A 72089-nucleotide genomic window follows, 5' to 3' on the forward strand; every position below is an offset into this window, starting at 1 on the left:
TGAGGGAAGTTCTGAGCTTGGGGACTCGGTGAGTCATCGGGTTGACTCGGCGAGTAGAGTCAGTCAGGGGTTGACTTTGACTTTGACCAAGGGTTGACCAGTTGCCCTCCAGGGGTATTTTGGTAACTATGGGTATTTATTGAGTTCAGTGCTTGGGTGTTGTTCAGTGGAGGAGTTCGTGTCGGAGTTTGGAGCAGCAGGATCTTATTCTTTCAGCCGTCAGTTTCGAGGTGAGTTATCCTCACTATATCAAGAGGGTCTAAGGCACCAAGGTCGGCCCTTATCGGATTGAGATTCGGGTATTGTTGTTATGTTATTGCCTTGATATGTTTGCATCCTGGTAGCTAGGATGGTATATGTTAGAGACCTAATTGAGATCGGTGTTCTGAGATGTAGAGTGATGCTATGCTAGTGACCGGTTAGGTCGGTATCCTGGTTAGGATGATGATATGTTATGTGATCTGTTTGATCGGTTTGTTGACTGTGAATTGCTATATGATTGTATGTTTATGTGCACATCGTTGTTTGGACTGGAGTTGGGTTGAGGCGAGTCCTGCTTTGTGCTGTAGGCCAAGAGGGCGGACCGGTTGACCGGAAGGCCCAGCGAGCGGTCCGGATAAGTTGTAGGCCCCAAGAGGGCGGACCAGACGTGCCGAGGCTCAGAGAGTGGACCAGGCCGACTGAAGGCCCGGTGCGGGTGGACCAGTCATACTGTAGACTCAGAGAGTGGACCAGGTGGATTGAAGGCCCGGAGCGGGCGGACCAATCACACTGCAGACTCGATGTATGTGGATAGATTCAGAGAGTGGACCAGGTGTATTGTAGGCCCGGTGCGGGCGGACCAATCACACTGCAGACTCGAGGTTATGGCTAGACTCAGAGGGTGGACTAGGTGGACTGTTGGCCGGTGCGGCGGACCAGTCCCACAGTAGACCCGAAGTGCATGGCTGTTCTGTGATCGGATATGTTGGCATGTAATGCGTGTATGGTATATGTGGTTGGTATTTTAGGGATATCTCACTAAGCTTTCGGGCTTACAGTTGTGGTTTTATGTTTTTCAGGTTCTTCAGGAGACCGTGGCAAGGCGAAGGCGTGATAATACCGCTCCTCATGTTTATGTCGTGATGAGATTCTGGGAATACTTAAAATAAATTGTATTGAAAACCTTTTTGTAATAACTTTAATGGAAGCGAGTTGTTTTCGAAAATTTTAAATTGGTTGAAATTTTTGGTCGTTACAAGTTGGTATCAGAGCCTTGGTTTGAGTGAATTGGAGGAACACTCGTGTGACTCCAGTCTCAAATCGAGGAGAGTTTTCAAAAGAGAATTTAAAATGGTTTTCAAAATGAGTAAAGGAGGATGCGGAGGTACGCTCAGCCGGAGCCAGTAAGTAACCCCCAAAATACCATACATGACATTTGTTTTTGAGATTTGATAGAACAGCATGCTAGTGTTAGGCTAGGGATCTTCAGGATTTCATGATAATGTTACCTGATTTGTGATGCCTGTAGCCTAGGGTTCCCTTATGGGAGATTTTCAGTGTTCCTCTTGTGGTGAGGGTTGAGAGTTGTTATGCATGTTTTCTCTATGGTGTTGTGGTAGTACTTCATACAAATATGGGTAGGTGTGGAAGGTAGTATGGGCCCGTACTACTGAAAGCACAGGACCCACATGCGTCTCAGGGAAACCATGACCTCTAGGGTTGGGTTGAGAGAGTTGGTCCCGGGATAGTGGGAAGTGTCTAAGCTTTTGTGGTGTTTTTCAGTATGGAGATTCCGAGGCATGCTGGGAGTGGATCCGGGTCAGGATCGGGAGCAGGAGAGGGAGTTCTGGGCGGGTCAGTACCGCCCAAGGTTATTGGTCAGATGAGCACGTGCGAGCTGGATGCGAGGATTCGTGAGATCCTGCGTGATGAGATTCCTGCATAGTTCCGGGCTAAGTTGCCGGAGCTATTTGGGTCAATTAAGACCGCCATGGTTGAGTATTTTGATGAGCGCTATGCAGCTCTCACAGAGACGGCTGCCGTGGCGGCTACAGCGGCAGGGGGAGGAGCTAGTCGGGGTTTTCAGTATCGGGACTTCGATAATACGAAGCCTCCCACCTTTGATGGAGTGCAGGACCCGATTGTTGCTATGAGATGGTTATCGGACGTGGAGGGGTGTTTCTTCACGTGTTCATGCCTTGCTGATCAGAGGGTGAGGTGTGCTCTGAACCTGTTGAGACTCGGGGCGAAGGATTGGTGGAGGTTGACCACAGGGTCATATTCAGATGCGCAGAGGGCTGCGGTTTCATGGGATCAGTTCAGAGAGATGTTCAGCACTCGTTATGTTTCGCAAGTTGAGAGGAAGAGATTGGCTCAGGATTTCCTTGAGCTAAAGCAGGATTCGGAATCGGTGACTGAGATCACCAGGATGTTCACTGAGAGGGCGATGTTCTGCCCAGAGTTCGCTTCGGAGCAGGCTCAGATGTCTCGATATCTGAGCATGCTCAAGAGGGATATCAGACAGTTTGTGTCTACGCAGAGGTGCGAGACCTTGTTGGAGTTGCAGGAGGCCGCCAGGCGGCGTGAGTTAGAGATTGAGTTGCAGTTGCGTGAGCTGAGGCAGCCTCCGGTTCAGTCGCAGCCGGCGCCTAAACGGTCCAAGACCGTTGATGCTAGAGTGGGAGATCTGAGCAGCCACACTTGTGGGAATTGTGGGAGGGGTCACACCGGAGTTTGTAGGTCCGGTGGTGCAGACCGCAAGTGCGGAAAAGAGGGGCACTATGCGAGGGATTGTCGGCAGTTAGCGCCGGTTCGGGATTTGAGGATTTGTTATCATCGTCATCAGGTTGGACATTTGAGGATCAACTGTCCACAGCTCGCTGTAGGACCGGTGCAGGCTCCAGCATCGGCCACTTTGAGGATCACGGGTGGAGCGGAGCCCCCAAGGGCTCAGGGTCGTGCTTTTCAGCTTTCAGCAGAGGAGGTCAGAGCAGTTCCGGATGCAGCTGTGGGTATGTTTCTTTCTTGATGTCTTGTTATCTTGTGATTATTGTGGTATATTGTTTATGTGCTGGTATCTTTGTGTGGTTTTCGATGCGGTATTCATCGTTTTTTAGGGTTGTGGTTTGGTTATGGGTTATTGTATTGGGAGTTTCGTTGGTTATCATTCATGAGGGCTATTAGTGGAAACCTGGCATTGGTTTGAAGGTCGAGTGGCATCTGTTTTCTGAGGAGTGGTTAGATGCAGATTGAGTTTCTTTTGAGCAGGTTAATCAGTGTTGATATGGGATCTTGTTAAGGTTGTTTATTCTTGTGGGAATCAGTCCGCGTGTAAGTGTTGGTTTGTGCAGAGTTGTTTTGGGAGGTCGGTGATGGCGACCGGTGGTTGATAGTCAACACCCTAAGTGGGGAAGAATTGGAAAATTCTCCGGAAGATCGAGGAGCATGTGAGGTTGCTTAGCTGTTGGGATTCAGCAGTATTCTACCAGCCCAGAGTGTAGGCTGGTAGGAGCAGGTGTCGGACATGCGGGGTGGGATACAGACCTAGGGTATTTGATTATGGAGGGCCTGGGGATCAGGCCGGGATCGAGTATGCATGATGGAGATAGAGTTCGGAACCCCTAGAGGGCTAGAACAGTATGCATGGGAGGATTTCCCAGAGAGATAAATCGGAATGATGGATGTTAGTTGAGCGGTCCGGATAGACTGAAGGCCAGTAGGCGTACCAGTCAGGCCAAAGGCTCGGAGAACGGTCCAGCCAGACTGAAGGCACTGGAGGGCGGTCCAGATTGGCTGAAGGTTCTAAGAGTGGTCCAGATTGGCTAAAGGCTTGTGAAGGCGGTCCAGTCATGCTGAAGACTCTGCGGGTATTGATAGAGCGGTTCGAGGAAATAGATGGAGTATGTTGCGATGTGTTAGCTTTAGAAGGTCTGGCCCCGGGTATTGATCTTGATTGGTGGAGATGGTGCATGGACTCGAGAGTCCTCGCGAGCAAAGTCAGGGCATGTGTGTTGGATGGATAGCGGTTACGCTATGAAGGAAGTGGTGTAACATTGGGCGAGCGCCGTGGCACTTGTGGTAGTGTCAAGGCAGCCAAATGGTTTTCCTTGGTAAGGAAAAAGAGAGGAGTGTAACTCCGAGAGGGAGTGCAAGTTTACGGAAGTGAAAGCGGTAGAGCAGAGTTATGATTAGAGTGATCTGAGTATCGTTTTGAGCAGCGTGTTTTCGGCAGTGGAATGGAAGCACATCCAGTTTGGGATGTCTGTTGTGGTCGCAGAAGGAATTCTGCGGGTGTAGAGCCAGGAGGCTCGGAAGGGATGCAGGGAAGGAGTCTTGCGCTCTCGGTGTGATTCTGATCAGGGAATTGTGTATGTAGTAGTGGTTCGTCCTGGGGGATGTTTGAAGATGTTATCAGTGTATCAGGTTTGAAGAACTCATGGGAGTTGCTCTGAAGAGTGTGCCTTTCTGTCAGCAGAATGATTAGAGTTGGACTCGGATCGAGAATCTAGTGGTGCATAATTATTGTCTAGCTCATATGGGTCGAGTGATGGTTGTGAATTGGAGCAGTGCTGCATCTTGAGTATTACTCAGTTGTTAAGTGGAGTTATTAGAGAATAAAACCGGTGGCCGGCTCAAGACGGTGGTTAGGACACCGTAAGGAAGGAGAAAACGAGTTTCTGGTTCTATGGTTGTGTTTTGAGGAACCTGGTTCGGTTAATGCCACGTGGTGCATGGCAGGAGTATTTCTAGGAGTTGAGTTGTTGCAGGCTTCGAGGACGAAGCCTAATGTAAGTGGGGGAGAATTGTAACATCCCGGAATAGCAAGAGTAAAGTTGAAGGGCTAAAAGAGTAATATGGGAAAAAGAGACTCGGCGAGTAGAGTTGCGACTTGGTCGCGTGTTAAGTGGCCGACACGGCGAGTCAGTGTATTGGACTCGGTGAGTAGGCGCTGAGTGGCAAAAACCCTAATTCTCGGGGTTGAGCCCTATATAAAGAACATAACATCCATTCCCCCAGCCTCCTTACTCATCCTCAAGTCCAGAAACCCTAACCTTCGTGTGTGAGTGGATCAAGTTGCATTTGGAAGCTTGGAGAAGCAATTGTTGAGGAAATCTTGAAGGGTAGGAGGCTTGGAGCAAGGGGCTTTGCTTGGATTCGAGTTTCATTGTTGTGGGGGTGTTCTTTTGACGTATTATCTCGTCCTTGGGCTGTTAATCTTAAAGATTCATCATTTTGGGGTTTATGGGAGCTCATCTTGGTATGTTTTGGAGTTTGGAGGTTAGATCTGAGGTTGCTACCTCAGATCTGGAATGGAGAAGGTCTAGAGTGCATTAAAGTCTCTGTGTTTGAGTGTTTAGTGAAGCCATCATGTCCCAAACCCTAGCCCTAAAGTGTAAAAGGCCTAGATCTCTTTAGATTCACATAAAGTTTGCCACTTTACGTGATGGATGGGTGGTAGGAGGCTAGATCTATGTTTTGGATCAATTGCATGGCCTGGAATGCTTCTATATGGATTCAGACCGGTGGTACTCGGCGAGTCACATGGGTAGACTCGACGAGTGGCTTGAAGATGAGCTGGAACTCGACGAGTGGGAAGAACAACTCGGAGACTTGGATGAAGATGGTCTGGAACTCGACGAGTTGTAAGAACAACTCGGCGAGTAGGTTGAAGATAGCCTTAAACTCGGCGAGTCTGTTCTTGGACTCGGCGAGTCTTGTCGAAGAGTCCCAATATTTTCTGGTTGAGTCGAGAATCGGGGAGTCAAGGGATGACTCGGTGAGTTGTGTGCGAGTGGACTCAGAATTGTTGAACTCGGCGAGTCTCTGGGTGACTGGCGAGTTAGGTCGCGAATTGAGGGAAGTTCTGAGCTTAGGGACTCGGCGAGTCATCGGGTTGACTCGGCGAGTAGAGTCAGTCAGGGGTTGACTTTGACTTCGACCAAGGGTTGACCAGTTGCCCTCCAGGGGTATTTTGGTAACTATGGGTATTTATTGAGTTCAGTGCTTGGGTGTTGTTCAATGGAGGAGTTCGTGTCGGAGTTTGGAGCAGCGGGATCTTATTCTTTCAGCCGTCAGTTTCGAGGTGAGTTATCCTCACTATATCAACAGGGTCTAAGGCACCAAGGCCGGCCCTTATCGGATTGAGATTCAGGTATTGTTGTTATGTTATTGCCTTGATATGTTTGCATCCTGGTAGCTAGAATGGTATATGTTAGAGACCTGATTGAGTTCGGTGTTCTGAGATGTAGAGTGATGCTATGCTAGTGACCGGTTAGGTCGGTATCCTGGTTAGGATGATGATATGTTATGTGATCTGTTTGATCGGCTTGTTGACTGTGAATTGCTATATGATTGTATGTTTATGTGCACATGGTTGTTTGGACTGGAGTTGGGTTGAGGCGGGTCCTGCTTTGTGCTGTAGGCCAAGATACCCAGGGCGGACCGGTTGACCGGAAGGCCCAGCGAGCGGTCCGGATAAGCTGTAGGCCCCAAGAGGGCGGACCAAACGTGCCGAGGCTCGGAGAGTGGACCAGGCCGACTGAAGGCCCGGTGGGGGCGGACCAGTCATACTATAGACTCAGAGAGTGGACCAGGTGGATTGAAGGCCCGGAGCGGGCGGACCAATCACACTGCAGACTCGATGTATGTGGATAGATTCGGAGAGTGGACCAGGTGGATTGTAGGCCCGGTGCGGGCGGACCAATCACACTGCAGACTCGAGGTTATGGCTAGACTCAGAGGGTGGACCAGGTGGACTGTTGGCCGGTGCGGCGGACCAATCCCACAGTAGACCCGAAGTGCATGGCTGTTCTGTGATCGGATATGTTGGCATGTTATGCGTGTATGGTATATGTGGTTGGTATTTTGGGGATATCTCACTAAGCTTTCGATCTTACAGTTGTGGTTTTATGTTTTTCAGGTTCTTCAGGAGACCGTGGCAAGGCGAAGGCGTGATCGTACCGCTCCTCGTGTTTATGTCGTGATGAGATTCTGGGAATACTTAAAATAAATTGTATTGAAAATTTTAAATTAGTTGAAATTTTTGGTCGTTACACTTATGAACTAGATGAGTCAGTAGGCAGACTCGGCGAGTAGGGTTGACTTGGAAGGTTGGCTTTGACCAGGACTTTGACTTTGACCAGAGTTGTCTTAGTTGACTTTCGGGGGACAGTTAGACTAAGTGTTATATTGATATTGATAGCTCGGGGAGCTAGTGGAGCCGCAGTTCAGAAGAGTTGTCGGGCAACAGCTAGAGGGGCTATCAACAAGTTCAGCAAGTGCAGGTGAGTTTCCCTTTTGTGTGAATGGGTCTACGGCCACAATGCCGGCCCATGTAGTTATGAGTAGGAAGACCCGGGGGTTAGCTCTAGGCACATTATGCTAGTATGATATTCAGGACGAGGTCCAGTGTAGTGGGCGGGTGCCCAAGAGAATGGCTTGCATGATAGTTATACTTGTTGTCTGTGTGATACATGTATGTGCCTGGTAGGAGGGTGAGTGTGGGCGAGGTCTCGTATCTCACCAGCAGCAGAGTATGGATGGTGTTTCATGTCTCATTAGCAGCAGAGTAGGGGCGAGGCCTAGGTTAGGGAAAGAGTGAGTGTGGGCCGGGCCCGTATCTCACAATCAGTAGGATCGTGGACGGGGTTCCATGGCTCGTCAGTTGCAGGACATGGGCGAGGCCCAAGAGAGGCGAGGCCTTAAGAACAGGATTCGGTAGTATATGTTTAGTGTATGTGTTGCGTTATGTTTATGTCTTAGTATATGTTGGTGGGCGAGGCCCAATGACTGGCGAGGCCTAAGCGAAACAGATCTGTATTCAAGCGGGCCTCGAAGCCAGGCGAGGCCTGGAGCGGAGGGGCCGTTGTAGCGGGCAAGGCCTGAGGTAGGGGGCGGGGCCCAGAATAGCGGGCGTGGCCCAATATGTGTAGTATGTGGTTATGTATGGTATGTGGTAGGTTGGGGAACTCACTAAGCTTCGTGCTTATGGTTTTTAGTTTTGGTTTCAGGTATTTTCGGTAGCGGAGGGAATAGCTCGGGGTGATCGCATGGCACACACCATAGATTAGTCAACCTGGGATGTTTTACTTTGATAATGAACATATGTTTTGGAAATTAATGCTCTGATTATGTTATGGATTGATAATTATGTTTAAGTAATGTCTTATAAAAGAAATTTTTAGTCTTGAATTTTGGGACGTTACACGGACCTTCTTTCACAGATCTCCATATCACTTAACCTTTTTCCTTACCATGTAAAAATCTCTCCATTCTAAATTTCCAGTCATCATACTCTTCTAGAAACAGCAATTGGGGCACGCGTTAAGCAACCCACGCTATCAGTCCTTGAACATAAGTTGAACAATACAAAAAAAAATATGTGACAAAATTTATAGATAAAATGTTACATCAGATTTCTAGGGTTCCTATTACAGAAGGGTGGCTTAACAGATAGAAATGAGCGATAAACTACAAGGGTTTCCTAACTGCTTGCTCCATCAGTTGTTGGTTCCGGGAGTGTAGAATTCCATCTCATGGCTTCCTAGGAATAAATGTAGTTTTGAAAACGTCAACGTAATGTTGGTAAACTCACAGATTTTTAGGGTTTTTGATTTTGGGTAACTTTTAAGAATCCTTTTTCATTGAGAAAAACTTTTCTTAAATATTTCATTAACCTAGCTTTCTATAATTTTAGTATATCTAAAGATACTATCTTATATCTTATTAGGATATCATTTATTAATCCTAATTTATTAACTTTTTAAGATATCTAATGATCCTAGCGAATTTTAATTACCATTCCAGGCGTCCGTAATGGTAACCTAAACTCTAAGGCTATTTTAATGTATTACCATGAAATCCTATAATCGACTATACTCTAAGGTGATCTAATGTATTACCATGAGTCCCTATAATCGACGCTTTTAGGTTCTCGCGTGATTAACGATTATTGGTATGCCGAATTTAATCAACGCTTTTGGATGAATTATCAACTCACTAACATATTAACCGTAGGCTTTTTTTTCTTTTATCTTTTAATCTTTTATCTTTATCATCATTACCCCTATACACATACTAAAATGGTACACCCAACATACTCAAGGGTGTGTCTGGTGCTGACACCTGTCGGCGTTCCAGCTTTTCGGTGGTCTGTGTATCCCCTTCTAGAAACGTGTGCAACTAGCAAACCTCCTACGCGAGGCACTTTTCGCAAAACTTCAAAAACTTGCATCTCCTTCATTCAAACTCCATTTTCGATTTACTTTAGATTGTCGAAAAGCTCAAGACGAGGTTTACAACTTTCCTTTAGGTTGTATTAGCTAATTCCAACATTTAATTTAGTCTTTATTTTTGAATGATTTAATGATTATGCAAAAATCATAACTTTCTAGTACGGACTCCGATTCTTGTGTTCCTTTTACCAAAATTCATAATTTAAAGAGTACTACGATTTTCCTTTTGGCGACTTTACTGAAAATTCAACCCTTCTCTCCGTACCATTTGACGTTAAAAGTTTTTAACTATGCGGCTGATTTTTATATTTTATAAAATTCATATCTCCATCATTTGAATTTAGATTTTTATGAAATTTATAATTTTCGGAGCGGGATTACACTTACTTTCCAAGTAATATATATATATATATATATATATATATATGTGTGTGTGTGTGTGTGTGTGTGTGTGTATGTGTGTGTGTGTTTCGGGACACTAAGTTTAACCATGTACGGACTATTTGTTATTTTTTACTATTTATCTTAATATGAAACTTTATATTTTTATCATATGTTGATATATATATATATATATATATATATATATATATATATATATATATATATATATATATATATATATATATATAATGTATTAAGCCTATCAGACTCGACGTTGACCATATTTCGTTAATAACGATTAGTGCCAAAAGTCGAAATTGTTACAAATAGCTAAAGAGTGATAAAAAGACGAATTACAAGACTGCATTGACAAAGTAAGGCTGCAAGTCTAAAAACTCGCACACTTGATTTTCTCGATCTTGTCCTATAATCTTTACAATAAAACAAATACAAAATGACAAGAAACATTTAATGCTAATACAGACACAAAATGGCACTGAATACTAGACGTTTTCTCGGATAGGCCTTCGGAATCAGCATCATTTTGGATCTCATCACACTTCGGAAAGCAGTTGACCTCGAATTTAGCTTGGCTTCAGATTGCTAGAGGTGCACTTCATGTATTAACAGGTTTTATCTTGATTATAAATTTATAAAATTGTTATTTATCTCAATCTAGAAACGTAAATTTTATTGTGAAAATTAGGATTTTACACCACTTCTATTAGGTTATGAGTCCTAGTTTGTTTTCTTAATTGTTATAATATTTTCTTAAACTATTAAGTTGTGAATCCAACTTTTTTTCTTATTTGTTATTATTTTTGCATAAAGTTGTTACTCTTAGCGCATGATTTATGGTTTTATATTGTGAAATGAGTTTAAAGTTTGTGTTATTATTTTAGTGGTTTCTTAAATAAAGTGAATTTAGGTTTTTAAAGCTCTGATTTGTGATATTTTAATGTTTCAGTTATTGTTTAGTTATGCTAATGTTTATTTTAACTATTATTAATAACAAAATATAAGTTGTAAGTTACGAATGAATAAATTTTTAAAAACTTTAAGCTGTAAATGCATGATTTTTAAAAGATATACGACTATTATTTTTTAGCACACAATATATTTGATGATTGGTTATCCTATTTTATGATGCATGTATATGTTTTCTTTTGATATTTGCTTCTGAAATATGATATAAAGGAAACATGGTAATGACACATATATGATTTTTAATAATTTTGAATAAAGTATGTAAAATTTAAACTATCAATATTGTGTAAATTAAATTTTGAAAGAAGCACTTGTCTCAATGTGTTCAAGGATTTTCCTAACCGAAAATTTTCAACTAAAAATAGTGCTTTTTTACATTAAACTTTGAAATTTTTATAGAATTTGACTTTAGTTTAATAGTGGTTCGGCGATATTCTAACGATGGTAGGAGGCAGCTAGTTGTAGAGGACGGAAGGTGACATTCTTCATTATATCATACTAATATATGATTTTGTAGGATCCTGATTTGGACGATTGGCTTGGTGCGGAATAAGAAATCTTGAAGATGAATGATTATAAATAAGAAGAACATACAAGATGGGAATTCTGGACAATTTTGGATCAATGCATGAATAGAATTAATGGTTAAGATCCGAGGGTATGTGATATTACAATGGGACAACGTGTACCATATAATCACACAACTTTAGCATAAGGGTATTTTGGACAATTAAAATATATTTAAAAAAGGAAATTTTCGGATATTTAGGGATAATTAATTCTTCTATTTTTAAAAATATGAATTTCTTTAATTTAATTTAATTTTAATTATAATGTAATTTTTTATAATAAGTGACACATTTTATCAGAATGACAGAATAACAAACAAATTTTATTATTGAAGAATCACTCATTATATTAATTCTTAAAGAACAAGACTATAAACATTAATTACATTCATTATGGGAACAAAAATATGACTAATGTTAATTACATTTATTCTTAAATATTAAAACTAACAATGGTTATAAAAAGAAAAAAAACATCAAAATGTAACAAATACATTAATCCATTTTGAAAGAATATTTTTGTTAAGAATCACTTTATACGTTTTGGGAGAATCCATTTTGGTAGAGTACACTTTTGATCTCTATGTTTTCGTTCTTTTCAACATCAATGACAACCTCTTCCAAACCTAAAAAAAACATAAAAATCTAACAAAAACACTAATCCATTCTAAAAAAATATTATTGGTAAAGTTCATTCTATACATTCTGACATAATACATTTTGCTATAATACAATATCGACCTCCATGTTTTCTTTCTCGATATAAATAATAAACTATATTAAAGATAAAGCATTAACAATATGAAACCAACTTAAAAGTATGAATCATGTATTCTAAAAAAAGATAGTAAAACTTGAGAATAAATCAAAAGTAAGTATTATGAGACAAGAGACTGAGACATGTCACAACTTTATAAGACAAACTCTTTATTAGAAAACAAGAGTCGTATCTGTTGGAGATAAATATCCTATATAATTATATTATTTGTTTACTATTATAGTTAGTTTATAATATTCCATGTAAATCTCCTATATTCCTGTTGTAATTTGTATAAGTACACGTTTAATGATCAATAACAGGCACGGTGAAACTCGATCAAAAGGTCCTTTTGATCCTTCAATCGTCACTCTCTGCAGAATCCATGGCGGAAGTTCTCGGTCTTTCCACCCCTCGTGAAGTGTGGACTACTTTGGAATCTGCCTATAGTCACAATTCCTAGGAACGATCACAAAATCTTAAAGATTCCTTACGTCAACTTAAGAAGGGTAATCTCTGTGTCTCTGATTATGCTAAGCAATTTAATGGTATTTGTGATCAGTTACAGGCCATTGGAAAACCAGTTACTAACGATGATAAAAGTAACCGGTTCTTGTGTGGTTTGGGACCAAATTTTGAGACCTTTTCCACTGCCCACCGCGCTCTCCCTACGCGTCATCTATTTCGTGATTTGGTCACTCACGCTAAAGGCCACGAGCTTTTTCTCTCTTCATTGCATGAATCAACACCTCCCCTGCTGCTTTTAATGAAAATACCTCTCGTGGCAGAGGTCGATCGGGTCAATCAAACAACCGTGGGAACTCTTCAAATCGAGGCAGAGGTCGGTCGAGTCGACGATCTCCTCACTGCCAGCTATGTCGCACGGATGGTCATTATGCGAGTGCCTGTCCAGATCTCAGCAGCTATGCTCACCGGTCCTCTCATTTTGCCACAAACCTCGCTCAAGCTTTTCATGCAGATTGCAACATCAATGAATCTCCTGCGGATTGGTATGTCGATTTAGGTGCGACTACCCACATGGCTCCATCTTCGGCTAATCTTGATTCATCCGCTACTTATCATGGCAAAGATAAGGTTGTCTTTGGGAACGGTAATATGCTTCCCATTTCTCATACTGGTACTTTATCAATTGCTCCTCACTTAAAATTGCGAGATGTTCTTGTCGTTCCCCATACCAAAAAGAAGCTTTTATCTGTCAGCAAATTAACTAATGATTACCTAGTTGATTTTATATTGTCTCGGTCCTCCTTTGCTATTCAGGACTAAATCACCAAAAAGATCTTGGCAACCGGCAGGCATAAGGATGGTCTATATGTGCTTCACTCTACATCTCAAGCTTTGGTGGCATCCGTGGTCTCTTCTAATAAAGCATCCTTTGATTTATGGCATAAAAGACTTGATCATGTTGCTTATGATATTGTTTTTCTTCTTAATAAACATGGATATTTGAGTGTTACTTCTGCTTTACCAAGTTCTAGTATATGTTCTTCTTGTGCACTTTCCAAGCAACATCGTTTACCCTTTAAGTTGAATGAGAAACGACCTTTACATGTTCTTGATTTAGTTCACTGTGATTTATGGGGACCAGCTCCGGTTACTTCTGTTGATGGTTATCGATATTATGCCTTGTTTGTTGATGATTACTCTCGGTTTTCTTGGTTTTATCCGCTTAAACAGAAATCCGACTTTTATGAGCTTTTAGTCACATTCTTGACATTTGTTCAAACCCAATTCTCTTACAAGATGAAAACTTTTCAAAGTGATGGTGGTACATAATTTCTTAATCATCGGGTTGCTAAATTATTTGCTGACAATGGCACTCACCATCAAATGTCATGTCCTTACATTCCTCAACAAAATGGTCATGTTGAACGCAAGCATCGCCATATCACTGAAACCGAACTCGCCATGTTATTTGGTGCTAATGCCCCTGTAGATCGTTTGGTAGAAGCTTTCACTTCTGCAACATATGTCATAAATCGTTTGCCAACTAGGTTACTACTAAATAAATCTCCTTTCGAGATTCTATTCAAAGTTGTCCCTGATTACAACAATTTCAAGGCCTTTGGTTGTCGGGTTTTTCCTTACTTACGACCCTATACGGAACATAAATTAGCACCATGGAGCATTGCATGCATCTTTTTCGGCTATTGCACACAGTACAAAGGATACAAGTGTTTTGATCCCATTACTAATAAAACTTTTATTACTCGGCATGCCAAGTTTGACGAAACTTTCTTCCCATTTGCTGGTGGTCCATCATCTACACACGAGCTCACTTTATTTTTAACTTCTTATTTGGATGACATACCTGCCATTGTATTCGATAAACCAGCAGCACATGTTTCCTCGCCATCATCAGCTTCGAGTCCTTCTACAGCCCCATGTATTACGTGCCTGCATGATGATCCTATCACTTCACCCCTACCACCGCCCTCACCACAGGTATCTCTGACTCTTGTGCCTCCGCCTTCACCACATCTCTCTCCACCGCCGCAGCCATCACCATCAGCTGCTCATTCACCACCTGGGCATTTGATGATCACTCGCAGGAAAGCTGGCACTATTAAACCCCAACATATGTTTGATCTTCTTGCAATTGCTCCGACACGTTTACATGCTGCCTTATTTGCTGCTAAAGAACCTAAGGGTTTTAAATCCGCATCCAAACATGACCATTGGTGTCGTGCCATGAATGAGAAAATTCGATCTCTATGGGATAATCATACTTGGACTCTCGTACCACGGCCATCAAATGTCAACATTGTTGGATCTAAGTGGGTCTTTCGTACTAAATATCATGTCGATGGTTCTGTTGATCGGCATAAAGCTCGTCTAGTAGCACAAGGGTTCACCCAAATTCCGAGGTTTGATTTTTCCCACACATTTAGTCCAGTTGTTAAGGCCACAACTGTTCGTGTTGTGTTATCCTTCGCTGTTACAAATCGATGGAATCTTCATCAACTTGATGTTAAAAATGCTTTTTTAAATGGTAATTTATGTGAAACCGTATATATGGAGCAACCTCCGAGGTATGTTGATTCTAAGCATCCAAATCATGTGCGTCATCTCAACAAGGCATTATATCGCCTTCGTCAATCTCCAAGGGCTTGGTTTCAATGCCTTAGTTACTTCCTAGTTGCTCAAGGCTTCAAATGTAGTCAAGCTGAGACATCACTTTTTATTTTTCATCAAGGGTCATGCTTACTCTACCTCCTTGTTTATGTTGATGATATCATCTTAACTGGAAATCACTCCCCATCCATTGCCCGTTTTATTAGTCGCTTGAAAACTGAATTTGCTATTAAGGATCTCGACAAATTGAGTTATTTCCTTGGTCTTGAAGTTACTTACACCTCGGATGGTTTGTTTCTCAATCAAAGTAAATATGCTCATGACATTTTAAGTCGTGTAGGTCTTCTTGATTCCAAACCTGTTGGTACTCCTCTTGCTATTAATGATTTCTTTACTACTACTAGTACTCCTTTTCACAACACTACCTTATATCGATCCTTTGTTGGAGCATTACAATATTTGATGATTACAAGACCTGATCTATCTTATGCTGTTAATCAAGCAAGCCATTTCCTTCATGCTCCTACTGTTGACCATTTTACACTTGCTAAAAGGATTTTACGCTATGTCAAAGGCACTATAACTTATGGTCTTCATTTTTCGGTTCCCACAAAGTCAATGCTTATTGGTTATTCGGATGCAGATTGGGCCCGTTGTATTGAAACCCAACGTTCCACTTATGGCTACTCCATCTTCTTCGGTGGTAATCTCATTTCTTGGAGTGCTAAGAAACAACCTCCTGTTTCTAGGTCAAGTTGTGAATCTGAGTATCGTGCCATGGCGAATACTGCAATAGAATTGATTTGGATTACACATCTGTTGCGTGATCTGAATGCCTTGCCATCATCTCGCCCTTCCTTGCTTTGTGACAATTTAAGTGCTATTTTCCTGAGTCAAAATCCTATTGCACATAAGCGCGCAAAACATATAGACGTTGATCATCATTTTATTAGGGAACTTGTTTTATCTGGCAAATTGCATACACAATTTGTTCCTACCAAGCTTCAAGTGGCCGGACCGTTGTTTGAGAAGTTCCGTGATCAGCTTCGAGTTCGCCCACCACCTGTGCGCTTGAGGGGGGGGGGGCTATTGGAGATAAATCTCCTATATAAATATATTATTTGTTTACTATAGTTAGTTTATAATATTCCATGTATATCTCCTATATTCTTGTTGTAATTTGTATAAGTACACATTTAATGATCAATAGGGCAAGGTGAACAATTATCACTTTCTTACAGTATCCTTAATATCCATAACATATCATGTCTCAAATACTTGATCCTCCTAAAACAATTACAAACATTAAAAAATGGGAAAATGACTCTTGAGGGTAATTAACATTTCCGTTTGTACTCATTTGGTCCCTTTTTTTTGTATTCAATATATCATCGAACTTGTTATTGGTGTTTACCATAGCCCTTTTGACCGGCTTTTGACCTGTGATAGCCGGTCAAAGGGTTATGGTGAACACAAACAACAAGTTCGATGGTATATTGAGTACAAAAAAAAGGAAAGGGACCAAATGAGAACAAACGCACTAGTTGGTTACCCTCCTGATTCATTTTCCCTTTACTCATTTACAACAAATCCCACATCATCTCCTACTGATATTAATGACTTTATGAGATTCATTATTGCTTCTCTTCAAAACATAACTCACGAAAAGACATTATTCATGCATGTACAACTTTGTAATGCACTTGAATATTTATTAGGGGAATCTTGACAAAGTAGGCACATTTCATGACTACATTTACATTTGCAATTAAATGATTTATCGTATCATGGATTCTAGACAAGTCTACAAACGAATGGAATCACAAGTGCTGTGATTTTGAGTTTACTTCGTTTTAAGATCGAACTCATGGGATAAGATACAACATCAATATGTACAATATCATGCTGCTTTTGTAGACACATCAGCATAATATTGTACATATTGATGTTGTATCTTATCCCATGAGTTCGATCTTAAAGCTAAGTAAACTCAAAAATCATAGCACTTGTGATTCCACTCGTTTGTAGACTTGTTTAGAATCCATGATACGATAAATCATTTGATTGGAAATGTAAATGTAGTCATGAAATGCGCCTGCTTAGTCAAGATTCCCCTAATAAATATTCAAGTGCATTACAAAGTTGTACATGCATGAATAATGCCCTTTCGTAGGTTATGTTTTGAAGAGAAGCAAGAATGAATCTCATAAAGTCATTAATATCAGTAGGAGATGATGTGAGATTTGTTATAAATGAGTAAAGGGAAAATAAATCAGGAGGGTAACCAACTGTTGCGTTTGTTCTCATTTGGTCTCTTTCCTTTTTTTTTGTACTCAATATACCATCGAACTTGTTGTTTGTGTTCACCATAACCCTTTGACCGGCTATCACAGGTCAAAAGCCGGTCAAAAGGGCTATGGTAAACACCAACAACAAGTTCGATAGTATATTGAATATAAAAAAAAAAATGGACCAAATACGTACAAACGCAAAAGTTAATTACCCTCAAGAATCATTTTCCCTTAAAAAATAGAGGGATTTTGACATATTGAGAAAAGGATGGACATGATTGAAGTAAAAAATTACCATTGATGAGAGTAATGTCTAAAATGCATGCCAAAACATTTTCCTTTAACCATTTAAAAACAACAGATGCAATATTTGTACATGCATAAAAGTTGGATATATATATATATATATATATATATATATATATATATATATATATATATATATATATATATATATATATATATATATATATATATATAGATTGTGCAAACTAAAAAGCCAAACAAAGTAGTATAGATCATACAGACGCAACTTACAAGGAAGGTAACTCCATTGCCTTTAGGTGTTATTATTATTATTATTTTTTAATCTGGATTCTTAAATCACATATACTCTACTATGCTCTAAAATTCTGTTTAACTGATTCGTTACAGAGGAAATTACGCTAAATTTTTTAATGGCAACAAGTGATGTGGAGCTTGCAACAGAACATAGCATTGGGCATTCTGTACTCCAGGTTCTAAATGATGATAAAGAAAAGGGAAAGGATCTTGGCAATCGTGGTCTACCATTAATTTTCATGGTTCCTAGTGTGCTCCGAGATCTCAGCACAAGATCTTTTAATCCTAGGATGGTCTCCATTGGACCTCTTCACAAACAAGATGAACATTTGCAAGAATTTGAAGCTCAAAAAACGACATATGTACATCGTTTTTTGTACAGTTTAGGTACAACCCCTGACAAAATGTTAGAAGAATGTGTGCTCAAGGTGAGTCGAAAAATAAACCTCATCAAGGCATGTTATTCAGATTCAATGACCTACAACGATGAAGAACTTGTTAGAATGATGGTAATAGATGCTTGTTTCATACTTTATTTCATTCATAACATTATAGAACGTTTTGGACCATTTCCCTTAAACATGTTGCTTACCCCATCTATAAATTTAGACCTACTGCTGATAGAAAACCAAATCCCGTTTTTTGTTCTTAGAGACATCTTTGACTCTACTATTCTGAAATACAATCCCGCAACCTCTCTTAATCTATATATGCATAGGCTTCTCATAACTTACAATATCTTGGGAGATAATTCTGTAAGTCATAATGTTAGCATAGACACCAATCATGATCATCTTCTTGGCCTTTTTCACAAATACTTCCATCCTGTGAATAATATCCAAACCGGGGTTCCTACACTCCCAAAAAGGCACTCGGCCATGGAACTCGATAGGGCAGGGGTGAACTTTATGACTAATCAAGATGATAATTGGGCACTGGCCATGAAACTTGAATTATTACCAAGGTTTTCATGCTTTCCATGGTTTTGGAATAAGCCTACTCTGAAGATGCCACAACTGCTTGTTGATGATCGCACTGAACTGGTTTTAAGGAACCTTATTATATACGAGCAGTCTTCTCTAGTTCCTAAGTTTGTTACAACATATGCATGGGCCATGGGTATGCTTATAGAAACTCCACAGGATGTTGCTAAGTTGGTAAAATCAGGGGTCCTAGTTACAGTAAGTTCGGACCAGAACGCACGAAATTTAATATACAACATATGCAAAGAAGTCGTGTATGAGAATTTCTTTTATCATCAAGAGTGGGATGAATTGGATAGCTACTACAATAGTTACTGGCCGAATGCTGTTGCAGGATTGAAGCGAACATATTTCAGTAGTCCATGGAATATGATTGCTTTATTTGCTGGAATCACTTTGTTTGTTCTTACTGTGGTTCAGACTATCTTTACAGTCATGGGGGAAAATCCCATAATTGTAGTTAAGCATTAGATTTTTTATTGGTTTTTTTCTGCCTTTATTGTTCACGTTTTACTTCTATGTTTTTCTTTCTTTTCCGCTTTATTTTCAAGTATAAGTATTAAGTTTGTCAGTTTTTATTATATTGTTCCAGTGTCCTATTTTCGTATTTTATTTAAAGGGTTAATTGCGTTTTTATTTTTCTAATTCGTGAAACAATCTTATTTGCTATATGTACTGAATATTAAACGCCTGAAATCTTTAAATATGTCAGCCGAAGTACAAGTAAAATTTCAGATAACTGGTTACTTCGGCAGATAAGGATTCTCACATTGTTTTTCTTTTTTAAACGGCAATCTAATCTACTCTGATTCTACACGTAAAATCCACCATAATGCTAGGCCAAAGGCATTTCGGTATTCGGAAGTGATTCATTTTTTCATAATAGAACTTGAGATTAGATATGGAAGGATATGAAACCTCCAATAGGTTGAATTGTGGCCTTATAATACCTGAATGAAAAGAAGTCCATGGGAAAGATATGTACATGTACAGGCCTATCCTCCGTTCATTTGTTGAAATTAAAAGCTTTGATATTTCTGAGTTTAATAATGGTACCAAGTTGATATGACCAATCCAGATGTTTATAAAGCGGTGTCTATTTCTTTAATGCTAAGGCTGGTGGGTGTGGAACTCGGCGAACACCGGGCCAAGGCCTTGGCATGCCGAGCTCGGCTCGGCAACTCGGCAATGATTAACCGATGAGACATTTTTTTTTTCATTTAACCCATTTATTACTTAAACCTTTTTTTTCAAAACTTACCTTCATTCCACAAAATACATAATTTCAAAAGTATAACTGTTTTTTTTTTCAATATTTCAAATTTTAAACGCTTAATCTTCAACTATAAATATCTCCATCCTTATTCACTCTTCATCTCATTCAAATCTCCTTAATTCTATTCTCTTAACTTTCTTTTTTTTCCAATATTCTTTTATATACCTCATCACAAAGAATAACTATTGTTTGGTCGACTGAAGAAGAGATCTTACTCGCTCGTTTATGGATTGATGTAACAAAAGATCCACACAATAGTGACTACCCTTCGACTACTTATTGGAGTAGAGTCGCTGACATATACAACCGCCAAGCCCTTCAACCACGAAGAAAAGATTTAGTCTACGTCAAAAGGAGAAACGTACACGCACTCGCAACTCGGTTTATCATTGTGTTTCGTAGGTGATGCATGATGCCGGAAATGGTGAAAATGAAAATACTTTGCTACAAAATGCTTTTGAGGCTTATCATGTTGAAAATGACAAAGATTTCAAATTTGTTGAGTTTTTGTAAATTATGAGGCAAGGCGCCAAATGAGACGTCAAGTTGGAAGTCTTTGTCTTCTAATTTTTAGTGGGTTGTGTGTTTGAATTTCTAGTGTGACGTTTCTGAATTTCTAGTGTTCTTCTGATATTTTTAATTTCTATGTTTTTCTTAGAATTTCTATGTTTTTTCAATGGAATTTAAGTTTTTTAAAAAATAATATTTTTGCAATATTTAAGTTTTCTAAATTAATTAAAGAATATATATATATATATATATATATATATATATATATATATATATGTATATATATATATGTTTAGGTTCTATAGAAAACAAAAAACCCTAAAACAAACCCTAAAAATCATAAAAATGCATAAAAAAATACTTAAAGATCACAAAACTTTTTTTTTACTTTATAAAAGGTAAATGACACAAAAAACACTCTTTTTACACAGAAATTCGATTTTGACACCGTGTTTTTTTTGTGTCAATTTTGACACTGTGTTTTCCAATTTGTTATAATTCTGACCATTTGACCGGTTAACCAGGTTACATGATAACGTGTCAGTTTTGATGACGTGACATACTGACATGATATGCTGACGTGTCAAAATTGATTTTTTTTCCACAAAAAGTACAAAGTTTTCACTTTTTTTCGATTTTGATACTGAGTTTAATTGTAACGACCCGTGTCCAGTATGGTAATTCCTTGGTATTTATTTTGAAGTTTTGCAAGAGGGACTCGGCGAGTTCATAGCCTGACTCGCCGAGTAGGGTCGCGACTTCGAGCACGTGTGAGCCGGGGACTCGGCGAGTCCATATCCCTGACTCGGCGAGTCCATCCGTCTGGGTGAAACCCTAAATCCCCGGGTTGCCCACTATTTAAGTCACATTATAGCCCCATTCTCGCCTCCCTCACCCTGAGAACACTGTGAGAAAGAACCCTAATCCACCCTTGTGTGAGCTAAGTGTTTTGTGCCATTTTGTGAAGGTTTGAAGAAGGAGAAGAAGCAAGGAGCAAGGAGAAGAGGTGTAGTGCAAAGATCCAATGGCAAATCTGAGTTATTTGAGGTATTTTCGGATTTTCCCTCTTGTTATATGCTTTAAACCTCCATTAGAGCCCTCCTAGGATCTAGTTGATGCTTGTTCCAAGCCTTATGTTTGCATGAATGCCTTAATAAGTCGAGATATCTATAGATCTGAATGATTGGGTGTTGTAGAGCCCAGATCTACTGCCTTTTTGGAGTTACTTTGCATATTAACCATAGATCTACCCACTTTGTGCATCTTTTAGCCTTATTTCCCTTATTCATGAGGTTGTACACGTAAAGTTGGAAACTTTACGTGGTAAATCAGCTTATTGGACTCAGATCTATCAATTGTATGTGTTGGATTCAAACAAAATCGAGTAAAAGTCAGTTGCATGGCGGCAACTCGACGAGTCGGGAAGAACGACTCGGCGAGTTGGGTCGCGAGTCCCCGATTCCTTCATTTTTATCAGTGTCGAGTGGATCCAGTGAGTTAGAGAGTGGACTCAGTGAGTTGAGAGTAGACTCAGTGATGGAGGGACTCGGCGAGTTGTTCATACAACTCAGCGAGTCCAAGGAAATCTTCTTCAGCTCAAGAACAACTCGTCGAGTTGTTCATAGGACTCGGCGAGTCGGATGAAGATTGTCTGAGTTCTTGGATCGGGAGAGTACTCGTCGAGTTGATGCCATACTCGACGAGTAGCAGCGAGTTGAGTCGAGGAGTGAGAATAGGGACTCGGCAAGTTGGCGGCCCAACTCGGCGAGTCAGGTCAACTATGGGTTGACTTTGTCCGAGAGTTGACTTTGTCTGAGAGTTGACTTTGACCTGGGGTAAAAGAGTCATTTTACCCAGTGCAGTGTTTAGTATTTGATTGAGCATGTTTATGGACTTGTAGCCAGGGAGATACCGGAGCAGCATCAGTTAGCCCTCAGAGCTATTCACTCAGCAGCCAGTTCACGAGGTGAGTCTCCCTTCAGTAGGAACGGGTCTACGGCCACAATGCCGGCCCGTGTAATTATCAGTAGTTCCGGTCTTTAGTTGATGTAGTAGCTAGCTGGCTTGACGTCTTTGTGATTCAATCATATTTGTGTTATGTATTCTGGACTTCGGTCCGATGCAGTTAGTTCCAGACTTCGGTCCGATGCAGTCAGTTCTGGACTTCGGTCCGATGCAGTTAGTTCCGGACTTCGGTCCGATGCAGTTAGTTCCGGACTCCGGTCCGATGCAGTTAGTTCCGGACTCTGGTCCGATGCAGGGGACAAGGTCCCGGTCAGTTCCGGACTTCGGTCCGATGCAGCTAGTTCCAGACCTCGGTCTGATGTAGTGGGCAAGGCCCAGTATGTGATTTATATGTATTGTATGGTATGTGGTAGTTTGGGGGAGCTCACTAAGCTTCGTGCTTACAGTTTCAGTTTTGGTTTCAGGTACTTCCGCTTGTAGAGAGAGGAGCTCGGGATGATGGCATCGCACACACCACAGCTTCAGCTTTTATCCTGGGAGTTGATTGGTTCTTGATTTTTATATAACATGGATATGATACAGTTTTCCGCATAGTGTTTTTATTATTATTTTGAGATACATCATGTATGGTTTATGATATGACACTCAGATTATGGTTTTTGGTTATGTTGAAAAAAAAAAAACGAAATTTTTGGGTCGTATTTTTGGGATGTTACAAGTTGGTATCAGAGCCCTGGTTTGAGGGATTCGGATACACTTCCGGGTGTATCTGAACTCAAACTAAGGGGGAAATAAAAAGATTTTTTTTAAAAGGAAAATGTTTTCTAAAAGAATTTTGAAAACACTTAGAAAGAAAGAGATTTTTAAACAAGATAAAGGTGTGGTGCATGCGATCAGCTGAGCTCAAGTAAGTACTCCCAAATTACCCATACAAGTTATTTGTTCAGTTTCAGTTTTAGTAGAACAGCATGCTAGTATAAGACTAAGGATCTAGGAGGATGCCTTATGTGCCTGCTTTATGTGTTACATCTTTATGAGTATTGCATGCTAGTATTGAGTAGACAGCAGTAGGATAGCCTGTTTAGGTTATGCCTGATAGTATGAGCTTAGCACTGTATGCTAGATCAGTTTCTCGTTTTGAGAATAGTTTTGCCTGAGTATGTTTCCTTATTCCGAATGCTGCTTGCTTCGTGCTTTGTGGGAGTTCTGAGTGATGGAAGTTAGCCATTAGGTGAACACGTTACACCACATGTGATCAGGGTTGAATAATCCCAGAGTGCTGGAACTGGCCCTATTGCGCAGCTCTTGTTTGAGTCCAACCGTTATAGGGACGGGTCTTTTACTTGAAGGATTATCTGATCTTCGTCACATGTGATGGTGTTCAGGTGATGGTTAATTAGCATTATAAGGAGACCTGCAGCAGCTGAGGACTAGTTGAGTTGAGTTTGAGGTTTCCCTGGAGCAAGCCTAGGATGAGAGTAGCAGAGATCAGTAGTAGTAGAAGTGACTTGGTGGAGTCAGGGCAGTTCTTGAAGAAAGTACGGATAGATGTGGAAGGTAGTATGGGCCCATACTACTGGAAGCAGAGGATCCGTACTCGAATCAAGAAAGGCTGAGACAAGACCAGGAAGCTAGTTGTAGTATCAATGATCCCTCAAGATATTTCTGTTTTCTGATGTAGTTGTGATGTGTTTCAGAATGGTGGTTCTGCGTTCGAGACCAGCAGCCGGCAGCGGAGGTGCCGGGGAGGGATCAGGTTCAGGTTCGGGGGATGAGCGCATGGATGAGCAGACCCAAGAGTTCCTTTCTTCGGAGATTACGCGCATCATTATAGAGCAGACTCCTGTGATCTTCGGTTCGATCAAGGAGGGGATTCTAGAGCTGATAGATGAGAGATTGGGCACCTTCCGTGCCGAGGTGGCGGCCATGATGGGGACGCGCACCCTTACTTTCAGGGAGTTCAGGGCATGTGGAGCTCCGGACTATCATGGGGCGCGAGACCCCATAGCGAGCACCAGATGGTTGGCGGATGTGGCCAACGCTTTCCGTACTAGCAGATGTCCCGAGGGGGACAAGGTCAGATTGGCGTCCTGTCTTCTGAAGGACAGGGCACGGGATTGGTGGGAGGAGGTCGGACATGCCATTGGGGATGATGCAGCATTGGACGCCATGACCTGGGCTGATTTCTCTACCAGGTTCAGGGCGGAGTTTGCACCGGTCATTGAGGTGCAACAGCTAGCTAGGGAGTTTCAGGACCTCACCCAGACTACAGAGACAGTGGCGGAGATCACCGCCAAGTTCAGGGAGAGGGCTCTTCTCGTTCCTCAGTATGTAGCTGATGAGGAAATGAAGAAGGCCCGTTATCATGAGATGTTGTGGAGCGATATCCGCCAGTTTGTGATCCGGTCCAGCTGTAAAACGCTGGAAGATATGATTGCTAGGGCTCGGGAGAGGGAGATTGATCTCGAGATGGAGAAGAAAAGGAAACCGGAGGCGGTTTCGGGTTCAGGCGGTTCGGGCAAAAAGCCCAAGGTTTCGGATCACAGATCTAGGAGTCAGCAGAGCCACGGTCGATGTGGCAAGTGTGGGAGATTGCACGAGGGAGCGTGCAAGGCAGGGAGTTCCGGCTGCTACAAGTGCGGTCGGATTGGGCATTTGAGTAGGGATTGTACGGCCCCTGCTACTGCCGTCGCAGCATCAGATTTGATTTGCTTTCAGTGCAATCAGAGGGGACATAAAAAGTCCTAGTGTCCGAGTTTAGCTGCAGCGGGGAAGGTGGCTGCACCTGCCCCTGCTACCTTGAGGATTACAGATGGCCGGCAGGGCCGAGCTGATGCGCCAGTGGCGAAGAGTAGGGCGTTTCAGATGACAGCAGAGGAGGCGCGAGCGACTCCTGATGTGGTGACGGGTATGTATCTTCCCTTTATCTCTTTATTATTATTGATTAAATGTTGCTTATGATTGTATGTTTTATTCAGGGTCGTTCTCTGTGAACGGCATTTCTGCTTTGGTATTATTCGATTCGGGGGCTACCCGATCATTCGTATCACTTGCGCTTAGCAAGAGATTCAGTAGAGCTCCAGGGGAGCTGGATTGTCCATTAGAGGTTGAGATAGCAGATGATAGGACCGTGAGGGTCGGCAGAGTGCACAGAGGGTGTTCTCTTCAGTTATTTGATGAGCAGTTTTCAGTGGATCTGGTACCTATTCCCCTACGAGGGAATAAGGTTATTGTAGGTATGGATTGGCTAAGCCCCAATGGGGCGGTGATTGATTGTGAGCTTCAGCTAGTGAGGGTTCGCACTCCTAGTGGGGGAGAGTTGGTGATTCAGGGCGAGAGGCCACAGCGAGGACCGACCTTTTGTTCCGCCGCAAGGGCGAGGCGCTATGTTCAGCAGGGTTGCGCCGGTTTTGTAGCTTACGTTTTGGATGCCCGGGAGAAGGGCAAGTCGACAGTTGATGATGTTCCTATTGTTCGAGACTACCCGGACGTGTTTCCTGAGGATTTGCCGGGGATACCTCCTGAGAGACAGGTTGAGTTCAGGATCGACCTCATCCCTGGTGCGGCTCCGATAGCCAAGGCACCATATCGACTAGCTCCCCCTGAGATGCAGGAGTTGTCTACACAGCTGCAGGAACTGTTAGACAAGGGTTTCATTCGGCCGAGCAGTTCGCCTTGGGGAGCGCCGATCCTGTTTGTGAGAAAGAAGGATGGGTCGCATCGTATGTGTATTGATTATCGGGAGTTGAATAAGGTAACGGTGAAAAACCGTTACCCACTCCCGAGGATAGATGATTTGTTTGATCAGCTTCAGGGAGCGTCTTGGTTCTCCAAGATCGATCTACACTCCGGATATCATCAGATGCGGGTTAGAGATGAGGATGTACAGAAGACTGCTTTCAGGACCAGGTATGGTCATTACGAGTTTGTGGTGATGCCATTTGGGCTCACCAATGCTCCAGCCGCGTTCATGGATCTCATGAACCGCGTGTGTAGGCCGATGCTGGATCGGTCAGTGATAGTGTTCATAGATGACATCTTGGTATATTCCAAGACGCAGGAGCAGCACGAGGAGCACCTGCAGGAGGTGCTGGAGGTTTTGAGGAGGGAGAGACTTTTCGCAAAGTTCTCCAAATGTGAGTTCTGGTTGCGCGAGGTGCAGTTCCTTGGTCACCTCGTCAACCAGAAGGGTATTCTGGTAGATCCGGCCAAGATAGAGGCCGTGATGCAGTGGGAGGTCCCGAAGTCTCCATCTGAGATTCGGAGCTTCCTAGGGTTGGCAGGGTATTATCGGAGATTTATTCAGGATTTCTCCAAGATAGCAGTGCCGCTCACCCAACTGACCAAGAAGTCAGTGGTATTTCGTTGGGGTCCGGAGCAGCAGACAGCATTCGAGACCCTCAGGCAAAGATTGTGCGAGGCTCCGATCCTTACCTTGCCAGAGGGAGTAGAGGACTTTGTAGTCTATTGTGATGCCTCGATCACAGGTTTGGGAGCAGTTCTGATGCAGCGAGGCCATGTGATAGCTTATGCCTCGAGACAGTTGAAGCCTCACGAGGCTAATTATCCTACCCATGATTTGGAGCTGGGGGCAGTTGTGTTTGCCCTCAAGATTTGGAGGCATTACCTTTATGGGGTCCGTTGTACTATATACACGGATCACAAGATTTTGAGGTATCTTATGGATCAGCCGAGTCTGAATATGAGGCAGAGGAGGTGGTTGGATGTGCTAAAGGATTACGACTGTGAGATCCTATACCATCCAGAGAAGGCCAATGTGGTGGCCGATGCCCTGAGCCGCAAGGTGTCGGCGGCCCCTATCAGGGATCTATGTTTGAGGATGACAGTGATCACTCCGTTGTTGGAGCGGATCAAGGAGGCTCAGGTAGAGGGTCTCAAGGAGGAGAGACAGAAGTGTGAGAGGATCGTGGGCCGAGTAGCTTCATTTGATTACGACAGTCGGGGTTTGTTGACGCTTCACGGGAGAGTGTGGGTACCGTACTGGGGTGGAGTACGGCAAGTGTTGATGGATGAGGCTCATAAGTCTCGGTTTTCTATCCACCTAGGGGCGACGAAGATGTACCGAGATCTTCGACCCGATTATTGGTGGCCCTGCATGAAGCGGGACGTCGCCTGGTACGTCGAGAGATGCCTGACCTGCCGGAAGGTCAAGGCGGAGCACCAGAGGCCTCACGGCAGGATGCAGCCGTTGGACATTCCCGTGTGGAAATGGGAGGACATTACCATGGATTTTGTCACCAAGCTTCCCCGGACCGCACGAGGAGTGGATTCGATATGGGTAGTAGTGGATCGGTTGACGAAGAGTGCCCATTTTATCCCGATCCAGGAGAGTATATCGGCGGAGAAGTTAGCCGATATCTATGTGCGTGAGATTGTGGCACGTCATGGAGTGCCGGTGTCGGTGGTGTCAGACCGAGATGTCCGTTTCACATCCAGATTTTGGAAGCGGTTCCACGACGAGATGGGTACTCGTCTCCATTTCAGCACCGCTTTCCACCCTCAGACAGACGGGCAGAGCGAGAGGACGATTCAGACTCTCGAGGATATGCTTAGGGCATGTGTCCTAGATTTCGGTGGCAGTTGGGATACGTATCTTCCGTTAGCGGAATTCTCGTATAACAATAGTTATCATGCGAGCATTGATCGACCTCCCTTTGAGATGCTGTATGGGAGGAAGTGTAGGACCCCGATTTGTTGGGGCGAGGTCGGTCAGCGAGTCATTGGGAGCACAGAGGTGGTGCTCAAGACGACCGAGTTGATCCAGCAGGTCCGTAGTAGACTGCAGACTGCTCAGAGTCGGCAGAAGAGCTACGCCGATAGGAGGCGTTCGGACTTGGAGTTCCAGGTGGGGGATATGGTCCTTCTGAAAGTCTCACCTTGGAAGGGTGTCATCAGGTTCCGGAAGAGGGGCAAGCTGGGCCCCAGATTTATTAGTCCTTTCAGGGTTTTGGCCCGGGTGGGTCGGGTTGCTTATCGGTTAGATCTTCCTGAAGAGCTTAGCCAGATCCACAACACTTTCCATGTGTCTCAGTTGAGAAAGTGTCTGGTGGATGAGTCAGCAGTCGTTCCCCTAGAGGATATTCAGGTTGATAGCAGCCTGAATTATATTGAGAGACCGGTCGCAATTCTGGACCGGAAGACCAAGACCCTGAGGAACAAGGAAATTCAGTTAGTAAAGGTGCAGTGGCAGCACCGGAAGGGGTCTGAGTGGACGTGGGAGGCTGAGGAGGAGATGAGGGAGCACTACCCAGAATTATTTGCAGATTCAGCCGTAGTAGACTTCGAGGACGAAGTCTGAGATAAGTGGGGGAGAATTGTAACGACCCGTGTCCGGTATGGTAATTCCTTGGTATTTATTTTGAAGTTTTGCAAGAGGGACTCGGCGAGTTCATAGCCTGACTCGCCGAGTAGGGTCGCGACTTCGAGCACGTGTGAGCCGGGGACTCGGCGAGTCCATATCCCTGACTCGGCGAGTCCATCCGTCTGGGTGAAACCCTAAATCCCCGGGTTGCCCACTATTTAAGTCATATTATAGCCTCATTCTCGCCTCCCTCACCCTGAGAACACTGTGAGAAAGAACCCTAATCCACCCTTGTGTGAGCTAAGTGTTTTGTGCCATTTTGTGAAGGTTTGAAGAAGGAGAAGAAGCAAGGAGCAAGGAGAAGAGGTGTAGTGCAAAGATCCAAGGGCAAATCTGAGTTATTTGAGGTATTTTTGGATTTTCCCTCTTGTTATATGCTTTAAACCTCCATTAGAGCCCTCCTAGGATCTAGTTGATGCTTGTTCCAAGCCTTATGTTTGCATGAATGCCTTAATAAGTCGAGATATCTATAGATCTGAATGATTGGGTGTTGTAGAGCCCAGATCTACTGCCTTTTTGGAGTTACTTTGCATATTAACCATAGATCTACCCACTTTGTGCATCTTTTAGCCTTATTTCCCTTATTCATGAGGTTGTACACGTAAAGTTGGAAACTTTACGTGGTAAATCAGCTTATTGGACTCAGATCTATCAATTGTATGTGTTGGATTCAAACAAAATCGAGTAAAAGTCAGTTGCATGGCGGCAACTCGACGAGTCGGGAAGAACGACTCGGCGAGTTGGGTCGCGAGTCCCCGATTCCTTCATTTTTATCAGTGTCGAGTGGATCCAGTGAGTTAGAGAGTGGACTCAGCGAGTTGAGAGTAGACTCAGTGATGGAGGGACTCGGCGAGTTGTTCATACAACTCAGCGAGTCCAAGGAAATCTTCTTCAGCTCAAGAACAACTCGTCGAGTTGTTCATAGGACTCGGCGAGTCGGATGAAGATTGTCTGAGTTCTTGGATCGGGAGAGTACTCGTCGAGTTGATGCCATACTCGACGAGTAGCAGCGAGTTGAGTCGAGGAGTGAGAATAGGGACTCGGCGAGTTGGCGGCCCAACTCGGCGAGTCAGGTCAACTATGGGTTGACTTTGTCCGAGAGTTGACTTTGTCTGAGAGTTGACTTTGTCTGAGAGTTGACTTTGACCTGGGGTAAAAGAGTCATTTTACCCAGTGCAGTGTTTAGTATTTGATTGAGCATGTTTATGGACTTGTAGCCGGGGAGATACCGGAGCAGCAGCAGTTAGCCCTCAGAGCTATTCACTCAGCAGCCAGTTCACGAGGTGAGTCTCCCTTCAGTAGGAACGGGTCTACGGCCACAATGCCGGCCCGTGTAATTATCAGTAGTTCCGGTCTTTAGTTGATGTAGTAGCTAGCTGGCTTGACGTCTTTGTGATTCAAGCATATTTGTGTTATGTATTCCGGACTTCGGTCCGATGCAGTTAGTTCCGGACTCCGGTCCGATGCAGTTAGTTCCGGACTCTGGTCCGATGCAGGGGACAAGGTCCCGGTCAGTTCCGGACTTCGGTCCGATGCAGCTAGTTCCAGACCTCGGTCTGATGTAGTGGGCAAGGCCCAGTATGTGATTTATATGTATTGTATGGTATGTGGTAGTTTGGGGGAGCTCACTAAGCTTCGTGCTTACAGTTTCAGTTTTGGTTTCAGGTACTTCCGCTTGTAGAGAGAGGAGCTCGGGATGATGGCATCGCACACACCACAGCTTCAACTTTTATCCTGGGAGTTGATTGGTTCTTGATTTTTATATAACATGGATATGATACAGTTTTCCGCATAGTGTTTTTATTATTATTTTGAGATACATCATGTATGGTTTATGATATGACACTCAGATTATGGTTTTTGGTTATGTTGAAAAAAAAAAACGAAATTTTTGGGTCGTATTTTTGGGATGTTACATTAATTTTTTATTTCAATTTTGACACTAAGTTTTTTTTGTTCCAATCGAACATCATTTATCAAATTTTGTTCAATTTTGTCTATTTTCCATTTGAAACCGTATAAATATATTTTTTTATTACATTTTAAACCGTATAAAACATATTTTTTCGTTTAAAACCCACATTTTTATTTAAATACAAAGTGTTTTTTTACTTACATTCAAAGCATTAATTATATCATGAGAATCAAACTAACCATAAGCTTCTAATAAGATGTAAAAATTTGATGAGTTGCAAACTTGATATCCGAGTTTTGATCGACTACACGCCTCCAAACCTCCAAACACATTTTAGAGTTGCATATTTAATATTAAATACAATTTTTCTATAACTAATACATATTTATACATAAAAATATTGTTTAAGTGTAAAAAAATGTATTTATACAAAACTATGATTTTTAAATGAAAAAAAAAACATATTTATACAGTTTTAATGTATTAAAAAAAATATTTATACGGTTTCAAATAGAAAATTGTCAACATTGAACAAAATTGGAAAAAAAAATGATGTTCGATTTGGAACAAAAAAACATAGTGTCAAAGTTGAAAGAAAAAATTAAACTTAGTTTCAAAATCGAAAAAAAAAAAAAAAAACTTATTGTTTTTTGTGACAAAAAAAATTCAATTTTGACACGTTAACATATCATGTCAGTATGTCACGTCATCAAAACTGACACGTCATCATACCACGTCAGCACACAACCTGGTTAACCGGTCAAGTGGTCAGAATTGTAATAAATTAGAAAACACAGTGTCAAAATTGACACAACAAAAACACGGTGTCAAAATCGAATTTCTGTGTAAAAAGAGTGTTTTTTGTGTCATTTACCCCTTTATAAATGAAAAAATTGCAGCATTTAGGAAAAATTCGCTGAATTTTTTTTTTTTGAAAAAAAACAAAAAAAAAATTGATTTTTTTCAACGAATTTTAAAAAAAAAAAACGTACGATTTTTTCATATTTAAAGTCAAAAAAAAAAGTTTTGTGATCTATAAAGTATTTTTTTTATGCATTTTTATGATTTTTAGGTGTATATATATATAAACCCTAAAAATCATAAAAATGCATAAAAAATACTTAGAGATCATAAAACTTTTTTTTGACTTTATAAATGGAAAAATTGCAGCATTTAGGGAAAATTCGTTGAAATTTATTTTGAAAAAAAAAACAAAAAAATTGATTTTTTTTCAACGAATTTTAGAAAAACCTACGATTTTTTCATATTTAAAGTAAAAAAAAAAAAATTGTGATCTATAAAGTATATTTTATGCATTTTTATGATTTTTAGGGTTATATATATATATATATATATATATATATATATATATATATATATATATATATATATATATAAGGAAATGATCAAATGAGAACACTTAAAAGTTTGAGAACGCGAGAACAGTTCTGGACCAATCAATATATAAGGGAGTATTAGTAATTGTATGTTTTAATTAAATTAAAATAAAATAAAATTCAATCAAATTCCCTTAAATTTAGGATGAGTTACCAAAAAAGAAAGAAATATTCGATTTTTCATTTTTCTTATTAATGGAATGTAAAAAATATTTTTACCAAAATTTATTTTAAAACTGAAAAAAATTATTATTTTTTTCTTAAAAAAGCAAAATTTTCTCCTATTTCACGTTTTTTTTTTCAAAAAAATGAATTGAAATCTAACCCCCAATCAATACATTTGTATTCACAAATGATTTTTTTTTCAAAAAACATGATACTACTCCAATCACAAATGAATACACATCAATTTACAAGTAATCCAATTTCCGTTTTTAATCAATTGAAAATAAAAAGAGTATAAAAAATTATCATTTTTTCAAAAAAAAAAAGAATACCTCTAATCATAAACAAATACACTCATTAACATATGATTATACTGTTATTCACAAATGAATACACTGCTAAGTACCCTATTATTCACAAATGAATAATTGAATACCTCAAATCATAAATAAATACATTCATTCACACATGAATGTACTGTTATTCACAAATGGATACACTGCTATTCATAAAAAATAAAAATAATAAAAAATAAAAAAACATTCTAACATAAATGAAATAGTCAAAAAATAATATAACTTACATCTAAAAAAATATAGAGCATGATACAATTTTTCATTCTCTTCTAGCTCAAAATTTTCACCTTTCATCTTCTCAAACAACTCCAAAGGACCTCCACAAAAACCCCTATGGAAGAACTCTCAGAACCTTGTTGGCTCAAGTTCCAAATCTTGGTTTTGAAGCTTGTTGATGTAGAAATTGTAATCGTAGCTTATTCTTCCATTTTTCAAGCTCCATGTTTCTTGATTCTACATGTTTCTTTGCACGTTCTTCATCAGCGACCTTTGGATTTGATATAGACTATGAAGCTAATATACCTTCTATATAAAAGAACAGATTAAAACAAAATTGATTCACACATGATAATAATAATCGTCAAACAAAACTACTTATTTAATTTTTAGATATTAATTATTACCTGTTGTTTGAACGTTTCTTCATGCTTTAACATGGCCATCTTCATGCATTCCATATCATATGGTAATGGTAGGCCTAATTTCTCCATCGATTGATGTCTTCTTGTTCTTTGTTTTAGAATAAAAATATCGGTCGATCTCAATAATCGAGTTGTAAGAGTGCTCTTCCACTCATTATATGGTCTACTCCGGTTCTATGGCTACAACCGGCTTCTGATATGTAATATGTATTTGTATTTCTCTTTCTCTCGAATGATCTCTACCCATCTATTGATAGAGGCGTGGAGATTATTGTGGTGTGATGATGATGGTGGCGGTGGTGTTGTCGGCGGGTTCGACTGTGAAGATGGCAATGGTGGTGTTTTTGTGTCTTGTGTGGCGGCTAGGTTGAAGAAAACTCAAAAGTCGGTAGTGGATAGATGAGAGGGAAGAGGTGTACGTTTTTTTTAGTTTTGGTTTCCATCGATTAGGGTTTAAGGGAAACGAGAGAGAGAGAGAGAGAGAGAGAGAGAGAGAGAGAGAGAGAAAGAGAGAGAGAGAGAGAGAGAGAGAGAGAGAGAGAGATTTTAGGAGCTAATAAAAATAAGATAAAACCTAATGACTATAGTACCCTTTTAGTTAATTAAGAAGTTACAGTTTAATCCTATGACTTTCAGAATTTATATAAATGGCCCGTTAATATTAACCTTTGATTTTAACATTTAGAGGGATAAGATAAAACCTAATGACTATGGTTTGTGTTTTGGAGCCAAAGGGTATTTTGGTAATATCTCAGCTCGAGCTTTTATGGAAATTGATTATTTGTTCAGGAAATTGTGAGGCAAGTATGAGTTGATTAAAGCATAAAGCTTCTCGTTACCTTTTTATGGATATAAGGATCGTCGAAATTAGATTTATAATGAGGAAGTTATGGCCTTTGGAGTATATTAGGGTTTAACGGAAAACCCTAGTAAGTGGGGCGTACCTAGGCAGTACGCAGGGCGTACTGGTGCGAGGGTCCATACGCGAGGCATACATTGGTGTATGCTTAGCGTACTACGAGGTGTGGTTCGTGGATGCGAGACCTCGTACGTTGGGTGTACGAGGAGTATGTGGGGCGTACGAGGAGTAAGTGAAAACCCTAATTACGGGTGTTGTACCATATATAAGCACTTTAAGTCTTTAGCCTCTTTACCAGCCTCCAAGACCCCAAAACCCTAGAAATCGTCCCTTAGCATCCATTATTGTGTATTTGAGCTCATTGTGTGCATCGTGGTGTGTTTTGGTTCATATTCAAGAAGAAGGAGTTTGGTGCAAGGTTGTGGATCAAGGAAGAGCTTGTGGATCCTGATTCTCTACCTCATATCCAGCGTATTTGAGGTAAAAAGCTATGACCTTGCTCATTAGAAACTTAGATCTAGTCTATATGGGTTTTGAATGCTTTTTGGCCCCATGAATGAGATCTAGTGGTTGGGCACCACTCCAGGAGTTATAAGTTGCCACTCTTGGTGTTTCTGAGGTTCAAAGTCCATAAAGTTTTCACCTTTAAGGTTTACAATCAGCCATGCGTGAGATTATGTCCATTTAATGAAAGTGAAGTGATATATTTTGATGTTGGGTCTTTTGGGGCATGCAAAGTCACCAAGTCAGTGACTTTATGGTTATAGATGTTTATTAAGAAGTAGATCTGTGTTTTGGACTTCTAGTCTTAAGCATTAAGTGCTTAAGGAAGGTTTTGGCTTTTGGGTGAGTATGTTGGGCGTAAAAGTCTATATGCATGGCGTATTAGCCATTTAGCGTGTACGCTTAGCGCACAGTAGGGTACACCCCGCGTACGTAGAAGTATTGGATTTTGATGTTGGCCTTCGGTTTGGGACATCTTTGGGATTAGTTGTCTTAGGCCCTATTGGGCCATCAGGTTTTGGGTTGATAATTTTTTGTGAAGGGTTACAATGGGATTTGGGCCCAATTTGGAAATTTAGGCCATGAATTAGGCCTTGGATGGTTAATTTAGTATTGGGCCTTTTCGATTATTAAGTTTGGGCTTAAGTCTTGATCCAAACTAGGTAAGGGGTAAATTGGTCATTCCCGTAGTAATGGTATGATGGTTTGGATTAGAATCCAGTTATTAATTGAATGTTATTTGATATTGATAGTTTGGGGATCTTTTAGCCAACAGTCAGGGATTATCTATGTGATTCGGTAGTGCGAGGTGAGTTTCCTTACTAGGTTTAGTGGGTCGAATACACCAATGTCGGCCCATGGTTTATTTAGGATGCTAGATGCCTGCGTGACTCTTGTATGTGTTGTGTGATGGTATGCTTATCGGGCAAGGCTCGATGCCAGGCGGGGCCTGATGAATATATTGTATGCTAGTTATTAGTATATGTTTTTATGCTTACCGGTAAGGCCCGATGTTGGGCGGGGATCGATGACCGTATGGTATGCTTTGGTCTTTGTGATTATTTCCTAGGATAGTAAGATTGTATGTTTATATGATTATATGGTGATATGATTATGTGTGTATCAAGCGGGGCCCAATGTCAGGCAGGCCTGGTGATTGACATAATTCTAATCCGAGTGGGGCTTGATGTTGGGTGAAGCCGAAGCTGAGCCGGGCTCGATGTCGAGCGGGGCCCAAGGCCGAGTGGGAAACGATACCGGGTGAGGCCTGATGGATGGCGCGGGCCCATTATGTGATTTATGTATGTTTGGTGTGTAGTATCTTGGGAACTCACTAATATTTGTGCTTATGGTTTTTAGTTTTTCTTTTCGGTTCTTCGGTTTTCAAATAGAAGAGCTTTGGATGATTTGTAGAGCACACACCACATGTTTCCACGCTCTTTGATTTACTCTAATTTGATGATGTTTTAATAAATCTTGATTACCTTGGTTTTAGGTAAGTGATATGTATTAACAATTTATTAATATAAAAACGAAAATTTTATGTTATTATACATAGGACGTTACAACTGTGGAAAGTCTGGCACCACACCCACCAGCCTAACATAAATCAACATTACATAACAACCTAAAGTAGAGTCTAAGGTGTTCATATGTGTTGATTAAGTTATGCCACTTTGTTAGGGTGCAAAGTCACGCTTGGATGTGGAGTGTTTAGGCTTACCCTCTTTTATGTGTAAATGGGTTGAGTCTTTCCTATAAATAGGAAGTGAGTGACTCCCATTATGTAAAGGAAGCATTTGGAGTGTTAGACTAAAGAGAGAATTTATACAAGATCCACTTCATATGTTCTTTCTAGATCTAATAAGAGCTTAACAAGATTTATTTACTCCATGTGTTCTTCATTTGTATGATGATTCACTAGATCTTTCTTATTCTGTACATGTCATCATATTCAACACTACTACAATTCGTATCAGAGCGGTTGTTCTTGATTTAATCAAGAATTGATCCATGATGCCATTCTTGATTTGGTGATTATTCATGTTCTTATTGATCTTCGTGTTTAGAGAGTGTTTTTGTGTTCAAGAAATCGAATTTTTCCTTGATTTGATCCATAATTCGATTTCCTCTCTCTAGAATACTTGTTTGTACCACTTTCTCTCACTAGAATTTGGTTCACATTTACTTTCTCTCTCTAGAGATTTCCTTGATTATCACTTTCTCTCTCTAGAAAACTCAAGTTCATATCGTTTGATTTGAAAGGAAGAAGAAATTATGGAGAAATGGTTGATACATAATGAAGATTTTCTAGGTGAATATATTTTTGAATCCCTTCTTTATTGCTTGATTGTTGGATTAAAAAGTGAAGATACACTCATTTCAAATGGAGAAAAGAATGAGGTTGGAGAATTAATTAGTCATCTAATTTATCAAACCAAAGATTTGTTTGATCTATTGATTCCACCGTATCATGAGAGATGAAGAAATAAGAAAGAACGTGAAATCATAAAAGGAATTCCTCTTGCTGAATGTAAATATGGGAGCAATAAACTTGAATATTATGCAGATTGTCATCAAGCTCAGGAACATATTCTTGATGATGATCATCGTGTTCTTGATGTTCAAGAAAAAGGAGTTCAACTTGATTCTAATGAAGATGAAAAAGTTTTTTGCTTGATTGGAGTTCAAACCGATGATATTTTGTGTTCTTGTGATTTATTTGAAGGAATGATTCCTTATCAAAAGTCGTTAATCCAAGAAGTTCACAAGTATCAAAATCCAAAAGATTTGATTCAAACTTGCAAAGTTGAAGTTGTCAATAATGAACTTGTTCTTGAAATCAAATCTTCAAGATGCAAAAAGATGAGAAAGAAAAAAGAAGAAGAAGATTAAACGGAAGAAAAAGTGGGTTTATTCACAAAAATCGTCAAATATTGTTGTAAAGCTTCAAAAGCAACAATCTCTAATTGTTGCATTGAATTTGAAGTCAAAACCCAAAAATGTTGGTGGTTCTTATGAAGATGTTCTTGGATCGTTGAAGAACACGAAGAACATGAAGAACGAGTTGTACATCACGCATAATGGGTGGTACAATATTCAAATTGGAGATATTCTCGTTCCAGCAAAAGAACCAAGATCTTCTAAATTTGATTTGTTCGTTGAAAATGGAACTCGATTCGTCAAAAATGTATCACAAATTCTCAAATGGATTCCAAAACATCCATGATTCCGATTCATACTTTATGTTTTTCAATTTTGATCGATTTGTTTCGTAGGATCTAATCCGTTTCAAAACAATTAGTGATCCAATAAAAAAAATTAGATCAAACCCAATCCAAAAGATTTAATCTATTACAATTCATTGATCCAAATCACTCATTCAGTTACTGTTCATTTAATTTGATTGAGCCCAATCATTTAATCTGTCTACTGTTTGCTGTTCATGCCCAACCTTTAAGCCCATGTCTCGATATCTTAATTGGTTCGCGTCTGATTCATCATTCGTCCATAAGATTATGGTTTGATCGATTGAAAATTGTGATCGATTTCTTGATTTTGAGTCTCGATCTTAGTCGTCATACTATTTTTCTCTTTATCACGATTCAATTTATGAATCGGATGTGTTGACTGAATCGAATCGAATTTATTATGATGTTTAATGATGAACATTGGATGATCAATCAAGAACAAGATGAGTCTATTGAATCGGTATTTTCTATTTGAAAATTGATTTGGAAGAAATCAATTGTGTGATCGTTCATAACAGTTTATCAAGGTCAAAATTAGAAAGTCAAAGTTAATGTTATTAGATGTTGAATGCTCGTTTCTTAGGTTGATTGATTTCAAAATCAGTTGGGATTGATTGTCAAAAGTGTTGAAATCGACAATCCTTTGAATTTGATTGCAGTTCTAAGGTCGAATGGTTAAGAATTGGATGTCGATTGTTTTTATTAGTCGAGAATCCTTGTAGCAATAGCGAAGGCTAATTTGATTTCAGTTTGGATTCAATCTTGATTTGTAACTTTGATGACTGGTAATAGTTTTGGAATTGAATGGTGTTACAGTCGCAAGGTTAGCATTCGATGTGCGAAGGGTCTGGTAATAGGGAACGAGATGTCAATGATCAACAAGTTGGATGTCGATGTGGGTTTATTTCTTGGTATCGACTTGGAATTTTGACAGTAAAATCGAAACCTTGGATTTTGAAGATTCGATGGGTCGAGGGTCGATGTTGATTGTTAATCTGGAGTCGATTAACAAACAGTTGAAATCAAGGTTCATTGGTTAATGATCGACAATTTTTGGTGAATCGAACAAAGTATCGACAATCGATAAATAGGTTTAAGTTTTAATCGAATGAATTTGTTTTGGAGTGGTTCACTGGGAATTGATTGTTGAATCGATTGTTGTTTTGATTTCGAAAGATTTTGAAACTAAAAAGCAAAGAGATGATTTTGATGTTGATGGCTTTGGGAACCCTTGTGATAACGAAGCCTTGTAATCGTGCAAGGGAAGAACAAACTGAATGATTAAGATGTTATTGTTCACTATTCAGTGTTCGAATGGCTTCGTTTTCGAATTCCCTTTGAATGGTTAAGAATATACCCTATTTCGAATTTGGGGTAATAAAGTTGTGAAATTGAAGATTTTACACATATAGTCCCTGTAGTTGGTGCAAATTTACACTTTATGGCCAGTTTCGCAAATGGGGAAATGTTTCGCATCTTAAGTTGTTTTTGGCGCAACGGGTCCCTGTAGAATTCAGAAAATGACAGTTTTTACCTATATTTTGGAAAATCTTGCAAATCTTACCCAAAAGTCGAAAATTTTCACAAATTAGAATTTTTTCGAGGCTTTTCTGTGATCGTTTTTGCGTGCAAGTTTTTCGAGTGTTTCATTTGTGGTACACATCAAGGGTGAGTTTTGTGAAGATTAATCCTCGGGTGCTTCTCATCCTTAATGGGTTTTATAATCATTTTATGATTATAAAAATAGGAGAATGAAAAGTGGGTATTCGAAGCTTCGAGTATTCATTTATGGGTTTGAAGACCGGTGTTACTTCGATGGGAAGTTTGGTCTTGATCGCACGAGCTCGTTTTATATTAAAGTCAGGACATTTAATCCTAACTTTGAGGGGGAGAATGTTAGGGTGCAAAGTCAGACTTGGATGTGGAGTGTTTAGGCTTACCCTCTTGTATGTGTAAATGGGTTGAGTCTTTCTTATAAAAAGGAAGTGATTGGCTCCCATTATGTAAAGAAACCATTTGGAGTGTTAGACTAGAGATAGAATTTGTACAAGACCCACTTTGTATGTTCTTTCTAGATCTAATAAGAGCTTAACAAGATTTATTTACTCCATGTGCTCTTGATTTGTATGATGATTCACTAGATCATTATTATTCCGCACATCCCATCATAATCAACATTGCTACAAACTTCTCAACCATGTAGCCACTACATTATAATCAAAGCTAAGTAGCTACCAATCATTAAGGTGAAATGCATTGACTATAGATGAATTCTTGACACATATATAGGGCATACAAAAAAATGAATAAATTACATGCTCAAGAAGTCGGATAGTGATATTCTTGCCATAAACTATGAAACAAAGATCTGTTTTATTCAATTAAACATTCCTCAAAGGACATCTTTGACTTTTGATGACCAAAAATCAGAGTTGTGTATCATTGAAACCTTGAGTTAATAGATATTATCATAATTAAAGAAGTTACTCTAACTTTATTCACTAATACTATCATCCTCACCTCATCCACGATTACCTATTGTTTGATGTAAATACTAGCTTGATATGTTCATACTCTCCCATGAACACACTTAAGAACATATAAATCATTTTGATTACCTAACTTAAGCACATGTCAACCATTTTGTATAACTAGAAAACACACTGCATTTAAGAAACATTTAACCTTGGTGTAATTCTTTTCCAAGAATACATACTACATGTATGTCTATGAACACCCCATTCTAGGACAGGTCAAGATTAACTAACAACTTAACTTTACCAAAAGATTAGAGTCCTTATTGTCAACACTTTGTTATGAAGTTAAACTGAAATATGTTTTCACCCCAAAAAGGATGATACCTTCTGCACACATATTAGAAAAATGATGGTATAAATTATAGATAGATTTTGAATTGTAATGCTTGTCCAATATTAAGGTTGTAAAAACTATATCAATAACAATTGGTTGTTCAAATCATAAGTCATGATAAACTGATCATAACAACTGGGCAATGAGTGCAAGACTATATCAATAGTCAATTCATCATCAAAGTTCACATTATGCTCCACCAGGTGTTCCACATATCTTTGCATTCGTTGCATGTGGCTGCTGACAGACTCTCCGTCTTTTACTTTGTTGGTGATGAGTGTTGGATTAGTATCTTAGTCCATAACTATAATTGGTATGTACTTGACCCGAGAGTAGCATGGTCCATTTAGGTTGCATATCATCAGGACAAATTTGATAGGATGGACTTTTGAGAAGAGTTTATTTATGATTTATTAATATATTATATGTTCTAATATATCAATATGAAATCATATTATTTAATTAGTATTGATCAAGAATTAATTTGGAATTAATTTTGTGATCAAAAGAGACTAATTAAATATATAGGGATTGATTATGTAAATCATTCATTATTGTAATGTGGGCTTATGATCCATAGTTCTTTATGTTGGGCTAAACCCATGTGGTGACCCATGAATGATCCATGGATAATTAAACCCATGGACCATGAAGAATATGGAAAGTCATGCACATTAGGGTTTACATGGTATAACCATAATGTTGCCACACTATATAAGAAACCTCTATCTCATGAAATCGCCCCATGCATGTGTTCTTGGAGATCCATAGCCGATTTTGAGTGTAAGACTTCCTCTCTTAAGTCATCCTTTGTCCTAGATGTGTTGTGATTCCATTTGAGGCATTCATACTATTGGTGCTTAGATCTAAAAGATTCAAGGCTTCCAACTACACTAAAAGGTATGTCATTTAACTTGTATTTCATGTTGTTTATGCTTCATTGTATCCTAGTTAGGATGATGCTTTGGAATATTGAATGTATGCATGTATAATCAAGAAAACATAGATCCAAAACATCTAGGGTTGCATGTACACCATAGGAGTGTTATAATGCTCAAACCCCTTTAGTGGTATCAAAGCCTAGGGTTGTTTTCAATTATACTTGATGCTACTTGTTGTTTAAGCTTGAAAATTTGATTTTTATTGTTTTGGAAAGTGGACTTGCCGAGTCCACTGGGGGACTCGCCGAGTCCAGGCACAATTCTGACCAACTCGTCGATTTTGTTCTTGCACTCGACGAGTTGGTGCTCCAAAATGCAGATTTTCGATGTTTTTGGCTAGAATTAGACTAAGATCATTACCCTAAGCTGTTTTTGAACTTATAAACCTGTTTTTGATGTGGTAATGATCATGTTTATCCAATTTATAAGATAATTGTCAAAGTTTCATGTTTTGTATTAGTATATGATTTTGCTAATTACTTAAAATTTGTTTGATATGAATTATCTTGTTCATATGAATTTAATCTAAATCACGAACATTATTTGACATGCTTGTTAGTTTATTTGATGGTCTTTATGGCTTTTAATGTACTCCATAACTTGTCCTCAAGTTATGGAAAAAGAAAAGTTTTTCTTTTAAAATAATTCATTAAATTCATAGGTTATGGTCTTGAAGAGTTTTTTCCATAAATGTTTTTATGAACTCTATAACTTGTCCTCAAGTTATGGATTTCCAAGAGTCTTTTCATTAAAGCCTATATTAAAATCATATGTTATGGATTCCAAAGGTTTTTATATAGTTTAAAACTTGCCCTCAAGTATTGGAATATGTAAATGTAGAGTCTTCTTTTAACACATTTCGTTCCAAACCTTAGAATTTTAAAAGTATAAAATTCAACCCTTATACTATTATAATATTATAGGTTAAATATTTATATATGTATAAGAGTAATGTCAGTCTTACCGTTAGTATGCCTTATTCACGAAGTCGGTCTATAAGGGGGGTATAAGGCTACTGCCTATAAAATGGCAGTTTAATAAGTGTCCACTCTCACACACCGCTTCCTTGACTGGTGGAGGGTCGTTAGCCGAACGGGTAGGATAGGACTCTAATTCTTCCTTCATTAAAAGTATAATGATAAATATAAAGTAACTAAACACTTATAAATACCCAATCTTAGTTACTTTAGGAAAATGTGAATATGGTGCTAACCCATGAAATTGCACTTTGCACCTTGTTAAGTCGTTGGTGGAGTGTGTGTGGTTAACCGGCACACTAATTTGGACTGACCGTGTGTGGTAAAGGGTAGCTTGATGTTAATCATAGATCAATGGAGCGTGCGTGGTTAACCGGCACATTAATTAGGTGGTTGTAACATTGAATGTACCAAGCTAATTTGCATGGTTATTCACACCTTGTTTGAGATCATCGGCATCCCAGTCACAAACTTGAAGGGCACAATCGAGATTTAAACATGCCATTGAAAAGTTCAATGAATCTCTAAAGATCTTGAAATTTCAATTCACTTAAAACCTAAAGTTTCCTTTCGATTTTTGTGGTGGAAATTGGTAAATCATCGTTTACCTACCTTCTAATAGTTTACAATCGGATTACGGCATCCCTCTTCCAAATTGTAAATTATTGTATTGGGTCCTATCCTTAATATTTCTTTTGGGTGTTATATTAAGGACTTAAATCAACTAACTTGAATTTCTCCGATTGTACATGTCTAGTTCACACAACTATGGTCTTCCCAAATCTTTTGGAATAATCTTTCCTCTTGAAGATGATATTCCACGATTGAATCATGGAAGTCATATTTCACTTCCTTCACCTCCTCTAATAATTCTCCATAACCCACAACTTCTAGGTCACTCAAAGCCCTATTGGCAGGAAGGAAAGTCGGTATATGCTCACGTCATGGGGATGAAGTTACATATTGACAAGCTGGGAGAGTCGGGTGTCGAAGTATCAAGTAAGTTGGCTATTGAGTGGGTTCTTCAATCACTTCCTAAGCCATATATTGAGTTCATTAAGGACTACTATATGGCAGACCACGACATGACCTTTATTGATCTTACATATTTGCTTGTTGCTGTTGAATCATCAATGATTTGGCACACTGGAAAAGCAAATTTGATTGGAAGATCTACTCCCCAAACTTCCATGGACATTTACAATGGAAACATTGGAAGTCCAAAAAAGATTTCTCTTTCCAAGTGAAAGAGAAAGGCTAAGTCTAAGATTGTCCCGTGTGCCATTCCCAAAGAGTCCATATGTTTATGTTGCCAAGGGAAGTGGCATTGGTTGCAAAGCTTCCCTGACTACCTGAAAGATCTGAGAAAAGGTAGAATCGAAAAGTTTGACTCTGCTCCAAGTAGTCTACTATCCAACTCTATTAAGTTCCTAATTGTTGATTCTTAATACATGATGTGACTAGGTCGCATCTTGATGTTTTATAGAATCGAAGAAAAGAGAAGGAAGCTTAAAAGTAAGAGTATGTTGAATCTGACCACAAAGATGGATTCCGATCGCATGGTTCGAAGATCGAATTTTTGAGTTGCTACTTAGGAGTTATGATAGATTGCTTAGAAACTTGTAATAGCATAGTTTTCATTTGAAATTGCATTGTAAGGAAAAGTTTTTTCTGCACTTCATAAAGAAATAAAAAAAAATTGTTTTATTTTATTATATCTCGCAATGGCATTTGTGAAAATTGGTGTTTGTATGTTTCTAATTTTAGCAATATCGATTTGATTCTTTCAATTGTGGTAGTGTCAAATTTTACCAAATAAGGAAAGATTCTCATCACCCAAGTTTCAGTTGAGCAGAAACTTGGAATCATGCAAGTTGTATTGTATGATGAATGAGAATTTTCATATTTGGCAAATTAAGACTAATTTCTTGATCACATGTATATGTGAGTCAAGTGAAGGACTAAATGATAGAGTACACATTCTTGTGCACTGGTCAAGTCCACCACAAAGAATGAAAAGACTATTCGTCATGATTTACTAAAGTTTAGTAAATATGGTTATGCTTACAAGTTTAAGCATAATTCTGAAACATTGTAATAGTTTCAATCTATAGCAAAACGAATGAGTAGAATCAAATTAAGCAGAAGGATAAAAGTTTCTCCAATCTAAAAAGATGGAGAGTACTCTAGTATCGTGTTTTATTTTCATCTTAATGACTATGGAAAACCATATCACAATTGAGCCTCTAAGAACATCTTAGTGCATTTACATGACTGAGAAGAGGAATCGTGAATTGTTGAAATGGTTAAATCAATTAACGTGAATCATACTTCGTTCCAAAACGATTCTTAGAGTCATACTCCAAGATTCTAACCTTGAGTGACATAATCATAAGAAGGTCTAAAACACTCATCTAATGTGGAATAAAGTATTTTTTATCTTGTACATTTGAAATTGGTATGTTGTGATGTCTTGGTAAGGACAAAGATCAACTAAAGGCCACTTGTGGGAAGTGTTTGTCTTGATGAGAATCCATACTAACTCTTGAATATTTGTTTTGTTAAGGAGTGATTCATGACAAGAGAATCTTATATGTAAAGAGGGTAGTGGGAGTCTTAAAGATCTTGACAAGTTTCAAGAACTAATCAAGAATAAAACCTATTGTTTATCACTAGCACACGACTTGAGGTTTGTAACCTATCGTGTTGACATATTCTTTATTTTGTGCCCATTCCAGTTAAAGTTGGCTATGCATGTGAGTTCTATGAGTTCTCAATTGTTTGCATAAAGCAAAGCACCTGGATCATTGAAAGTTTCATTGATCAGTCAAGGTGAGCTGTTTAACAACTTGGAAGACATGGTAGGCCCTTGTGCTGCTAAGCGGCAAAAAATTAAGATTGAACAAGTTCAGTCCATAAGAGTTTGGATTTTTCACTAATCTTTTCTTTTGATTATGGTTTGACAAAATCACATGGATAGGAACACATACACCATAAAATCTAAGTGTCATAAGGTTTCTCTTTGATTCATGAAAATGATGGTGAGGAAACGCTTTCACTAAGTAGATTTCAAGGAGATAGCAGTTGTGATATTTTCATTCTCAAATTTGATTATGATTACGACATCCCTTTTCATAATTCGAATTGTGAGCAATGGAAAATTTTCTAAACATTTGATACTTATTGGTGTAAGTTCTTAAATAGTTTAGACACACATGTGAGCTATCTAAGGAAAGGTGTATGAGCTTGAGAGGCCTAGATAAATTTTTATCAAAGCATCTCGTGTCAGAAATCTGAACTTTGGTAATGAAAGTCAATAAGTATTGATTTTTAGAAGTCCATCTGATTTCTGACTACATGTCAAAGCTAGTGGGAGCATAAGTATTATGCTAGTAAGATAATAATTATTATGCTAGTGGGAGCATAATCAATTATGGTAAATGTTGCAAGTTAGCAATGTTAGTTATAGAAAACAAAAGTCTAATTTGCAAGTTGCAGAGTTTCAAAAGTTGTTTTGCTATAATTAAGGGAGAGAAAATGATACTTCATTTCAAAACTAAAAGCTTAGATTGCGAGATTTTAATCAAATTTAGTCCTGATTATGTTAATTGCATTATCAAAATTCAATTATGATTACGACATCTCTTTTCACAATTCGAATTATGAGAACATGGCAAATAGAAATATTGTAGCAAAAGACTGGTTAGGTATCATGTCTTTATGAATCGTGTACAATATGATTTGGGTATAGGATCGATTATATGTGCTATGATATTTATCCGTTCTAAAATTTTCCAAATTCCTAGGACATTAAGTGGGAAAAAGGACTAGAACCAGATATGACTAAAGTGGTTAAACAACTATTAAGGACAATCTAAGGTTCGCCAAGTGTTCGTTGCGTAAGTATAGTTGGAAGTATAGTAATGGATGGACCATGTTGACATTATTAAGAATAGACATGAGTCTATTAATAATGAATTTCCATATTGTAAATATCGAATGTTTCTATATTGGGAGTTGAAGAATAGATGAGAAAGTTAGAAACTTTTATGCAAGAAGGATGTTCAAAGGAATGTACTTTGAATTTGAGACTTCATTTCCATGGAATTGTCGTGTAACAATCTCCAAAGGAACATGTTGTAATATCATTGGTCAAGTCTCTGTGACTTTTGGTACCTATACATTACAAAAGAATCATTGCATGATAGTTTAGAATCTAATATTTTCTAGTAGTGACAAGAATTTGGAATTCTTACACTTGCAATAAGGATTTGGAATTGTGAAATGAGCATCACTGAAATGTTTTTCAATTGATCTATTTCACGAAGTAAGGACCATAGACAAACATAGTGTGCATGCCTAGAGCATGGCATAACTATTGTTTAGACAAACATAGTATGCATGCTTGGAGCATGGCATAACTGCTGTTTTAATTCAAGTGTTAAGTTGATCATTCGAAACATTATACAATGAATAATGAGTAATCAATATGACTCAAACGTTTTAGGGCCATATAGGATTAGTATTGTTCTTGTGTTTCACTTTGCATGTTTTGACTTCCCAAATAACTAGTTTATTCAAACCATCCACAATCGATCATACTTTGGAAGTAGGTATTGAGCCAAGACTGTCATGAATGGGTCTGTAGTTTGTCTAAGACATAACTGCAGTGTTCACGAGTGTTCCTGGAATAAGATTCGAGTATTGGATTCAACCTACGCTCATCTTAATCACTTCATGTATTTTATCACGAGTGATTGTGAGACGATAATATCTTATATTCTTGAAACGGAGACATGTGAGTTGTAGTTGTGAGTCGGTTGCACATTGACGTATGTAAACACACCAGTAACTTGGTGTTATAAAAGATATTGTTGTGTGTAATTTGGTGAGTAACTACAAGCAAGCATTTGGATTGAAGTTTATCCGTTTGTTTTACCCTATGTGGATAAAAGCGATATATGTGGGCCCTTGATGATTTAGTGATGACACCTCTAAGTGCTTGGCCAAGCCCGGACTAATTTTATTAGTTCAATTAGTCGTCTTCATAAATCGGAAATCAGGAAACAACAGATGGATAGAGAGAATGATTATAATCCACATCTCAGTCTATATGATATCTATAATGGAGGAATATATGATCCCTTATCTAATGGAGGCGTCATTGACTACATCAGAGTTCGACAACGACTTTTAAGAGCTACGATTGCTAGTCGGGTTATGGAGTCATACTTGCAATAATAGTTATTAGACTTATCCAAGTGGGTGACTGTTGGATTAGTGTCTAAGTCCATAACTATATTGGTATGTACTTGACCCGAGAGTAGCGTAGTCCATTTGGGTTGTATATCATTAGGACAAATTTGATAGGATGGACTTTTGAGAAGAGGTTATTTATGATTTATTCATATATTATAAGTTATAATATATTAATATGAAATCATATTATTTAATTAGTAGTGATCAAGAATTAATTTGGAACTAATTTTGTGATCAAAAGAGACTAATTAAATATATGAGGATTGATTATGTAAATCATTCATTCTTGTAATGTGGGCTTATGATCCATAGTTCTTTATGTTGGGATAAACCCATGTGGTGACCCATGGATGATCCATGGATAACTAAACCCATGGACCATGAAGAATATGGAAAGTCATGCACATTAGGGTTTACATGGTGTAACCATAATGTTGCCACACTATATAAGAAACCCCTATCTCATGAAATCGCCCCATGCATGTGTTCTTGGAGAGCCATAGCCAAATTTGAGTGTAAGACTTCCTCTCTCAAGTCATCCTTTGTCCTAGATGTGTTATGATTCCATTTGAGGCATTCATACTATTGGTGCTAAGCTCTAAAAGGTTCAAGGCTTCCAACTACACTAAAATGTATGTCATCTAACTTGTATTTCATGTGGTTTATGCTTCATTGTATGCTAGTTAGGATGATGCTTTGGAATATTGAATGTATGCATGTATAATAGAGAAAACATAGATCCAAAGCATCTAGGGCTACATATACACCATAGGAGTGTTACAATGCTCATAACCCTTCAATGAGGGACTTTACTACTTCATACGTTTCCTATTGAGCTTGTTGGTGGTATTTTTCCACCAAGTCCTTGTTCATCTTGTATGGCTAGTAATCCTCATAGAACCTTTATAGCTCAAGAGTCATAGTAGCTATCATGATGCATGCCACTTTGGTAGCATCATTGTAGTGTCTCCTATACTCAGCTAGCTTTTCAAGAGTAGCTTTTGTGTCATCAACCTCGAGCAGTTCCTTTTCGACCACAAAATCTTTGTTCTCGAAACGTAGAGCCATTTTTATGTTTCGCATCCAATCATTGTAATTGGTGCCATCAAAGGTAACCCCCAAGCAGATGTTCAAGAATGAGAAGTTGTTGGAGGAGGAAACAGAAGCATCATTGGGAGTTGACATCTGAAAAAGAACAAGTACAAGTTTTAGTTAGATAAGAAGACTCCTTAATATAACACCCAAATCAAATATTAAAGCTAGGATCCAACTAGATATTTTACAACATGGAAAACGGATGTCGTAATCTAATTGTGAAATAAATAAAGGTAGGTAGATGATAATTTACCAATTTCACCATGAAAACAAAATTTTAAACGAATTAGGTTTCAAATGAAATTCCTAGATCTTTTGAGATTCATTGAACTATTTAATGGCATGTTTAATCTTGATTATGCTCTTTCATTTGTGATTGGGATACCAAGGATCACAAACAAGATGTGAATAACCATGAAAATTAGTTTAGTACTCTTGATTTCATTTATCATCAATTTCATGTGTGTTAGCCCCACACGCTCCATCAATCTATGATAATCTACGAGACACCCATTGCCACCCTTTATTAGTCCATATTAGTGTGCCGATTAACCACACATGCTCCACTAATGACTTATATAAAGTGCAATCTGTAATTTCATGGAATAGCATCAATTTCACATTTTTCCTAAAGTAACTAAGATTGGGAATTTATGAAAAAACATTTAGTTACTTTATTAATTTCATTATACTTATTAATGAGAATTAAGTGTCCTATCAAACCCGCTCGGCCAACGACCCTCCACCAATCAAGGGAGTGGTGGATAAGAGTGGATACCGAATGACGGTCATTTTATAGGCCGCTTCCTTAAACTCTCCTTACAGATCGGCTTTGTCAATGAGGCATATTAGTGGTTCGATTGACTTGTCTTATATATATATATATATATATATATATATATATATATATATATATATATATATATATATAAACCTTTTGATGTTACATATAATATAATGGTGTATTTTTAAAACTTTTCAAAAATACTAAGATTATATTTTAGAATTTCAAAATTAACATCCAATTAATTAAATTTTAAAAATAAAACCATTTATTAGTTTTAGATAAGGATATCAATTTACAATTTAAAATATTCAGATTTATACAATTAAACAATATTATAAATGGTAATTATCCTAATCAATTTTAAAACATATCAAAAACCAAAATTTTTGCATATGACAACATACCACGTCATGGCAAGGCAAAACCGCAGGGTACCACATCGTGGTTGCGGAACAGAATTCAGATTCTGTTAAGCTTCTACTTGTTCAAGTTCATATTAGTATCAATTCAATAGAAAACGAAACATATGCTCTGATACCACTGATGGGTTTTCAACATAACATACAATCCTATGTGTGCATGCATCCCTAATAAGATCTATGTCTTCTCTAATTGAATAACAATTGATAAACCTTAGATCTATGATAAATAATCGAAAATTTGATAATAAGGGTTATAATACATACCTTTAATTGTTATGTTGTAATAAAAATCCAAAACCTTGAAGATGTTGAAGCTTGAGAGAAAGTGTCACAAGTGCAACACTTCTAATGAATCACAAACACATTTAGCAAGAAGATGAGATATGAGAGGGGATGAGGAAACTTCAATTTTTGGCCACTCTTCTTTAGGGTTTCATGTGGCCGAGAATATCAAGGGTGAGGGTCTTTATATAGTGAGGTGACTTAGGGCTAAAGCTAGGGTTAGAAATAAGAAACCCTAATTCCTTAGCTTAAGAACCAAGAAACCCTAAACCTTCCATCTGATAGCCCTTGGATGAAATTTATAGGGCTTTCGAGGAAGTTTTCGTCCAAGCATCTTTATGGAGGTTCTAGAGCTTCTTTCCTCAACTATAAATAAATAAGAGCCCCTGCACTTTTAATTAATTCAATTAATCCCAAAACTAATTCTAATTAATTTCTGATTAATTATTAATTAAATAATATGATTTCCAATTAATATATTATGCCCATAATATATTAATAAATCATTGATTTCGATTTATTAATCAAATTAATAAAATTTTCCTCTTTCTCAATAGGTCATCCTGTCTAGTTGCTAGTATGAAGACAACCCAAAAGGACTATGCTACTATCAATTCAAGTATATACCAATTATAGTTATGGGCTTAGACACCTAATCCAACACATACTCCTCTTGAAACACCTTAACAAACCAATCCCAATTAACTGCAACTTTCTCCGTAGGTGATAAATCAGCAGTCACGAACTTCCACCAGTCCTTCACTCCCAAGTGAAGTAGGTTCAACGCAAAGTGAACCCTCAAATCATCCAAACATAAAGCAGGTATAAAAGCACCCCGCAACGTCAGTGATCCACCTCATAACAGTGATCAGATCCTAGACTTCATCAAACTCTTGGGGCTTCGCATTGTTAAAACTCCTGGTACTACATCAAATTGCCCCGTGAGACTTCGCAGTGGTGACAACTGCGATGGTTGTGACAACATCAACCTAAGTGACAACGACGTGGCACTCATCAAACATCTCGATCATTATGGTCTTGATGCAACCAAATTCCTTTAGGATAGCCTCCCTAACCAATGAGGCCACCTCCATACCAATGATCTTGTTGATCTCATCATCACTGATCTCTATCTATCTGAACCGCTGGAGCCTAAACCTCGAGTATATACCATACTGAAATACACAAGGAAAAAGGTCAAAACCATACTAAAAGCACTAGCAAGCATATAGTCCAAAAAGCTTCCCACCTCATGCTACCCTCGATATTTCTTTTAAATCTCATACGGATCCTGTGCTTTCAGTAGTATGGGCCCATACTACCTTCCACACCTATATGTACTGTATTTAGACCCCTTTCTGCATTCTAAACCACAAATACTCTACTTTCATAGAAGTAGAACACATAAATCTAAGTACTCAAAAAGCACATCTAAACCCTAAAAGATACATCTCAAGTCCCTGCTTAGTTATCGCTCCATTCCGCAAGAAGTCTCTATTAACCTTGCCAATGGCTCTGCATAAATAGATTCTACATAACCCGGACTCAATAGACATTCGAATAAGAGATTCTACCCTAAATCCACAACAAAACAAGGAACAGGAAGTAAGGCTAAAAAAAGCATTCTAAGGCTATAAAATCCTAATTATGTACAACCCTCCAATTTATACAAAGTAATTAGCGATCTTAGCTTCAACTCTAATAGAGCATTCATAAGTAATCTCCTAGGCTATGAGGCATCACATAGTCAGGCAACCCTATCCTAAAACTCGTGAGGGATCCTTATGATGTGTTTTGAGCACTACATCATTCCTGTGGTGTACATACAAACCCTAATAACTTTGGATCTAGTTTGTCTAATGAATATGCAATTGAATCATCCAAAGCCATAACCCTAGATCTATCATAATATGAACTGAATTAAGGGTTTAGAAATTACATTTGATTATTATGTAGCAATAAAAATCTATTCCTTGGCTTTAGAAAGCTTAGTGCCTCAAGTGTTGCACCATAAGAAATAAGGATGAAGAAGGAGGAGAAGGAGAACAACAAAAACGACCAGAAACCCTCTTGGAAGTGTTATCCACATTTTTGGGGCCATAGGGGTCCTTTATATAGGTAGGGTATTAGGGTTTTCAACTCAGAAACCCTAATCTGACTGCTTAGGCCTTAAGTAGTCCAATGAACCATTCCAGAAGGCCCTTGGACGATTTCTTTATAGACCTCCATATAGAATTCGTCCATTGCCATCTAATGGATCCTAAGCCCAACTTTGTATCTATCTTATATTTACAATATCATTCCCTTAATTTAATTAATCTCTTTTAGCCACAAAATTAATTCTTAATTAATTCTTGACTAATATTAATTAAACAATATGATTTCTCCTTTAATATATTATTCTCATACTATATTAATAAATCATAATTAATCCTCTCTCTCCATCATTCATCCTACAAGTTGCTATGGTGAAGGCAACCCAAAAGGACCATGCTCATGATCGGGTCAAGTACATCCCAAATTAGTTATGGACTTAGACACTAATCCAACACCTTAGCCTACCAACTAGCATGCATTTCTATCAGCTAAATAACAACTACAATACAGCATATAAAATAGTTATGGATAGTTTGGAAGATCACTTCCTTAGGCTCCAGCTGACTAGACACTCTTCTTCCTTTTTCCCTTTTGTAAAACTCATTGTTTTGTAAAAAGGTTTATAAAACTTTCAGATCCTTAGTTTGAGTCTGGAATCCCACGAATGTTCATCCAATGCCCTAAAACATGGCTCCGATACCAACTTGAAACAACCCAAAATTTCCAACCGATATTTTCATTTTTATTTTAGCAAAAACCCTCCAAATATAAGCAATATCAGTTATAGATGAATTATAGGGTTCTAGTTTGTTAATTAATTAATAATTTAATTAATTAAATGAAGCTTGCAGATACAAAAGGGCATAAGTGTAAGAATCTAAAAGTCAGATAATTATGAAAGATAACGATAATTGACTTGGTGACCAAGTAATTATCCCTTACGGTTTAAATTCTTCTCATATAAATAAAGGCACCTAGAACCAGATTTAAAGGCTGATAAAAGTTGCCAAAACCCTCTTACATTTGGTGCCCTCTTTACCCTATCAAAAACCTAGCTCACCTCGTCTTATATGTCACCTAGCAGTTGATCATAAAAGGTCTTGATCAGTTTGCGTGCTGGTGTGGTTTTGGTGTTCCAGTGTGTTTCTGAGTCCTGGGTGTGGTCATATTAACAAATCTTACATTGGGTTCTCACTCATCCACCTAACTGGCTAGAACATGCAGATCAAAAAGTATGAATGTATGTATTCTTCAAACGTTACATGTTAATTGTGTTGGGTTTTGAGCATTCTAACACTCCTAAGTGTACATGCAACCCTAAATACCTTGGATCTATGTTTTATCTATTATACATGCAAATAAGAACTTCCAAGGTATTATCCTAATCTAGCATACAAAACAGTAACTATAGCAAGATAGAATACATACCTCTTTGGTGTAGAAAGTCTTCATGAAGCTTGAGTGCCAAGTGCCCCAAGTGTGACACCTCAAATGGTTCACACAACACCAAATACACATGGATTAACTTAGAGAGAATTCTACACTTCATGAAATCGGCTAGCCCTCTCTAGAATAATCCTAGTGCCGATTTTGCCAAGAATAATATCTTTATATAGTGTTACAATTAGGGCAACCCCTAATTGTCATGACTTTCCATTTCCTTGGATCCATGGGTTCAAATACACCATGGAGCATCCATGGACCATCCTATGGGTTTTAGCCCAACTTGATTATCCATGGAGCATTAGCACACTATACAAGTATGGATGATTTACACAATCAACCCATATATTTAATTAGTCTTCTTTTGATCACTTAATTAATCCTAGATTAATTCTTGATCAACACTAATTAAATAATCTCATTATTCTTATTATTAATATACTAGAACTTATAATATATTAATAACCATAAGTGTCTTATTTCTCTTATTATAGTCTATCCAAGTGCATGATGCCATGCAACCCAAATGGACCATGTCGGGTCGGGTCAAGTCTTACCAATTATAGTTATGGACTTAGACATTAATCCAACAGTCTCCCACTTGGATAAGTCTAAAACTATTATTGCGTATGACTTCAGGAACCAACTGGCAATCGTAGCTCTCAAAAGCTTCTGTTGAACTCTGACCTTGTCGATGAACTCTGACCTTTGTCAATGACTTGTCCATTAGATAAGGGATCATATATTCCTCCATTCTAGATATCATATGGACTGAGACATGGATTATAATCATTCTCTCTGTCCATTTGTTGTTTCCCGATTTTCGATTTATGACGACTGACTAATTGAACAAATCAAATCAGTCCTGGCCCGGCCGAGCACTTCCATTTGTCATCATCAAATCATCGAGGGGCCCACAGATATCGCTTTAATCCCGAAGGTAAAAGGAACGGATAAACTTCGACTCATATGGCTTGTTCTACTACTTGTTGAATCATACACAAAGGCACATTTTATAACACCGAGATACCGTATGCAGTTTCGTGCAATCAATGTACAACCAACTCATAGTAACAACTCATATCTCTAGGTTTGAAGAATATAAGATATTATCGTCTCATGATCACTCGTGATAAAATCCATGAAGTGATTCCAATGAGCGCGGGTTGAATCCAATACTCAGAACTTATGAGCACTCATGAGTGTTGTAGCCCTTTGTCCAACACCTTAGACCTCTACAAGCCAACCCATGACAGTCTTAATTCATATCTACTTCCAACATATGACCGACTGTGGATGGTTTGAATAACTTAGTCATTCCGGAAGAATAACCCAGTTTATTCGGGAAGTCAAAACATGCAAAATGAAACACAATAATAATTGAATCCAATATGGTATCAACCCTTTGAACATAAATAAAACACCTTTTATTTATCACCATATGATTACACATTATTCATTGTATACTGTTTCAGCTATCAACTTTATTCTTGAATTTAAAACAATAGTTGCCCCATGCTCCAAGCATGTACACTATGTTTTCTAAACACTAGTCATGGCATACACCAAGTATGCATACTATGTTTGTTTATGACCTTTACTTTGTGAACTAGAACAATTGAACATAACTTCAATGATTCTCTTTTCACACTCCCAAATCCTTACTGCAAATGCAAGAATTCCAAATTCATGCCATTTACTGAAATCTGTTAGATTCTAAACTTATATGCATTGATCCTCTTGTAACGATTATGCACAAACTCACAAAGACTTGGCAACAATCATTACAGAGTATTCCAAAAGAGATCAACTCCTTGGAAATATCCTTCTTGCATTAAGTTTCCTTAATCTTACACAGATTGAAATCTCTAACTTTGAAACATTTCCAGATTCCATTTTGACTATCACTTCTGAACAAGAGTTGCCTCCTTACAGACTATGTCAATATGGTCCTTCCAGAATTATCACTATACTTCCAACTGTCCTTGAGCAACCAATCTTTGGTAAACCTTAGATTGTCCTCGACAATTGTTTAATCCTTTTAGTCATATCCAGTTCTAAACCTTTTTCCCTTCTTAATGCCCTAGGCATTCGGAAAATTTTAGAAAGGATGATTATAGCACATGTAATCGATCCTATATCCGAAGCATATGGGACACGATTCATGATGTCTCACATAAAGACTAAACCAATCTTTTGCTATAACATTTCCATTTTAATTTGCCAAGTTCTCATAATTCATATTATGAAAAGGGATGCCGTAATCATAATCGAATTTAGAACGCAAATAATGGACCCATATACAGAATTTCCTTATGTTGAGCCATTCCAACATGAAATTCATATATATTTCCTTGACTAAATGATTAAAACCTCACGATCTAAGCTTATAGATTTGAGATGAAGTATAATTTCCTCTCCCTTAATTATAGCAAAACAACTTTTCCCAATTGAAACTTTTGTTTTCTATAATTAACATTGCTAACTTGCAATACTTATCATAATTATCATGCTCCCACTAACATGATGATTATTAGCATAACACTTATGCTCCCACTAGCTCTGACATGTATTCAGAAATCAGCTGACTTTCTTCCAAAGTTCAGATTTCTGATACTAGATTGTTTTGATAAGACCTTATCAAAAACATACACCTTCCCTTAGATAGCACACTTGTGTGTCTAAACAATTATGAAGAGGTATGTCGTAATCATAATGGTTAGACCTCTTTGCCACTTCTCACAAGTCCAGGTTAGTGTGTCAGTAAACCACACACGCTCCACTAACGACTTTGAGAATGCAAATATCACAATTGCTATCTAGCTAAAATCTACTTAGTGAAAGTGTTTCCTCACCATCATTTTCATGAATCGGAGAGAAACCTTATGACACTTAGATTTAATGGTGTATGTGTTTTTATCCATGTGAATTGTCAAAACCATAATCACAAGACAAAGATAATGACAAATCCAAACTCATATGGACCAAACTCAATCTTAACTTCTTGCCACCTGGCAGCTCAAGGGCCTGCCATTGCTTCCAAGTTGTTGTGCAACAAATTGAGAACTCTAAGAACTCATATGCAAAGCCAACTTTAACTGGAATGGGCACAGAATATGTCAACACGATAGGTTATAAACCTCAAGTCGTGTGCTAGTGAAGAACTTCAGGTTCTCTTCTTGATTAGTTCTTGAGACTTTCAAGACCTTTAAGACTCCCACTGTCCTCTTGATCTATAAGACTCCCTTGTCAAATATCCAAGAGATAGTGTGGATTCTAATCAAGACAAACACTTCACACAATTGGCCTTAGTTGGTCTTTGTTTTATCCAAAACATCACAACTTACCAATTTCAAATGTACAAGAGTAGAAAACTTTTACTCTTACATTTGACAAGTGTTTTTAAAACTTCTTTAAGATATGTCACTCAAGTTACAATCTTGGAGTATGACTCTAAGATTTGTATTGGAACGAAGTATGACTCATCTTCTTGATTTAACCATTTCAACAATTCAATATCCCTCTTCTTAGTCATAAGAATGCACTAAGACTTCCTTAGAGAACTAATTTTGATATGGTTTCTTAATCATTAAGATGATCACAAAACTGATACTAAAGTACTCTCCCATCTTTTCAGATTTGAGAAACTTTTATCCTTCTGCCTAATTTGATTCTTCTTATTCGCTCTGCCATACATTGGAACCTTTTCCAATGTCTCAGAGTTACACTTAAGCTTGTAAGTATAATCATATTTACTGAGCTTTAGTAAACTATGACGAATAGTCTTATCAAACTTTTGTGGTGGACTTGACCCGTGCACAAGACTATGTACTCGATCCCTTAGTCCATTACTTGACTCACACATCCATGTGACCGAGTAATTAGTCTTAATTTTCCAATACTTGAAAGTTCTCATTCATCATGCTATGCAACTTGCATGATTCCAAGTTTCGGTCCAATTGAAACTTGGGTGATGAGAATCTTTCCTTATTTGGTGAATCTAGACATTACCACAAATGAAAGAATCAATTTTATATTTCCACTCTTGCTCTTAATGGAATCATATAAGCAACAATTTTCCCTCAAATGCAATTGTAAGGATATTTTAAAATAAATAAAATCAAAAATTTTCTTTTATTTTAAAACTTTGCGGAAAAACTTGTCCTTACAACCCATATGAAAACTTGTTGCTATCTATTCCTTAAGCAATATCTCATAACTCCTAAGAAGTAGCTCAAGAATCTGATTTTCAAGCTATGCGATAGAAATCCATCTATGCGATCAGATTCAGCATATTCTTTCTTTAAGTTTCTTCACTTTTCTTTGATTCTTAAAACATCACCATGTGACCCAGTCACATCATGTATCAAGAATCTCAGAATAGAAACTTAACAGAGTTAGACAGTGGACTTTACCTGAAGTAGAGTCAAACTTATTGACTTTAACATCCTTAGGTAAATTTGGCAGCTTCGCAACCAATGCCCCTTCCTTTGGCAATATAAACATATGGACCCTTTGATAATGGTACACGAGACTATCACAGACTTAGCTTTTCTCTTTACCATTTGGTCAACCGAGTTGACTATGGCCGATCCCTTTCCACTGGGAAGAGAGAGCTTTACTAGATATCCAATGTCATCATTGTCAATGTCCATAAAGATTTAGGAAGTTGATCTTAGCAAATAGATAAGATCATTAAGGGTCTTGTCATAGTCTGTTTCATAGGTGTCCCAAAGGAACTCACTATGTGACTTAGAAAGTGATTGAACCACCAACTTTTCTCAAGACTTTGACACCCAACTCTCCCGGCTTGTCAATATGTGACTACATCTCCAAGATGTGACCACACCTAGACCTTGCCTTGCCAATAGGGCTTGAGTGACCTTAAACTTTTCAAGAACTTGTGGGTTGGGGAGAATAATTGGAGGAGGTGAAAGAAGTATGATATCCATGGGACATCATCTTCATTAGGAAACCTTGTTTCAAGAGATTTGGGAAGATCATAGGTGTCTAAACCAGACATCTTTTGGGAGATATTCAAGATAGTTGATTTTAAGTCCTTAATATGACACCCAATATGAAATATTAAGGCTAGGACCCGACAAACTATTTTATAACTTAGAAGAGGTATGCCGTAATCCAAGCTATAAAATATTTGAAGGTAGGTGAATGACGATTCACCAATTTCCACCAAGATAAACGAAATCTATTATTAGGTTTTAATTGGTTTTGAAACTCCTAGATCTTTGAGATTCATTGAACTGTTCAAAGGCATGTTTCAATCTCGAGTGTGCCCTTCAGGTTTTGTGACTGGGATGCCGAGGATCACAAAACAAGGTGTGAAGTAACCATGCAAATTACTTGGTACCCTTAAGTGTTTACCCCTTAATCGATGTGCCGGTTAACCACACACGCTCCATCGATACTATGATAAACATTAAGTTACCCTTTGCCTACCTTGTTAAGTCCAAGTTAGTGTGTCGGTTAACCACACACGCTCCACTAACGACTTAGACAAAGTGTAAAGTGTAATTTCATGGGTTAGCACCTTATTCACATTTTTCCTAAGTAACTAAGATTGGGTATTATTAAGAGTTTAGTTACTTAGTATTTATCATTAATACTTTTAATGAAGGGAGAATTTATAAGTCCTTGTCTTACCCGTTCGGCTAACGACCCTCCACCAGTCAAGCAAGCGGTGGGTGAGAGTGGACACCCATTAAGTTGCCATTTTATAGGCAACAACCTTATACCCACCTTATAGACCGGCTTCGTGAATGAGGCGTACTAGCGGTAAGACTGACTTTACTCTTATACATATATATATATATATATATATATATATATATATATATATATATATATATATTATTAACTTATAATATTATAAAGTATAAGGGTTGAATTTTAACTTTTAAAATTCTAAGGGCTAACTTGGAATTAAAGTATTCATAAGTAAAAACTTTTCAAATTCCAAAACTTGAGGGCAAGTTTTGAAACTATTCAAAACTAATTAATTCCATAACTTATGTGTTTAAAGTAGTTTTAATCCAAAAACTCTTCAAGTTCCATAACTTGAGGACAAGTTATGGAAGACTTTAAACTAATAAAAGAACTAACTTTTTCTTTATTTTATAACTTATGGATTTAATTATGGTTACATATTTTTCTTTAATGAAGTGACTCTTGAACTTCCATAACTTGAGGACAAGTTATGGAGTCATAAAAATTATTCAATGACACAAGACTCTTCATTTTGTAACCATTGCCAACTTTTATGAGTTTTATGAGTCTTTAATGTGACTCTTCATGTAACTTGAGGACAAGTTACACAAACACATTTTATACTCAACTCTTAGATTAAAATGGATTGAAAACAACTATTTCACTCAACATTTCTATTAATCTAAGCAACTCATAAGAACAAGATAATTCAAATCAAACTTTTTCATGTAATTAGTCTAAACCTTAAACTAATACAAAACATGAATCTATTGACAATTATCTTTGAAAATGGATTAGCATGAACATTACCACACCAAAAACAAGTTTATAAGTTCAAAAACAACTTAGGGTAATGTTCCTAGTCCATTTCTAGCCAAAAACCTCGAATATATGCTGTCTGGGGCTCCTACTCGGCGAGTGGCATCAACCTACTCGGCGAGTAGGATGATTTTACTCATGTACTCGGCGAGTTCATCAGTGGACTCGGCGAGTACAGTGCCCAGAAAGCCAGAAAATCAAGTTTTTCAGTATTTCTCAGCAATTTGCATCAAGTATAAGAGAAAGCAAGCCTAGGCTCTGATACCACTGTTGGGTTTTGAGCATTCTAACACTCCTAAGTGTACATGCAACCCTAAATACCTTGGATCTATGTTTTCTCTATTATACATGCAAATAAGAACTTCCGAGGTATTATCCTAATCTAGCATACAAAACAATAACTATAGCAAGATAGAATACATACCTCTTTGGTGTAGAAAGTATTCATGAAGCTTGAGTGCCAAGTGCCCCAAGTGTGACACCTCAAATGGTTCACACAACACCAAATACACATGGATTAACTTAGAGAGAATTCTACACTTCATGAAATCGGCTAGCCCTCTCTAGAATAATCCTAGTGCCGATTTTGCCAAGAATAATATCTTTATATAGTGCTACAATTAGGGCAACCCCTAATTGTCATGACTTTCCATTTCCTTGGATCCATGGGTTCAAATACACCATGGAGCATCCATGGACCATCCTATGGGTTTTAGCCCAACTTGATTATCCATGGAGCATTAGCCCACTATACAAGTATGGATGATTTACACAATCAACCCATATATTTAATTAGTCTTCTTTTGATCACTTAATTAATCCTAGATTAATTCTTGATCAACACTAATTAAATAATCTCATTATTCTTATTATTAATATACTAGAACTTATAATATATTAATAACCATAAGTGTCTTATTTCTCTCATTATAGTCTATCCAAGTGCATGATGCCATGCAACCCAAATGGACCATGCCGGGTCGGGTCAAGTCTTACCAATTATAGTTATGGACTTAGACATTAATCCAACAAATTGTTTTTTATTTCAATAAATAGGCTGAATTTGGATTCATTTTGGGGTTTTTTTACTTGCTTCTGTTGTATGTGACTTTGTGGCTTCTTTTTTTATGCATAGCCCAACACTATCATTCTTTCATATACATATTGTGGCCTCAAAGATATCATTGCATGAATTAGCTTTAAAGTAAAGATTATATTTTTTTGAAAGAAAGAATACTTCCATTATCAAACCCAAACTAAAATCGATCATGGTACAATGCATGAAAAGACATAATGTTTCTTGTCATATCTGGTGAATATCAACAATTTATTAATGTAAATAAAAAACTATTAGGGATCACAAGCTCATAATCCCTAATCCTAGTAGAGATAACTTTGTTCTTGTCACCCATGATCATGTCGAGCTCCCCATGCCTTAGCTTCTTGTTTCACTTTGGTCTCTACACATCAAAGCAAATATGAGTACCATAACTCGTGTCAAGGATCCAAGAATAAGAAGTTGAAGCACTATGCATTTCAATTATAAAAATACTTGAGGTGTCAATCTTCTTGGCATTATTTCTATTAGGTTCCTCTAGATATTTCAGACAACTATGTTTCCAATCTCCCTTTTGTTGGTAGTAGAAGAAGATGGCCTTATTCAGGTCACTAGTGGGTGCTATGTTAGAGTCAACCTTTTAGGGTTCAATTTAGACTGTTCAACCTTACCATTTCCCTTACCTTTGGTATCAGAAGTCTTATTTCTCTAGAAAACACCCTTCCAAATGCCTAGAAAGGTAGATGTATAGTTGGCGCTTCGAGGCTTTACCATACTGTTGAGGTCGAAAGATGTTGTGAGGTGTCGTAGTGTATTTGTATGTTTGTTTATTATAAGGACATTTTTTATTGAAGCTTAAGTGTCTTTGTCCCTTATATTTTTTGTATTCTTTTGTTATCCATATAAATATGGGATGAATACTAGTTTTTGAGGGTAGCTTTTGCATTCGACTTGTACTCTCTATATTTCTCGGTATTTTCCAGAAAGCGTAACTGAGCCAACTAGATTATATTTAGATCTTGTGTTCATAATTCTTTCTTAACTCTAATCTCGTATTACATACTCGATTAAATCGTAACTACACATACTCGCATTGGTAGTTTTCAACTTTTGTATCTCCATCAAGGTCTTTTCCAAATTGGTCATATTATAGTTCATGATGAACTAATGATACAAAGTGGTTAGTGACTTGAGTACTATATCAATAGACAACTCTTAAGGGAATAGAACACCAAGACGCTCTACTCTGCCATTTTACAACTTTATTTTCAAAACATGCATAGGGCAAAAGATCCCTCTTGAAACTTGCATCCTAGATTAGATTTGACAACGTCGAATCGCTCTTTCCTCACTTTCTCTTGAAACATTCCGTTAAGCTACACATTCATGTTGAACACCACAATATTGTTGAAGTTCTTTTATAGCTTCAGAATCATGGTCGCTAATATGAGGCAAACGATTCCAGTCGAGTGATTATAACGCTTTTCATAATCATCTCTCTCTTCCGTAGTAACAACTTCTTAGGTTTCTCAGAGACATCCTCGTCCATAATATACTCTTTCTTCTCGAACATGAGAGTGATTTTCGTTAAAGGTATTTTAATCCTATTAGTTTGTCCCTTGAGATGATTTGGAGTTGTTAGAAGGTTGGCGTAGGTATAGGAGAGAGGGATATGTGCACTCATACTAGTAGACATCCAAATAAACGAAGTTTGTAAATAGTTTTGATCAATTCCTTAAAAAATAATTACTTAGTACATTAAAACTATTTAAATAAGGATATGGTCCATATTTCACTCCAAGATGTGAAAAGGGTTGTCATGGTCACACCCAGTATTACGGAAATTGGCCTTGACGGCTGATTAATCGCTTGGCGGCCTTGAAACGATTACGATTAGGGTGCTTGGCGGAAATCGGTCAAACTCGAGCTTCGTGATCCTTGGCGATCCTCGACGATCATAGGTGGGAGAATATTCAAAAAAATTCAAAATTTTATGTTTTCAAATTATAAAACATTATACTAAAATTTTCAAATTTTTAAAATTTAAAATTTTCAAATACTTATTTTTTAGGATATATTAGTTTTTTTAAATAATTTTATTAATGATTTAAGGTCCCTGATTAGTCCCCCATTTCTCACCGCCTAGTCCGATTAACCGATTAATGCCATTCGACCGACGAGCGACTTTCACAACCTTGGTCACACTAAAGAGCTATTTGGGTAAGCAAATTGCTTGCCAGTTTCTGTGAACAATGAACACAAGCCGCATACCGAAGGTGACGTGTTGTGTTCCACATGTGATGGGTGTTACATGACAAGACCAAAGTCGCTCCCGAGTGTTGGCATCGACCCACAATGTACTAAGTATCACCACTTTACAACAATCACACATCACCATTGTCGATTGCTTCCAGGGTTCCACAAGGGAGAATAAGCAAATAGGAAAGTAGAGAAAGTTGTAGGACGTTGACTATTTAATAAAGAGTCCATGAAATAAAAAAGAAAAAGAAAGAAAAAAATACATGATTAAAATCTTATGATAGTATCACCCAAAACTACATAAAAGAACAAAATAGAAAGAAATTTGGCTGAAGTTGTGTTAAACACAGTTTCCTTAAAACAAATTCGCCCTATATAGGTGTTTGTTTCCCAGAATACAATAGCAATATATGACTCTTCTAGGTCACCCAAACCCTCACTTAGTTAAACACAACTTCTTAAAACAAGACAAATTTGTGATGTAGTTATAACTAATACCACATTGGTAGGAGTATGGGTGTTAAACACAATTTCCTTAAAACAAGCCAAACTAGCTCCCCAACTCTCACTTAGTTAAACACAGTTTCCTTAAAACAAGCCAAACTGTTGATGTATTTATAACTCATCACACGTTGGTGGGAGTATGGGTGTTAAACATAGTTTCCTTAAAACAAGCCAAATTGGACTGCATTTGGTAGGAGTATGGGTGTTAAACACAGATTCCTTAAAACAAACCAAACTGGCTCCCCAACCCTCACTTGGTTAAACACAGTTTCCTTAAAACAAGCTAACCTGGTGATGTAGTTATAACTCATCCCACATTGGTGGGAGTATGGGTGTTAAACATAGTTTCCTTATAACAAGCCAAACTGGACCGAATTTGGTAGGAGTATAGGTGTTAAACACAGTTTCCTTAAAACAAGCCAAACCGGCTCCCTAACCCTCACTTGGTTAAATACAGTTTCCTTAAAACAAGCCAAATTGGTGATGTAGTTGTAACTCATCCCACATTGGTGGAAGTATGGGTGTTAAACATTGTTTCCTCAAAACAAGTCAAACCGGATCGCATTTGCACCCCATGTATGCATGCACGCGCAAGCGAGAGCATCGGTTTTATAAGTCTTACAAAGTTAGCTAAACATTGTAGTTATAAACTCATTTTTTTTCTTACTCCCGCCAATGTGAGATGCGTTAAAAGTCACTTAATCCACTTGTTATTCTCTTCCAACTACCTTACTTTGATATGTAATTTCTCATTCATTTTTAATCCGTTTTGGACGTATGATATATCAAAACGAATATATCACGGAAAACAAAAATATATAATAAGTATGTTTTGATTATATTTAGAGTCCAAAATTTGTGCTTAAAAATGGAGAAAATCTAATTTTTGGAAGTTAGTAAATCTAATTTTCAATAAAAACGAAAATGCCCGTCACATGTAAAGCACGAGTAGGACTTAACGGGATGATGTACACGACTGTTAAATCAAAGGACCAAATCTATATAAAAATTTTAATTTTAAATTGATTATAAAAGAAAAATCATATTGAAATCAAATTGCACTTTTTATAACTAGGAAAAAGGAAATCTTCAGAAAAGTCCCAATATTTATTAAAAAGTTACACTTTAGTCCCAAGATTTGTTTTTTGAACGAAAAACTCATGAAAACCAGCAAAAATTTGCAGTTTGACCTTTTTTGACCGGCTAAAACCGGTAACAAATTAATTTGGGACTATTTCATAAACTAACCCAAAATATTGGGACTTTTTTGTAAACAAAACAATATTAAGACTTTTCTATAAATAAAAATATTAGGATTTTTCTATAAACAGAACTCTTATTATTATTATTATTATTATTATTATTATTATTATTATTATATAAATAAGAATACTATTTTTTGAACTTGTTATTATTATTGTTGTTACTAATACATACAAATGCATTTAAATGAGAAAAATAATATTAATGACATTGTTTAAGGGTTTAAGGGTGGAGATGGAGGAGATGATGATGCTTTAGCATTGAAATCGTGAATGTCTGCTTGTATATTTTTATTTTGTATATGGTCATTTTACATTTTTTATTATTGTTTTTAATTCAAAATAATAATACTTAACTATTTAAAAGAAGTTGCATATTTGTAAAATTGTTTATAAATAGTTTAAGGTAGAATGATTTCTCACTTTGTATATAAAAATGTTTAAGGTAGAATGATTACTTTCCAAATTCAACCGATCCACTACAAACGTCTATATAGGTAGCTCATATAAAAATTCAAAAATATTAATCACAATATCTTATTTAATAAAAAGTAATAGGACATGTTTTTTGGATTAATACTTTTGAATTTTGATATGGGTTACCTATGGAGTTGTTTGTAGTGAATTTGTTGGATTCGGAAAGTAATTCTCCTACCTTAAACAATTATATATATATATATATATATATATATATATATATATATATATATATATATAAAGTGAGAAACCCTTTTACCTTAAACTATTTATAAACAATTTTACAAATATGCAACTTCTTTTAAATTGTTAAGTATTAATATTCTAAATTGAAAACAATAATAACAAATGTGAAATGACCCTATACAAAGTAGAAATATACAAGCAGACATTCACGATTTCAATGTTAAAAACACCACCATCTCGTCCACTTCTACCTTTAAACAATGTCATTAGTATTATTTTTTCATTTAAATGCATTTATATGTATTAGTAACAATATTACTAATAACAAGTTCAAAAAATAGTATTCTTATTTATATATAATAATAATAATAATAATAATAATAATAATAATAATAATAAAGGGTTTTCTTTGTAGAAACGTCATAATATTTTTATTTACAGAAATTGCCTAATATCTTTTGTTTATAGAAAAATCTCAATATTTTGGGTTAATTTACGAAATAGTCTCAAATTAATTTGGTACTAGTTTCAACCGTTTAAAAAAAGTCAAACTGCAAATTTTTGAAAGTTTTTAGGATTTTTTCGTTCAAAAGAAAAATATTAAGACTAAAGTATAATTTTTTTTTTTTTAATGTAAATATTCTAAAAATTTCTGGTAAGAAAATACCACAATCACCGATTTTCCAAGAATAATGTGATTTATTTGTATTTGTATCATTGTATGTGTGTATAAAGGCCTGTACTTTTTGGCCACTGATTTACTTATGGGTCTTTGAACGTCCCGCCATTGGCAACACAACTCTATCCACTTTCTATCGCTCTTCTCACTGAACAAATTGCCGACCTTTTTCAATCAACACTTGTAACAGCTTTCTATGATGCGTAATTTCCATACGTTTCCATCTCATAATCCTGAAAATTCACTCTTACAGCTTCACCCATTTTGCGTATCTGGATTCGGTCTCTATAGATTTTGCGAATGGAAGAAAAAGGGCAGTTATTTGCGTCCAAATCGGGCTGTGGAGAGCGATTCGGAGTTCGAATTCGACGCAGATAAGGCCCGAGAAGCCCTCCGAAACCTTGACCTACAGCTTGATCTTATCTCTCAGAAACAAACAAACCCTGTTCCTAAAATCAAAGGTAATTAATCAATTGTTTATCTTCCCCTTATCTCATTCTCTTGCTTGTAGATAATCATCGCCATGGGCGAATGGTGCTTTTCATATTAATTGGAAAATGATAGGTTTCTCTGGAAGAATTATATGAAATTATGCGAACCCACAAGGCTATTATAAACGTTAACATAGAAGGTTAAATTGCATTCTGATCGAGTTCTTAATCTGTTCAAAATTATTACAGCTTCGAATCCGAGTCCATATGGTACAACAGTTGAAGCAACAAAAGATCTTCCAGACACAGGATCGTTTCTACCATATGCAGCTTTTGGGCTTCTTATCTTCTCCATATTTTATAACATACTGTTTATAAATGTAATAAAACCATCAGTAGATGGACCACAAGGTGAAGTATCTCCTGCTGGATTATCCATTATGAAACAAATCTTGAAAGCTGAGTTATTGCCTTCAATCCAGCTTTCACCATCTCCATCCGTTCAACAATGAACTTATGCTTTTCTTATGGTTAAAAAGTTATAGGTTTTCATGAATGTAATATAGGTACACTATAGAAATATTCTGGCATTCATGATTTATGATTATGTATTTAATTTATAGATTATAATGAAATCAAATACAGAAATTAAAAAGATGACCCATAGAATGTGTTTCTATATGTTTTACTTGTAATAGAAACTTACTTACATTCTTACTATTAATAACAACATATAAGTATATAACCTGAAACTTTTATGATGTTTATAAGTTTCATGTTACATATTGCTATTATTGGTAAAGAGATACAAGTATGTTGCTATTATGAGTAAGAATTTTTAAGGATGTTATTATTTTGTGTAAAGATATGTAAGTATGTTGCTGTTATAGGTAAAATAAATAAAGTACAATTTACAAGTTTCAGGTTATATATTGGTTTTATCCGGCTATTATTAGTAGAAGAATGTAAGTATATTGAAATTATGTGTACGAATTAAAGAATATTTTATTATATTTGTAAAATACGGAAAGTAGTTGCTATTTTCTACAATTTCCTCACGTGTTTGTCGTTGTATGTAGAAAGAATGACCTAAAAAAGAAAGTCAGGAAAAGAGGTTTTCCATGTTAAGTTCTAATTTAGTAATTTTAACAATTTTTCCCTCGTGTCTTTAAAACTTCCAATTCATGAAATGTGCCTTCGTTTTGTCAAAAAAAAATTACAATTTTGGCCTCATGTCAATAGTTTATCCTGACAATCCTTAATAGGGGAAAAGAAAAAAAGAAACAGAGCATTACAATCCTAATTACATCAATCAAATACACCATAAAACATCCCAAAAGAGACCATAACAAGAATTTTTTTATTTGACAAGAATACTACAATAGAATGTTAAAAAGAATCTCACAACTCGAGCGCAAACATACGCGACAAATTATAAGAAAATTTCCGAGAAAATATGATGATTGTATTACAACCTAGCAGTTTTCGATACTAGGAGGAGGAGTAACGAACAAAAGGGTAATATAGTCTTTTAGGGTTTTCCCGGGAAAAGTAAACCCATCATCGAATTTGTACACCACATCAATCATTCTTGCAAGATTCAAAATAGGAGTTAGTAGAGCCACCGAGACCTCCGTAGGCTTTAGGCATCCTTCGTTTATATCTTTCCATGCGTTTTCAATCATCTTCATGAGCTCTAGAATTGCCACTTCTTCGGATACATTGTATTCCTTTATATAAGCATCAACACCCGTAGCCGATTGTCCTCGTTTCCTCTCAAACTACATTTACAATTTGCAACGTTAGAAGACATGAAGTTATGATCCTGAAATTGTTTCTTTTTTACATAATGGACTTAATAGTGACATGACTTAATCTAGTAAGTTATATATGTGTTTTTCTCTTTTAATCAATTTAGGTAAGAACGACTTAATACAGAAAGACATGATAATGGTTAAATTGTATATACGAGTGTTTGTTGTTGCTTGATTTAAAAAGAAAGATTTAATAGAGATACTTGAGACTTTCTCCATTAAGTCCTATTTTTTTTTTTTTTTCAAAAATTTCCCCTAAGTTAAATTATAGAACATCATATATGAGGAATAAAAAGATATTGAGCTCTTGGGTTGTACCTGAAAAGTCATCACATCATCTTGGAGCCTTGAAATCAACTCGGAAGCTTTCAAAATTTTCGGATGTGTTTCATACCATGCAAGAGCCTCTTCATCTGCAATCGCACCCATCCCCACCAAAGCCGATTTTGAAATAACATTATAAGCCGAAGTAATCAAACCATTCTTCATATACTCAGGAAATGTAGCCACATAACCATTGTGTAACCACTCTGCCTCTTCAAGATACCCTCTTGCAATTTCTTGAAACTGGTTTCATAACAAAAAATGAACGAATATTAGTCTCGTTTATAAAATGTTACATTTATGTTCAATTTATAAAGATGAAAGAAATCATGGGATCATACTGCTTGTTTTGAAGCGTGGACACTGAATGCTCTTCCGTCCTTAGAGTATTCTTTCTCGAGATCATCGTACTCATTGAGGAGAATTCTGTAGAACGGTTTGATATATTCGGGAAGCTGATCAATAGCACTAATTTCCCACCTACATGACAAAATTATGTTAAAATGAATTCATATGTACTTAAAAAGGAATCAACACCCACTCAACTAGCATACACAACACTGTCCATAAACATCATGTGAGATGTAAATCAGGTACACAACAGTCTATTATATAACTGACGTAAGAGTCCAGTGCTCCAATAGAAGCCCAATCCACATCGGGATTGAAATTCACATTGGGGCTTCTAAAAGCAACCAATAGCAACCAATTGTGCTATGGCATTGGGGCAAAATGATTTTGCTTGATGGATTGTATATAAAACTTGAGGTTTTACCTATTAATCGCATCTGTGATCAATCGGATCTCGTCAATTGTAGCATATGCATCATATGTGTCATCTAAAACCACCAAGAACAACGTGATTTTTGTGGCTATGATACGTGCCCGAGAGTAATAAGGCTCAAAATATAACCCCAAAATCCACAAGTATATCTCCGGTACTCTATCTCTTATGTAAGGGACCGATGTCTGAAACTCCATATCTTTCCACCACCTAAAACACAAAACAAACATATTCATTAACTTTGAAACAAAGTAATTTACCCAAGTTATAGTTCTAAATGAGAACTTACTGTGAAACCATACGGAGTTCTTCTTTTTGTTGTAGTTGCAAATAGTTAAAGTGGACTTTAGCTAGCTTTACAACCGACTCATGGCTTGAAAAATCTTCTTCATGTGTGCTAAAATATAGTCTTGCCTCCACCATTGGCATCCCGGTGTGAAAGGGTCTCTTTAAGACTTGATTCACTTGTCGTGCAAGATCTCCTTCAAGTGTGCTTACGATTCTTTTAAGTTGAGCTTCAGTGAATGCCAAAGCTTCATCTAAGAGATCTTCACCATGTAGCCTCAAGTGTGCTGATTCGTATAAACTCAACATACCCTTCACATCTTTCGTGACATCATCCGTGAATGTACCCGTGTTGTTGTCTTTGAACTTTTTGAATACGTCTGAATAAGTCATGTAACTAGTTGTTAGACTAGGCTAGACTAAAGTAAAGTAGAGTGGTTGAGATTGGTCAAACTTTTTATGAGTTATTCTCTATGAGTGTAAAGAAGGTTTTTATGTCTTTTCATAAAGAGTCTAATCGTGTCACGATCGCATGTTTTTCATATTTTGGGTGTCCACACATGATATTATAGCTTTTTGTCTCATTGATGATGTGATTTTAGACTCATAGCAATTTTATAAATAAATTATACGACTATATAAAAAAGGTTTGGTCAACTTCAACACTACTAAAACTACATGTTACCCAACTCTAATAAAAAAACTGAATTTCATAAATAAAAATCAATCTATTATGGGTTTTGGGTTCCTTATAACGAGGATTAAATAAATACTAATAAACTTAAACTACAATTCCAATAAACGAAAATCCGAAAGTAATTAATAATTTTGCAAACAAATTTGAAAAGATTGAACTTATAAGAACTTTCTAAAAGTTAAGATAATAAACATATTGCAACTTTTTCCAGCAAAAAAGTTACGTCAAAACAGAGTCTAACAATGTTTTTCAAGTTTCTTTGAAGGCAAAAAGTTGACTTACCAGAAGATAGTTTATAACCATGGTGTCTGAATACTTGAAATTGTACTGAAATAGTGTACAAATCAACGTGTTCGTAATACTGTAAGTCAATTTTCTTGAAGATTTCATTAAGTTCTGTATCGATCTCTTCTGGATAAAGATATGACAAACCAAGTCGATGCACAGAGTAGATCAACTTTAGTTTTGCGGTTGCATCAAATGTAGTGTCCGTTATTAAATTCCTCACTGCTTCTTTTGGGCCCTCAAGTGCGTTTGCATAAGCTTCCA

The 72089-nt window shown here is 37.5% G+C and overlaps 3 protein-coding genes across 3 annotated transcripts in view; 2 read left to right on the forward strand and 1 right to left on the reverse strand.

The window, feature by feature from the left end:
• The first annotated feature begins 17806 nt into the window (after positions 1-17806).
• On the forward strand, positions 17807-19376 carry LOC145090339 (UPF0481 protein At3g47200-like). The gene is made up of 2 exons (XM_079028607.1): positions 17807-17843; positions 17954-19376. The coding sequence occupies exon 2, from the start codon at positions 17977-17979 to the stop codon at positions 19312-19314; it is 1338 nt and encodes a 445-aa protein (XP_078884733.1). The 5' UTR covers positions 17807-17843; positions 17954-17976; the 3' UTR covers positions 19315-19376.
• A 47901-nt stretch (positions 19377-67277) lies between these two features.
• Positions 67278-68291, forward strand: LOC145086382 (uncharacterized). The gene is made up of 2 exons (XM_079024130.1): positions 67278-67666; positions 67886-68291. Exons 1-2 carry the CDS (start codon positions 67402-67404, stop codon positions 68146-68148), a joined length of 528 nt encoding a protein of 175 aa, XP_078880256.1. The 5' UTR covers positions 67278-67401; the 3' UTR covers positions 68149-68291.
• Positions 68292-68977: 686 nt separating this feature from the next.
• Positions 68978-72089, reverse strand: part of LOC145086383 (germacrene A synthase long form) — a 4066-nt gene continuing 954 nt past the window's right edge. Inside the window, exons 2-7 of the mRNA XM_079024131.1 lie at positions 71823-72089; positions 70848-71223; positions 70550-70768; positions 70116-70254; positions 69769-70017; positions 68978-69417 (exon numbers count right to left, since the gene is read on the reverse strand). The exon at positions 71823-72089 is cut by the window's right edge and continues 4 nt beyond it. Of these exons, the coding sequence (XP_078880257.1) occupies positions 69112-69417; positions 69769-70017; positions 70116-70254; positions 70550-70768; positions 70848-71223; positions 71823-72089 (1556 nt within the window). The 3' untranslated portion in view covers positions 68978-69111. The remainder of the gene's footprint in view (positions 69418-69768; positions 70018-70115; positions 70255-70549; positions 70769-70847; positions 71224-71822) is intronic.

The sequence above is a fragment of the Lactuca serriola genome, chromosome 2 (assembly GCF_051521515.1).
Source record: "Lactuca serriola cultivar US96UC23 chromosome 2, Lser_US96UC23_V15, whole genome shotgun sequence".
Classification (NCBI taxonomy): Eukaryota; Viridiplantae; Streptophyta; class Magnoliopsida; order Asterales; family Asteraceae; genus Lactuca; species Lactuca serriola.

Coding starts and splice junctions, on each gene's coding strand:
- LOC145090339 (XM_079028607.1), top strand. CDS start 17,977: ATGGCAACAAGTGATGTGGAGCTTGCAACAGAACATAGCATTGGGCAT.
- LOC145086382 (XM_079024130.1), top strand. CDS start 67,402: ATGATGCGTAATTTCCATACGTTTCCATCTCATAATCCTGAAAATTCA. Junction 67,667..67,885: donor CCCTGTTCCTAAAATCAAAG/GTAATTAATCAA, acceptor AAATTATTACAG/CTTCGAATCCGAGTCCATAT.